At 50.9% G+C, this 52,228-nt stretch overlaps 3 protein-coding genes, 1 non-coding gene and 1 pseudogene across 16 annotated transcripts; 2 read left to right on the top strand and 3 right to left on the bottom strand.

Annotated features, from left to right (window-relative positions):
- Positions 1 to 6,524: 6,524 nt before the first annotated feature.
- On the top strand, positions 6,525 to 26,678 carry ARHGEF40 (Rho guanine nucleotide exchange factor 40). Of its 5 annotated transcripts, none has more exons than XR_004027743.1 (24): positions 6,525 to 6,900; positions 9,526 to 9,723; positions 10,404 to 11,649; positions 11,801 to 11,968; positions 12,114 to 12,234; positions 12,824 to 12,920; positions 13,026 to 13,106; positions 13,237 to 13,353; positions 14,639 to 14,734; positions 14,835 to 14,950; positions 15,343 to 15,469; positions 17,108 to 17,230; positions 17,321 to 17,464; positions 17,954 to 18,564; positions 18,689 to 18,923; positions 19,274 to 19,360; positions 20,280 to 20,495; positions 21,198 to 21,368; positions 22,119 to 22,296; positions 23,427 to 23,531; positions 23,745 to 23,888; positions 24,109 to 24,522; positions 25,261 to 25,307; positions 25,445 to 26,678. XR_004027743.1 is itself a non-coding variant. In XM_012498035.2 (24 exons), the coding sequence occupies exons 1-23, from the start codon at positions 6,898 to 6,900 to the stop codon at positions 25,300 to 25,302; spliced, it is 4,557 nt and encodes a 1,518-aa protein (XP_012353489.2). In that variant the 5' UTR covers positions 6,525 to 6,897; the 3' UTR covers positions 25,303 to 25,307; positions 25,445 to 26,678. The 5 variants fall into 5 exon arrangements, 2 of the variants coding, with proteins under 2 accessions (XP_012353489.2, XP_030658354.1); XM_012498035.2 differs by having other exon boundaries at positions 24,392 to 24,522; XR_004027745.1 differs by lacking the exon at positions 9,526 to 9,723.
- On the bottom strand, positions 26,476 to 41,138 carry ZNF219 (zinc finger protein 219). Of its 9 annotated transcripts, none has more exons than XM_003260620.3 (5): positions 40,945 to 41,138; positions 30,009 to 30,097; positions 28,300 to 29,713; positions 27,841 to 27,972; positions 26,476 to 27,570 (listed from the first exon to the last, which is right to left on the bottom strand). In XM_003260620.3, the coding sequence occupies exons 2-5, from the start codon at positions 30,012 to 30,014 to the stop codon at positions 26,966 to 26,968; spliced, it is 2,157 nt and encodes a 718-aa protein (XP_003260668.1). In that variant the 5' UTR covers positions 30,015 to 30,097; positions 40,945 to 41,138; the 3' UTR covers positions 26,476 to 26,965. The 9 variants fall into 9 exon arrangements, with proteins under 9 accessions (XP_003260668.1, XP_030658358.1, XP_003260667.1 ...); XM_030802498.1 differs by lacking the exon at positions 40,945 to 41,138 and adding an exon at positions 39,539 to 40,015 and having other exon boundaries at positions 26,483 to 27,570; XM_003260619.4 differs by lacking the exon at positions 40,945 to 41,138 and adding an exon at positions 35,239 to 35,437 and having other exon boundaries at positions 26,483 to 27,570.
- On the top strand, positions 35,365 to 40,158 carry TMEM253 (transmembrane protein 253). The gene is made up of 8 exons (XM_003260643.2): positions 35,365 to 35,626; positions 37,523 to 37,630; positions 37,754 to 37,897; positions 38,311 to 38,421; positions 38,510 to 38,566; positions 38,840 to 38,950; positions 39,069 to 39,215; positions 39,575 to 40,158. The coding sequence occupies exons 3-8, from the start codon at positions 37,790 to 37,792 to the stop codon at positions 39,692 to 39,694; spliced, it is 654 nt and encodes a 217-aa protein (XP_003260691.1). The 5' UTR covers positions 35,365 to 35,626; positions 37,523 to 37,630; positions 37,754 to 37,789; the 3' UTR covers positions 39,695 to 40,158.
- On the bottom strand, positions 40,493 to 51,526 carry LOC100593542 (annotated as a pseudogene).
- LOC115832542 lies at positions 50,050 to 50,156 on the bottom strand. Its single transcript, XR_004028074.1, has one exon. It is a non-coding gene; the product is annotated as a U6 spliceosomal RNA (small nuclear RNA).
- Positions 51,527 to 52,228: the final 702 nt, after the last annotated feature.

Raw genomic sequence — 52,228 nt, 5'->3', positions numbered from 1 at the left:
GAGACCCTGTCTCAAAAAGGAAACAAAAACAAAAAACGCATTTTAAGCAACCAGTTTCTTCAGTAAATTAGAGTGCCTGCCTAAAAGCGGTGTGTACGTGTGTGTGTATATGTGTATGTGTGTGTATATAAACACACACATGTTCAGGGTGAGGAAGTAAAGTTATGTTAATGGAATTGAGTGCTATAGTCCGCCAATTATAGATCTTTTGGGATTCCAAACTCCTCACCTGAAGTGCAAATATCTATTGGCACAAATAAAACAAGATAATGTAACATTTACTTGGAATCAATCACTTAGGTGTTGGATTTGGCTTGGGGTTATTTGGAGGCAAGGCAAGGATATAGGTTTTGTAACTGGGGGGTCTTATGAGTATGTTCAACATGGGCAGACACCTGGAGGTAGACACTAAGTACAAAAAAAGGAAATGTCAAGGAACTAGAGACAAAGTTTTACCCACTGCTTGGCAGTTCTGAAGTCTGGGGGATGGGAATGACTTCATGCTGCTGAAATTCCCAAATTGCCTGCTCCAGGAGACTGACTCTGCTGGGGGTCTGCCAATGAGAGCTGGGGCCACTGCTAGCTATAACAGGCACAGGTTATGTCTTAATAAATGTTCATTTAACAAAATGTGGTTTTGGAGCAAAGGGCTGGGGGTAGGAAAATGTACAGATCACAAATCTGGAAAGCTTATAAACAATTTCTTTAAAAGCTCTCTCATTATGCTTAAAATTTTTCAGTGAGAGGGAATTTACCTTTGGAGACAGCTTGTCCCATTTTCAGGCAACTCTAAGTATTTAAAACTCCCTTACATAGAACCTAATCTGCTTCTCTATAACTGCAACAATTCACTGATGCCCTACCACTTGGAGCCATTCAGAATAAGCCCAATTCCTCGTCACAATCAACCTTTTAAATATTTTAAGAGTGTTTCACCCCTGCTCTCCACATATTGCCACATCTGGCAATAACAAAAGTTATAAAATGGCTCCTACCATTTGACCCAATAATTCCATTTTGTAAAATATGTCAATTGGGAATAATTCAAAGTGGGGAGAAGTACATTTCTACAGATCATTTTATACCTTTTCTTTGCACAATGGAGAAAAGTTAAACATAATATAAATTCCCTAAAATTGAGAGTGACTAAATGAATAGTGAACAACAACTTGATGCTTTTTTTTTTTTTTTTTTTTTGAGACAGAGTCTCTCTCTGTCACCCAGGCTGCAGTGTAGTGGTGTGATCTTGGCTCACTGCAACCTCCGCCCCCTGGGTTCAAGTGATTCTCCTGTCTCAGCCTCCCGAGTAGCTGGGATTACAGGTGCACACTGTCACACCCGGCTAATTTTTGTATTTTTAGTAGAGACTGGGTTTCGCTATGTTGGCCAGGCTGGTCTTGAACTCCTGACCTCAGGTGATCCGCCCACCTCAGCCTCCCATAGTCCCGGGATTACAGGCGTGTGCCACCACACCCAGCCTACTTGACGCTTTAACTAAAGACAATGTAGGCAAAAATTATACTGATGCATGGAAATATATATGGACAACGCTACATGAAGAAAGCAGAGCACAAAACTGTTATTTTCAAATGGGTTACAACTACATGAAAGAGTTTCTGGGTTTGTACATCAACAAAGTTCATAAGCGACTTTGGAACCTTTCCAGAAGTCCCCCTCCAAACCATGCTTCCTCCAGACCCTTCTACTACAATGAGCCTACATCTGAGCCAGAAGATGGTCCACATCTGTCTTAAATTCTGTCCCATGGCCGGGCATGGTGGCTGATGCCTGTAATCCCAGGACTTTGGGAGGCAGAGGCAGGCAGATCACCTGAGATCAGGAGTTCGAGACCAGCCTGAGCAACATGCTGAAACCCCATTTCTACTAAAAATACAAAAATTAGCCAGGCCTGGTGGCGGGTGCCTGTAATCCCAGCTACTTGGGAGGCTGAGGCAGGAGAATTGCTTGAACCCAGGAGGCAGAGGTTGCAGTGAGCCGAGATTGCACCACTGCACTCCAGCCTGGGCGATGAGCAAAACTCCGTCTCAAAAAAAAACAACAACAACAACAACAACAACAAAATTCTATCCTGCATGCCTTCCACTTGCAAATATCCTCCAACAGACAAACAAACAAACAAAACCTCATGAGGACTGATTTCAGGAAGACAGGAAAGCAGCCGACGCCCCAAGCCTCTGCCTCGCCATTCCCACCTCTCACTTGTTCCCAACACCATTCCTGTTCTGTGGAGCTTTCTGCCCTCCTTTCAGTCTTCACTTGGATTTATGATCTCTTTTGGGAACTGGTCAGACACTAGCTGAAAAAGCAGTGACAAAATAGACTAGGTCTCTCATTTCATAAAGTTTATTTTTAAATTATATGTGGTAGAAAGGTGAGTCTATTATGATAGACAGAAAATAAATAAATACATAATCAATAGAGAAAAATGCTGTGAAGAAAATACAACAGAATAACATTATTCAGAAAGACAATGGGTGAGAGACCACTTTAGACCAGGTGGCCAGGGAAGAAGACCTTTGAGACTATAACACTTTAGTTAAGACCTGAAGGATGACAGCCAGCCACTAGAATCGTGAATGAAAAGAAAGCTCCAGACAGAAGGAAAGAAGAGCAAAAGGGTGCCAAATTAAGCAGCTTAGGGAATAAGTAAGGCATGTTTAAAGAACTGAAAGAAGGGGCCGAATGCAGTGGCTCATACCTGTAATTTCAACACTTAGGGAGGCCAAGGCAGGTGGATCACCTGAGGTCCCTTTGAGACCAGCCTGGCCAACATGGTGAAACCCTGTCTTTACTAAAAATACAAAAATTAGCTGGGTGTGGTGGCGCAAGCCTGTAAACCCAACTACTTGGGAAGCTGAGGCACCAGAATCACTTGCACCTGGGAGGTACAGGTTGCAGTGAGTCCAGATTGTGACACTGCACTCCAGCCTGGGCGACAGAACAAGACTTTGTCTCAACAATAACAACAACAACAACAACAAAAAACCTGAAAAGCTGAAAGAAGGCCACTGTGGCTTCAGGGTCATTAGTGGCTTAGCATAATGTCACCACAAGGATATGGTAAAAGATGAGGCAGAAAAGAAAAGGAGAGATAAGCTGAAAAGGAATAATGATGCAAATGGAAAGCCATTAGACGGGGTTAATGAGATTTATTTGGATTTTTGTTTGTTTGTTTGTTTGTTTTTGTTTTTGTTTTTTTTTTTGGAGACGGAGTCTCGCTTTGTCACCAGGCTGGAGTGTAGTGGTACAATCTCGGCTCACTGCAACCTCCGCCTCCTGGGTTCATGCCATTCTCCTGCCTCAGCCTCCCAAGTAGCTGGGATTACAGGCATGTGCCACCATGCCCAGCTAATTTTTGTATTTTTAGTAGAGACAGGGTTTCACCATGTTGGGGTTTCCCCATGTTGGCCAGGATGGTGTTGATCTCTTGACCTCGCGATCCACCTGCCTCGGCCTCCCTAAGTGCTGGGATTACAGGCATGAGCCACTGCGCCCAGCCTGATTTATTTGGATTTTTAAGATTACTCTGGCTATGGTGCAGAGAATGGCTTATCAGAAGGTAAGAGTGGAACAGGCAGACAAGTGGGGAAACTAATGTGCTAGCACAGGCAAGATGGTGGTGGTATGGACCTTGATGACACTTAGTTCAGAGAAGACAAGTTGTAAATGCTTGAAAAAATATTACCGGTCAAATAAAACCAAAAGTAATGAAAAATTAAACCATAAATAGAACTGATATATATTTACATATCACACAGACTTTTTACCCTAAAATAACTAGGATATTGATCCCCAGATTCCTTGGATGGCAGAGCTAACAAGAACATGTGCTTTAAAGTCCGTCCCTAAAATTCCCTTTGTGGTCCTTCATTAATTCCCCCTAACTTGAGGCACGGGGCTAAGGCACAGCCCTAGTCACTGCTACTCTCCAAGGGAGAAATAGTGAGCAGCCTAAAACCACAACCCTCCATGAGATGGCAGTCATAGCTCTTGGTGCACATAAACCAGGCAATAAACAGTACAGACACAGGTGTTTCTTCTACCTTCCCCCGTATTAGGATAGCACTAGTTTTCCATAAGAACCATACTGGAAATGTCTTCAGAATTATTTTAACTATTACTCTCTAACAAGTCTAGAAAAAGGTAGTTTTTTTTTTTTCTCCGGCCCACAGGGACATCTCTATCACTTTTAGAACCTCAGTGCTGGCTTCTACAAAAACAAATTTAACTTTTTTAGCGTGATGGTTTGGTGGCAGAAATGGTGATGTGGTGTTTAAAACTCTTCTTTTATGAACTTTGACAGCTTAGATGAGACCCTATAACTTACCGGTTGACAGTGAAGCCTCTGGCGTCAGACAGCCTGGGTTCACATCCTGGTTTCTCATTTACTGTGTAGCTTAGAGAGAGTTTATTAACTTCAATAAGCTACAATTTCATCTGTAAAACAGGAGTTCGAGAAGCCCCAAAGTGTCTTAAATGGGTGAAATATGGTTTGTTAGTGAATGAGAAGGCTTCTAAGTCTTGTCTATTCCCAGCCTCTAATTTCTCTCTTACAACTTTACCCCTTCATATACTCTGTTGTGTACACACACACACACACACACACACACACTTTTAGGTAAGAGCCTGTATTCTTTGAAGAAAGTGGTAATTAACTGCTGCAACCACATGTCACTTACTTACTTAAAATAAACCATTGTAATTTAGCACAGATTTTAAAACTCCTGGAAAGAAGGGGTAACTGCATCCCTGATTCTGTATCCAAACTCCCTTACCCCACCAGCTCAAAAACTTTCAGTGGCTCCCCTTTTTCTCCATGAAAAAAATGACCCACTCCCTTTTTCCAGGAGTTTGTGGACTCCCACAGCCAGATTAATTTATATTCCACTACCTAAGAGTAGTGAGCCTTGGAGTCCAATGGACAACCTTGGACCCTACCAAGTGTTCCCTAAACAATTTGCTGCAGTATAAGGAATGGAAGGCCTGGTGAGGGAAGGTTCAGACACTCTCAACACCGAGAATAGATGAGCTGAGTCTGAGGCAGGCGAATAAGGTTTTTTAAACACTGGCCCCTCTAACCCGCCACTGGGCAGTATTTACGGAATGGACACCAGGGGGTAGCAAAATCTCACTCTCCTAGCTCGCGGGCCCTCGTAATAAGGAACCGGGAGAGTGTCGGTGACTCGAGGGTCCCATAGCCGGGTGTTAGAAAGAGTTCCAACTCCACAGCTCTGTGCGGGGAAGATGGTTACTGGGTTCTTTTTTGACGCATGAAGCAGAGGCCTCTTTTTGCCTCTAAGAAGGATGAACATTTGCTCTGTCCTTTTCCGGGCTCAGCGGAGCGGAGAAAAAGGTGGAGGTTAGCGTCCAGAGGAGGTGAGAGAAGAGCAAGTCACCTTGGCGGCGCCCCCGCCTCCCCTCCCGCTGTTCCAACAACTGCCCAGAGGCTCCGGCCTCCGAGGAACTGCAGGCGAGGCCGGACGTTTTCTCATCATCGCCCTCCAGCTGCAGGGGCACACGCGTTCACGCCCCTCCGGGAACTATTCGGCTTTCCGATCTCCTCTCCTCTCCTTTCCGTCCACCCTTTAGAAGAGCTCACGGAGCTGCGGGGCTTCCCGGTGCCTGCTCGGAGGCCAGGCAGGGCATCTCCCCGCCGTGCCAGTGCCTCCCCCCCACCGGGCTCCTGGGAGACACCCCCATCCGGCCTTCCTCTCCCATTCAGACACGGTCGGGGGACGCTCGGGGTTTGATGAGGGAGTGAAGCTGGAACTTTCGTAACTAGCCCACCCTGCTTTGTCTCCTGCGCCAGATACCCATTCCCATGGCCACGAGCCCTAGCAGCCCTGCGGGACGCTATAGCCAACCCAACAGAAGGAAGGGGCTGGCATCCAGTTACCGAATCCTCCAACTGGAGGCTTGGTGCCTTCCCTCTTCTAGCCGAATAGAGAGATAGGGATGCGGAAGGGAAGGGCCACGGAGGAGAGAACTCAGAAAATGTCCGGCGAAATGCACGCCCCTACATAAGCATCCCGATCCGGGAACCCTGCCCCCTCTGCCAGGATGTCCGCCCCCATCCCAAGCCTTCGCTGCTCCCTAACTCCCGCACACTCCCGCCTTCCACAGGCAACACAGAGGAGCCCATTGTCAGCCCAGAGGCTCCAGGCCCGAGGAGATGGAGGGAAAGGAGGGCGGGCAAGCCCCCGGGAGGTTGGGGAATCCCCTGATTTCCCGGCCCTCTGCTCTCTGCTAGGCAGGCAGGGGCCTGAAGGTCTCATTTGAACCCTGGGTCCTGCCAAAGTCTAGAAACCGATGGGAGCAGAGGGTCCCGGGCGAGTTAGAGCGGGGAGGCTTTCCAGCCGCAGGAAGACCCCAGTTCTGGGAAGGGGCGGCCCAAGGGAATTCACGCACGCCCCAGCCTTTGGAGCATCCCTTGCCGAGGCTAAACTGATCCCGCGGGGAGCGAGGCCGTGGCGGGAAAAGAGGGGCATCCTCGGCTGGGCGGGCCTCCGAGGGTCAGGGTCGAGGTTACCCGCTGGAGGGCGGGGCGGAGAAGAAAGAAGGTTGCTGGTGAACGGGACAGATAGGCTGGGGACGCCCGGGGAGCGGCAGAGAGTCTCGGCGCGGGAGACGGAGTCCCGGCAAGGGGTCCCGCGCGGAGGCGGGGGCGGGCGCTGAAGGGCGGGGCGGGGAGGGGCGGCCGTCTCGGCCCTCCCTGGCGGGGCCCCGCGGCCTGGAAGCCGGAGCGGGCCGAGCCGCCACCGCGGCCGGAGCTGTCCCTTGGCCAGACCCGGCGAGACACGAGCGGCGGGAGGGAGGCGGTGGCGCGCCCGGCCCCGCCCGCCCGACCAAGCTTCGGACGCGGCCCGGCGCCGAGCCATGGTGAGTCCAGCGTCGCAGCCCCCTGGGTCCCCTCGGCCTTCGCGCAGCCCGCTCTGGGCCCCCAAGTCCCCAGCCTGGTGCCTCCCGAGCCTGCCTCGGACTGTTCAGCGCTCCTGGGACTCTCCTCTCTCCCATCCCCCCTTCTTCTATTTGTCTGTCTGTCTGCCCGACTGTTTAGCTCTGTCCCCACCGGCTATTGCCCTCACCCTTTCTTCCTCCTCTCCTCCGCCTCCTCCCCCATCCTCCCTTTGGTCTCTCCCCTAATCCACACACCTCCCCGCTCCCCGCCCTCCTCTGTCCTGACCTGTGCCTTCCTTTCCTGGAGCTTCCCTCCCCCTCCTGGTCCGAGCTCCTTACCCGCGGGAGACCCCTGCGGGTTGGTCCTGCAGCGGCCCTGGAAGAGGCCCGGCCCCTCGGGTCATGAGAACTGACCTGGATGGAACCACCATTTTCCATCCCTGTCCCCAACCCGGTGAGGCAGGCCCACCCATCCGGCCCTAGGGGACTGGCCACAGCTGCGGCTGGGCCGGGTCCAGGGGTATGGCCAAAGAGGGAAATTCCCGTAGAGAAAAAGAGCTGCCTCAGGATAGTTGGGGGTGCTTGGGGGGAGCTCACAGTACCAGGGGGTGTGACACTGCCAGAGCCGACCGGAGTTTGCGGAGGAGGGAAGTGCCCCAGAGCTCCTGCTGCAGGGAACTGACGGGCTGCCTCAGGGCACTCCTGCTACAGAGGGGAGGGAACACGAGCCGGAGCTCCCTGCAGGGAGTAGGAGACCCTGGCAGCAGCAACTTGGGGCGCTGGAGGGTATGCTAAGGAGAAGCCCACACCAACAGGAGTGAACACTGCCCTGGGAACTTTCACTGCAGAGTACTCTGAAGCACCGCTGCGAGAGTGGGCACTGCCAGAGAGAGCGCCCACTGCAAAGAGGGCGGGGGCATGGCCAAGGGGGCGCTCGCTGCAGAGTGGAGGAGGGGGAGAGGCCTTGCCAGGGGGAGCTCACCGCAGGGAGTGGAGGAGGGGCAGGGGCACTACTGGGGCCGCCCCTCTACGGAGGGAGGCTGGAGGAAGAAGAAAGAGAACTGGGCCAGGGAGAGCTGACTCAGTCTCTCTGGTCTCCTCTCTGGTCCCCGCCGGCAGGAGGCTGAGTCTCCGTGCTCCCGCCCGCCGCCTCCCTCCCCAGACCCCTCCTCCCCTCCTGCTGCTGCCGTTTCCTGTGGCTGTGACTCTAGCTCAGCCATGAGCTCACCGCCCCTAATGGGTTGCAGCTGCCTCGCTGCTCAAGCCCTAGCTCCGCACTCCCTGCCTTGGAGCAGACGGCCCCACTCTGCCTCACCCCCGCCCATCTCCACCTTCCCCCCACCCACGCGCACTGCGTCCGCCTGGTCCCGGGAACACTGGGGGTCTGTCTGCTCGCCCACACACCTTGGGGCCGGGTCTGCGCGCTGACGCACTGAATGTCCCGTCTCTGGAGTGGTTGCCCTAACTTCCCAGACGGTCGAGACAAACGGGCAACTCTGGATGGAGGAGCTCAGAGAAAAATAAGCTATTTTGTTTTATGGCAAAGGCAAGACATGGGGGTAGGGCAGGTAGAGACCAAGGTAAAGGCTGCATTGAGTATCCCCTTCCCCATTTACAGCAAAAAAGAAAAAAAAATTCCAGTAAAAGGAACTTCAAAGACTGTCTTGAAAAAGAAGTTTGCAAAGGAATAGCCCAAGGGGTGGTTGTTTAGGTTACGGGTTGGAGAAAGATGTCTCATTGACTCACTTAGGGAGGGGAGTCTGGATGAAGCAGGGCTGAGTCTTTTTGAGACTCCTAGTGGAGGTTGGCAGAGAGAGGTCCCACTGGAATCAGAAAAGACCAGGTCGAGTGCGCACCATCAAGGCCTCCTCATCCCTTCCCACAAGTTCCTCTTGTGACTTTTTTTCTCTTTCAACTGCCCCCACCCGGTTCTTTGTAATCCAATCCCACATACTCTAAGATTGGGTGATTGCTTCAGAGCCACTGTGGGAGAGGGAAGAGGGATGTTAGAAAGACCCAAGACAGTCACAGAGAGTCTTTCCATCCTCCTCATTCCACCAAATGACCATCTCTAGCATATAAATGACCATCTCTCTTTCACCAAATGATCATCTCTGGGACATAATTGTGGGTGATGGCACCTCCACTTAAGATGGGGAGCTCTGGATGGTGAGTCTTATGAGAGGGGATTTGCAGGATGGCTGTGTGGAAATCTCCCTCATCCCCTCAAGTTCTCAGCCATAAGCTCAGTCCCCTGATAGCCCAGAAGCCTGTCTTTTCTCTCCTGGGAAAGATCTGTGCAATCACCCCAACTCACGAGCACCCGGAACAGCCCTGATCAGGGGCATTCACAACAAATTCTCCCTGGATCTCCAAAGCCAAGGTATCAGAGCTTGATTGTTGAGTGCCCTGCCAGGCACTCAACACTCTGGCCCAGCCCCACTCCCATTCTGGGCTCATCAGCCAGCATTTCCTGAGTGCTCACCTTTTGCCCACATTGTACAATGGGGGCTTTGGAGAACACAGCCACCCCTAGACCAGTGCAGCTCCCAAGGAGCCATGATTGGGTGATCTCTAGGGATCTGTAGCCTGGTCCTATCTCTACAGGAGCCTGAGCCAGTGGAGGACTGTGTGCAGAGCACTCTCGCCGCCCTGTATCCACCCTTTGAGGCAACAGCCCCCACCCTGTTGGGCCAGGTGTTCCAGGTGGTGGAGAGGACTTATCGGGAGGACGCACTGAGGTACACGCTGGACTTCCTGGTACCAGCTAAGCACCTGCTTGCCAAGGTCCAGCAGGAAGCCTGTGTGAGTGGCCATGCATCACTATTCTGCCTTCCCCAAGATCCACTGCCACACTCTACAGACTAGCCAGGCTGACTAATGCCCCCACTAACCTAGAGATACAGCCTCCCCTAATACTGATCTCTCCAGAATCACTTAAGCTTCATTCTCTGACCTCCCACAAACTTTCACCTTCACAGGCACTGACCATTCAGATACTAACACACACACATTCATCTTCCCCAAATTCATCTTGACCCCTAAGAAACACTGACCCCCAAAGACCCTAACTCTCCAGACCCAATTCCAGACATCTTCTTCCCCCATAAGAATTTCTCAAGATACTAACTCCCCCGTACATTAGTCAACAGAGATCCTTCATTTCTATAGATATAAAGACTCCTAAGAGTCTTTAACTTCTCCAAGACAATGGCATCTGCTGACCATGTGGTAACGATTCAGTTCTTACCCTCCCCCACACGGAACTAGCTTCCTAAAGAAGCTTCCTACTACTGGGAGACTGATCAGTCCCAATCCCTTCCTCTCTGCCACCTGAATACCCCAAATCTTCCCTCCTGCTCTCCTGAGAGTATAACTTTGCAGGCATAAGGCTGGTCCTGCCTGGGGTGGGCCCATTCTAACTGCCCTCTTCTGCCGGTTTCTTCAGCAGAGGCCTGAGTGCAGCCTCCCACCTCTCTCCCCAGGCCCAATACAGTGGATTCCTCTTCTTCCATGAGGGGTGGCCGCTCTGCCTGCATGAACAGGTGGTGGTGCAGCTAGCAGCCCTACCCTGGCAACTGCTGCGCCCAGGAGACTTCTATCTGCAGGTGGTGCCCTCAGCTGCCCAAGCACCACGACTAGCACTCAAGTGTCTGGCCCCTGGGGGTGGGCGGGTGCAGGAGATTCCTGTGCCCAGTGAGGCTTGTGCCTACCTATTCACACCTGAGTGGCTACAAGGCATCAACAAGGACCGGCCAACAGGTCGCCTAAGTACCTGCCTAGTGTCTGCACCCTCTGGGATTCAGCGGCTGCCCTGGGCTGAGCTCATCTGTCCACGATTTGTGCACAAAGAGGGCCTCATGGTTGGACATCAGCCAAGTACGCTGCCCCCAGAACTGCCCTCTGGACCTCCAGGGCTTCCCAGCCCTCCACTTCCTGAGGAGGCACTGGGTACCCGGAGTCCTGGGGATGGGCACAATGCCCCTGTGGAAGGACCTGAGGGTGAGTATGTGGAGCTGTTGGAGGTGACGCTGCCCGTGAGGGGGAGCCCAGCAGATGCTGAAGGCTCCCCGGGCCTCTCCAGAGTCCGGACGGTACCCACCCGCAAGGGCGCTGGAGGGAAGGGTCGCCACCGGAGACACCGGGCATGGATGCACCAGAAGGGCCTGGGGCCTCGGGACCAGGATGGAGCACGCCCACCCGGTGAGGGGAGCAGCACCGGAGCCTCCCCTGAGTCTCCCCCAGGAGCTGAGGCTGTCCCAGAGGCAGCAGTCTTGGAGGTGTCTGAGCCCCCAGCAGAGACCGTGGGAGAAGCCTCCGAATCTTGCCCCCTGAGGCCAGGGGAGCTTAGAGGAGGAGGAGGCGGCCAGGGGGCTGAAGGACCACCTGGTACGCCTCGGAGAACAGGCAAAGGAAACAGAAGAAAGAAGCGAGCTGCAGGTCGAGGGGCTTTTAGCCGAGGAGGGGACAGTGCCCCACTGAGCCCTGGGGACAAGGAAGAGGCCAGCCACCAAGAAGCCTTTGGCAATCTGCCCTCACCAACTGAGCACACGCTTCCAGAATGCAGCCTGGTTAAGGAGGAATATGAAGGCTCAGGGAAGCCAGAATCTGAGCCAAAAGAGCTCAAAACAGCAGGCAAAAAGGAGCCTCAGCCCTCTGAAGCCTGTGGGCCTGCAGAAGAGGGGGCCAGAGAGAGAGAGCTGGAGGAGCCAGACCTGGTGTGCCTGGCAGGTGAGATGACACTGAGTGAGGCTCATGGGGCAAGGGCCAAAGCAGGTCGGGCCTATAGGAGGGGCCAGAAGGAGGAGCAGGGTTAGGCTGGGAGCAGAACAACCAGAACCATCTTAACTTCAGTCCCATTTTTCTGTCTGTGTCTGTGCAGTACACGCAGGCCCAGAAGGCCTCCTGTCTGACACTCCAACACCTCCGCTGGAGACTGTGCAGGAAGGAAAAGGGGACAACATTCCAGAAGAGGCCCTTCCAGTCTCCGTCTCTGATCACCCTGATGTAGCTTGGGACTTGATGGCATCTGGATTCCTCATCCTGACGGGTCAGTGGGCATCAGTGGGTGAAGGGAAAAAGGACTGGGAAAGAGAAGCAATTGGGTGGGCTTGGGGACTGGGGGAGGCAGGGCGGAAAGGAGGTAGGCATGGACTGCTCCCAGCCAGGACAGCCTGGCCATTTTGTGTCTTCAGGAGGGGTGGACCAGAGTGGGCGAGCTCTGCTGACCATTACCCCACCGTGCCCTCCTGAGGAGCCCCCACCCTCCCGAGACACGCTGAACACAACTCTTCATTACCTCCACTCACTGCTCAGGTAACCGAGGCCCAGTCCTGGCACCCTGGACACTAACCTCCTGATTCATGAGGACCCTCACCTCCTTCTTCTCAGGACACTGACCTTCTGACCTCTAAGGACACCTACTTCAACCTTCAGATTTCAAGTCATTGACCTTTGGCCTTACTGACCCTGACCTCCAGCTTCATATCTTCACTGATCCTCAAAAGCAACACTGTTGACTTTCACTCTCTTCCAACCCTACCAAGATCATCAGGACATTGGTTCACTTATTCAACATTTATTGAGCACTGAGTACCTATTAGGCATCATACTACAGGCTGACACTGAATGCACGCCATTCCAGAACAGAATTCTTAACTTTCCAGACCTTAATCCCTTGACCTAGTAGCCATATGAATATAGACTCCTGACTGCTAGGTCACTTCCTCTTGTACACACATCCCAGAATTTGGCCCTTTGCCCATTTCTTCCCAAATGTACCAGCAACTAATTTCTCCTGAGGACTGTTAACTTAAAACAGACCCTGTATGTCTGCCTTGCCTTATCTGCTATCCCCCAGCACACACACACACAGCAGCCTCCTTGGCTCTTCCTTTTCCCACAGGCCTGATCTACAGATATTGGGGCTGTCCGTCCTGCTGGACCTTCGTCAGGCACCTCCACTGCCTCCAGCACTCATTCCTGTCTTGAGCCAACTTCAGGTAACCACCCCTTGAACAGGCAGTTCCCCGGATCCTAACTCTTCACTAGTGGCCAGTCCAGGACACCCAATTGCCCAGTTTAGGGTTATTCTTCTCTGCCCTTAGGACTCAGGAGATCCTCCCCTTGTTCAGCGGCTGCTGATTCTCATTCATGATGACCTTCCAACTGAACTCTGTGGATTTCAGGTTTGAGCCCTTCATTCCTACCTAGTTTCCCATCAGTAGTGGAGAGAGGAGAAGAGGCTGGCTGGAGCCCCAGGCTGGTTTCTGAGTCCTTGGGTGCCCAGGAAGAAACCCCCTGCCTTACCCTCTACAGGGTGCTGAGGTGCTGTCAGAGAATGATCTGAAAAGAGTGGCCAAGCCAGAGGAGCTGCAGTGGGAGTTAGGAGGTCACAGGGACCCCTCTCCCAGTCACTGGGTAGAGATACACCAGGTAAGCTTCCCCTCTACCACCTAGCATGCTGGGAGCCAGGAATAACCCAGCTGAAGACATTCTAGGAGAGAGGCCAGGTCCAGGACCTACCATGGGGTTGCAAAAAAGTGGTTTCCATTCCATTCAATTCAACAAGTATTAATGGCTCCCAAATCATGAGGAAAACACGTGCACTGCGCCATGGTCTACTGGGGAGATAGGAGGAGTATGTTAAATTATTATAATTATTATTTTTAGACAGTCTCACTCTGTCGCCCAGGCTAGAGTGCAATGCTTCAATCACAGCTTACTGCAGCCTTGACCCTCTGGACTCAAGCGATCCTCCCACGTCAACCTCTTGAGTAGCTGCGGCTACAGGCATGTGCCACCACACCCAGCTAATTTTTGTATTTTTTTTTTTTTTTTTTTGTAGAGACGGGGTTTTGCCATGTTGCCCAGGTTGGTCTCAAACTCCTGGACTCCAGTGATCTGACCGTCTCAGCCTCCCGAAGTGCTAAGATTACAGGCATGAGCTACTATGCCCAGCCAAATAAATTCTTAATATGACATTAAGTAGTATATGATTTTTGGTGAGAGACAAATCATGAAACAAGTAGAGAAGAGTGCAAGATAGTGTCATTGGGTTTCTGGAAAGCACTGAGAGTCAAAAGGCTGGTTGTTGTTCCAAATTACTTTACCTCACTTGCAGAAATAGTGCCCTTTCTGTATCCGCTCCTTGCACCAACATCCAGCCCTCAAGATCCTCATCAGCGAAGTGTAACAATCACAATAGAATTGCTAAATCCTTCCAGCATTTATCTCATGTAATTCTATGAATATAAGTGTTGTGAGTATTCAAGAAGAGAGAAATAAACATGATTTGAGCTGAGTATGAAAGGGGTCTGTAGATGGTCTCTAAGCTTCGCCTTTAGTGTCAAAGGAGAAATAGACATGAATAGGCGGAGAGAGGGGGTGTGACAGGGTGAAGCCCCACTGAAGACAGAGAGAAAGGAAAGTCACAGTTACCAAGCTGGACAATGTGCCAGGCCCACGTTAGATGCTAAACTGGCATCATCTCCCTAAAAATCACAGAAGTCTTTCTTATCCTGACTTTACAGTTGAGGAACTGAAGTTCAGGAAGGTTTCTGAACCTGCCCAACATCATACAATTAGTTAGCAGCGAAGTCAGGAACTGAATTCAGCATTGCCTCCATAAAAGTCTCTGGGGCTACCTCACCCCAACCCTAGGGCTTAAGTTCCTTCTTAAACTCTGATCCTCAACTCCATCCCTGCGTGTGGGTTTCAGGAAGTGGTAAGGCTATGTCGCCTGTGCCAAGGTGTGCTGGGCTCCGTACGGCAGGCCATTGAGGAGCTAGAGGGAGCAGCAGAGCCAGAGGAAGAGGTATGAGATGAGATGGGACAGTGGGGAGATGGGATTGGGATGGGGCTGGGGTGGAGACTCTCTGGTGGAACCCCAACTGGCAACTCCTCCCTATCCCCAGGAGGCAGTGGGAATGCCCAAGCCACTGCAGAAGGTGCTGGCAGATCCCCGGCTGACGGCACTGCAGAGGGATGGGGGGGCCATCCTGATGAGGCTGCGCTCCACTCACAGCAGCAAGTACGAGGGATGGGTGTGCGGAGGCAGGTGGAAGTGGGAGGTGGAGACACAGCCGAAGGCTGCCAACAAACCTTAGCTGCCAGACCATTCTTACTGTGCATATATCTGGGCAAGATACTATGCTTTTACACTTACCGTCTCATAACCCTCACAACATCCTTGTGTGCCATTTACTATTACAAATGAGGATTTGGAGGATCAGAAATGTTAACTGTCTTGGCCAACATCGGTCAGTAAAGAGTCAGGATTCAAACCAAAGCAGTCAGGGTTCAGCCCATGCTTTTGATCCATGCTGCTATGCAACCTCTCATGTTTGCCTCCCTCAGAGGCATGGAAGGACAGAATTGAGGGGCTGAACAAGGGAAATGATTCATTCTTTGCTCCTTCCCCAGGCTGGAGGGCCAAGGCCCAGCTACACTGTATCAGGAAGTGGACGAGGCCATTCACCAGCTTGTGCGCCTCTCCAACCTGCACGTGCAGCAGCAAGAGCAGCGGCAGTGCCTGCGGCGACTCCAGCAGGTGAGCCAGGACCCCCATGTCCCTCTTACTCAGTCTGGGAGTGTGGCCTCCAGCACCTTTCCCGTTGGTACTTATAGTTGATGGTGTTCTTCTAGCCTGGCTTGGTTGAACGCCCCTCCCTCTCTCCTCACATTTGTTGGTCAGTATGAGATTCAACAAGAGGGTGGGAGCATCATAGCACCAGTAAAGAAAAGCCAGATCTCCCCCTCCCCACTGTTTATACTTGATCAAAAATGCTGAGAGATTGTGAGAGATGCTCAGCCGCCCTAGGGGATTCTGAAGAGCTGATCAACTCTGGAGTGCCTACCCCCTTAGCTGAAAAATAATAAAAGTCTATTGATACCAGCTCATTAGTTACACTGCCACACACGCACGCTTAACTCCTTATGCGATGTCATCCCTCAGACCTGAGGCCGGAAAGGTCCCAGCTCCCTCCACCTTGGAAGGAGAGGGCATTGAAAGCACCTGAGAGGAACTACAGGCTTCTTTGTGGGAAAGATTCAGGAATAAGGCTGGCTTCTCTGAAACGTGATTCTTCTCTCCTGGGGTTAAGAGCCCCATAGGGATTTGCTCTCCACCCTACCATGTGGGGTAGAGGGGGCTTTGAAATCTGATTGTTCCTCCTTAGCCCTGAGCATGGTGAGTGGACACTTCATGGGCCTGCATGTGGGCATCAGGGGAAAGGTCACCTCAGGGCCAGTGCTAAAGCTGGGGCCAAGACTTTCTGTTTCCTAGGATTTCTTCATATTGGCTTCCTCTAAGCAAATATCCTAGAGATGGGTTGCATCTCCTCCTGTTTGCTTACCTGCTTGTTAGCTGTTTCCCCAACTGTTTAAAAACAAGATTTGGAGTCTAACGTGCTCAGCTTGAGTTCTAGTTCTGCCATGTGTAAGATGTTGGACAAGTCATGAAGCTTCTCTGAGTTCCCAAGTCCTCATCTGTAGAATGGGGATGGTAACAATTAACTCATAACGTGGTTAGAAAGATCAAATGAATTCAGCAAAGGACTATAAAAGTAGTTATTGTTGGCACTGGCTATTAGGAACAGTCTCAGACTTCTCATCCTCAGGCTGTCCCACCCTCAGCTTCCAGCCTTTCTTCAGAGGAAAATATTACCATCCCTTTTTGGTCAAACATCTCAGAACCAGCATGAGAGTCCATATAGCCCCATATTAGGAAATTAAAGCCGGACACACACACACACACACACACACACACACACACACACCCCTTCTGTGCTGTTTCTCCAGGCTTTGTCCCTGGGACCCTTTCCCACCGGTTGCCAAGGCTTGGTGAAGGCCCTCAGTCATCCCTATGACCCTCATCCTGCCTTTGGTTCACCCCAGTTTGATGTACTTCACCCTTGGGCATAGCCTGGAACTTTGACCCACCTCCCTCAGTGCTTCCCATCAGCCCAGCTTCCCTCTCATCTGCCTTACGAAAGGTTTCTTACTCGGTTTCTCATTTGACCCTTGTGGAAACTATTACCATTCACTATTGTCATTCCCACGTTGCAGATAAGATGCAATAGTTCACTCAAAGTTCTACAGACTGGGGTAGTGGGGCTGATGCTGGATCTCAGCCCTTCTTTGCCTTTCCACTCCATGACCCCCTGCCCTCCCACCCCATCTGCCTCAGGTGTTGCAGTGGCTCTCGGGCCCAGGGGAGGAGCAGCTGGCAAGCTTTGCTATGCCTGGGGACACCCTGTCTGCCCTGCAGGAGACAGAGCTGCGATTCCGGGCTTTCAGCGCTGAGGTCCAGGTGAGAAGGGGCTGGAGGGCAGGTGAGAGGAGACAGGGGGAGGCTACCTGGGAGTGAGGACCAGGTCTGAGCACAGCCTCCCTTCTCCAGGAGCGCCTGGCCCAGGCACGGGGGGCCCTGGCTCTGGAGGAGAATGCCACCTCCCAGAAGGTGCTGGATATCTTTGAACAGCGGCTGGAGCAGGTTGAGAGTGGCCTCCATCGGGCCCTGCGGCTACAGCGCTTCTTCCAGCAGGTGCATGCAGGGCCTTTTCCTTCTGTGCCCCCCATTTCCATTTATTCATTCCTTTCTGCCTGGAGAGGTAATCAAGTTGTTAAGAGTGGAGGCCGAGGAGCCCATCTCCTAGGTTTTTGCTCTTAGCTCTGCCACCTCCTTGCTGAATGACCTGGGACAAGATACTAAACCTGACTGTGCCTCCATAGATCTACCTCACAGGGCTGCTGTGGGGATTACACGAGGCAATACATAAAAGCCCTTAGCACAGAGCCTGCCACTCATAAACGTCGTATGAGTACTGGTTATTCTTTTATATAGGCTCTTCCATCTCCATACCAACTCCGAGTGACATGGTTAGGGAGTGATGCTGGAACAGTGAGAAAACGGGAGAGTGATGGGCATTGGGAAGCCACAGGCAAGAGGACAAGGGCTGTCGTTGGGCATCCTTCATGAGCAACACAGGCCCTTACCCTTTCTCTCCCATCCCCAACCCCTTTGACTTTGTAGGCACATGAATGGGTGGATGAGGGCTTTGCTCGTCTGGCAGGAGCTGGGCCGGGTCGGGAGGCTGTGCTGGCTGCACTGGCCCTGCGGCGGGCCCCAGAGCCCAGTGCTGGCACCTTCCAGGAGATGCGGGCCCTGGCCCTGGACCTAGGCAGCCCAGCAGCCCTGCGAGAATGGGGCCACTGCCGGGCCCGCTGCCAAGAGCTGGAGAGGAGGATTCAGCAACAGCTGGGAGAGGAGGCGAGCCCACGGGGCTACCGACGACGGCGGGCAGACAGTGCCAGCAGTGGAGGGGCCCAGTGGGGACCCCACAGCCCCTCGCCCAGCCTCAGCTCCTTGCTGCTCCCCAGCAGCCCTGGGCCACGGCCAGCCCCATCCCATTGCTCCCTGGCCCCATGTGGAGAGGACTATGAGGAAGAGGGCCCTGAGCTGGCTCCAGAAGCAGAGGGCAGGCCCCCAAGAGCTGTGCTGATCCGAGGCCTGGAGGTCACCAGCACTGAGGTGGTAGACAGGACATGCTCACCACGGGAACACGTGCTGCTGGGCCGGGCTGGGGGGCCAGACGGACCCTGGGGAGTAGGCACCCCCCGGATGGAGCGCAAACGAAGCATCAGGTGAGATCCCAGCCCAACTGGTGCTAACAGGCAGAGCCAACTGCCTAGCAGGAAAAGAAGATGACATTGTTGGGGGTAGTGACTCCCTCCCACACCTCCTCTGCCACTCCTATTGTGCCTGCAGTGCCCAGCAGCGTCTGGTGTCTGAGCTGATTGCCTGTGAACAAGATTACGTGGCCACCTTGAGTGAGCCAGTGCCACCCCCTGGGCCTGAGCTGACTCCTGAACTTCGGGGCACCTGGGCTGCTGCCCTGAGTGCCCGGGAAAGACTTCGCAGCTTCCACCGGACACACTTTCTGCGGGAGCTTCAGGGCTGCGCCACCCACCCCCTACGCATTGGGGCCTGCTTCCTTCGCCACGTGAGTGATCCCCTCAACTTCTTCCACGTGCTCTCCCTCCTCTGTTCCAGCCTCATCCATCTGTCCCTTTCTCAGTACCCACGGCCCTCTCCTCCCATGTGCGGTCCGTGACCTTGGGGCCCAGCCCTGTTTTGTGGGCACTTCTGCCTCTACTCAGCCTCTGTGCCCTGCTCCCAAGAGCTGCCTGGACTATGCTCTCTCCACAGGGAGCCCTTCTCTCCCTGGTAGGCTGAGTGCTCCCTGGTGACCCATCCCTCATTTGGGCTACAGAGAGGATGGAGAGGGGGAAGAGAGAGGCTCGTCTGCAGGGGCCTCACCGTGGGCACCTTATCTGTTCTTTACTGGGACAGGGGGACCAGTTCAGCCTTTATGCACAGTACGTGAAGCACCGACACAAACTGGAGAATGGTCTGGCTGCGCTCAGTCCCTCAAGCAAGGTAACTTTTTCTCCAACCTTCAGAAGAAAAGTAGAGGGGCCAGGATGACCTAAAAACCCACCCAACAAATCCCTCAGGGAAAAAAAGCTTTCCTGGATGTGCCCAGGAACATCACCTATCAATCATCTCCTAGAATTGCTGAGGGTGGGACAAGCACTGGACTGGTGAGGCCAGGTTCTTATCCAGTCCACCCGAGAGACTGGGCAGGACTCCTGATTCCTCTGGGCCTCTATTTCCACATCTGGTAAATGGGGGCAATAGTCACTACAGCCAGCTCACAGGGAGGATCTGAGCATCAGAAGAGCTCACATCAAAAGACGTACAAGTGACTTTAAAAGTTCAAAGCCAGTGGCCGGGCGTGGTGGCTCATGCCTGTAATCCCAGCACTTTGGGAGGCCAAGGCGTGTGGATCACGAGGTCAGGAGATCGAGACTATCTGGCCAATACAGTGAAACCCCATCTCTACTAGAAATACAAAAAGAAAATTAGCCAGGCGTGGTGGCAGGCACCTGTAGTCCCAGCTACTTGGGAGGCTGAGGCAGGAGAATGGCGTGAACCCGGGAGGTGGAGCTTGCAGTGAGCCGAGATTGTGCCACTGCACTCCAGCCTGGGCGACAGACCAAGACTCCATCTCAGGGGAAAAAAAAAAAAAAGAAAAGTTCAAAGCCAGAGAGTACAGGGGATTACTATTTTGATTCTTCTTCCATTTCCCTTCAAGATACAGACAATGATTGCTGGCCTGCAGGCCCCCACCTGCTTTCTTTCCAGGGAGAAGGGTTTTGCCTTACTTCAGGGAGCATCTGGGCTTCATCTATACCCAAAAGCCTAGGGTATCACCCACCTACCCCTCAACCCCTGAGCTTGGCCCCCAGAGGCTCCAGCCCTCCCCTCATCCCTGTCTGTGTCCTCCTCAACCTAGGGCTCCATGGAGGCTGGCCCTTACCTGCCCCGAGCCCTGCAGCAGCCTCTGGAACAGCTGGCTCGGTATGGGCGGCTCCTGGAGGAGCTCCTGAGGGAAGCTGGGCCTGAGCTCAGTTCTGAGCGCCAGGCCCTTGGGGCTGCTGTACAGCTTCTCCGGGAACAAGAGGCCCGTGGCAGAGACCTGCTGGCCGTGGAGGCGGTGCGTGGCTGTGAGGTGAGGCCCTAGCTCCAGTCACTGCTGCTCAAACTGCCCAGCCCTGGCCTCAGAAGCCGTGTAGGTTGGTGACAGGAGAACCAGCCTCCAGGTCAGAGGGCTCCAGGCTTTAATTTCTAACCAGCTGGGTGGCCTTGATTGAGTCACTGAATTTCACTGGACTTCACTTTCCTCATTTGTAAATAAAGAAGCTATGTCCTCCCAACATCCCATGTTCCTACATCCACCTTGTACTCTCCTGTTCCTTTCCTAATTGTTATCTTTCCCCATCTACCCCATACTTCCTCCCGCACCTCAACACCCAATACATACCTTGTCTCGTCTACATAGTCTTTTTCCAGCCCTGAGGTTCCAGAACATGTTGGAATCCTGTATCCTCCTCTGGAATAGACCTGTTTCCCTTTCAGTTCTTTGCTGATTCTCTTCCTGGGTCCCCAGCATGCAAAGGCTTCCCCACAGGCAGCTATAAACCCTACTATGCAGTGCACCTTGCCATCTTCAGAGGCAGGGCTGTGCTGCTCAGCTGGGTGTGCTGTGCGTGGTGACCAGTGGATGGACCCTAGGCTGAGGGCTTCCCTGACTTCCTGACTCTACCTGAGAACCAGTGCATTAGGCCCCTTGCCCTATAAATCTATTTTTGCTCCCCGTAAAATACAAACAAAGGGCCCCTGGGCCAACCACTTTTCCTTTTCCTTTCTCCAGATAGATCTGAAGGAGCAGGGACAGCTCTTGCATCGAGACCCCTTCACTGTCATCTGTGGCCGAAAGAAGTGCCTTCGCCATGTCTTTCTCTTTGAGCATCTCCTCCTGTTCAGCAAGCTCAAGGGCCCTGAAGGGGGTTCAGAAATGTTTGTTTACAAGCAGGCCTTTAAGGTACAATTCCTGGAGTGAGTGGTGGAGGTGACAGGAAGTCATTCTCTTCTTGAGAACTCAGAATGTTCTGGAAATTCAACCCCAACACAGGTTCAGAATCTGCATCATCTACAATAGGCTTTGGCTTGTAATCGACTATCGAGTTAGGGTGTCAGGGGATGTTAGAAGTCCCTGTCACTGGTCTACTTCATGAGGTTTTCCTTATCATTCATGCAGAACACTTAGGAGGCATTCCAAACCAGACTGGAAGAGGGACTTTCCCACTAAGTGCACACATGCCTTCGGAATTAGGGGTGGTTCCTAGGGCATGAGGAGAAAGCAACTATACTTTGACTAAAGAATCCAAGAAGAGGGAGGCCTTGCTTTAGGGAAACAGCCTTGATATCCAGATAAGCATTTACAGCGACCTGTGGTCCTGGATCAGGCAGTGTGGAATGGATTCTAAGGGCTTCTAGACTTTGTACCCCCTGCACGAGTATAGCATAGAGGAAAAGGCCTGGGTCCAATTCTGGCTCTAATAAGCTGTGAGAAGCCTTTGTACAAGTTGTTTCATGTTTCTGGCCTCATTTTCCCTTCTGTAAATTATGGTTGTTATGAAGACTAAATGTAGAGCACTTGGCACATGATAGGTGTTGAGCAAACGTTTACTGAACATCTATCAGATGCCAGGCGAAGCCCAGTGCTTGCCATGTGGCATCACCCAGCCAGGACTCACTCTGTCTTCACCCGCTGCCCTCTGCTCTTCCTCAGACTGCTGACATGGGGCTGACAGAAAACATCGGGGACAGCGGACTCTGCTTTGAGTTGTGGTTTCGGCGGCGGCGTGCACGAGAGGCATACACTCTGCAGGCAACCTCACCAGAGATCAAACTCAAGTGGACAAGTTCTATTGCCCAGCTGCTGTGGAGACAGGCAGCCCACAACAAGGGTACTGGGCAGAGCTGAGGAAGGGGGTGCTTGGAGTCAGGGTTATAGCAGGAAGTTTTCTGGAGAGTGTGCGAACTGCTTGGGAAAACAGTTTATAGGATGAAGAAAGAATGGCTTATAATAAGATTCAAGATTTGGCTTGAGAGATTACTGAGGTAGAAATGAGCCTAAGATATACCAAAAAGAAAGAGAAAGCTGGCAAGTTTCAGGGAAGCAAGACCAAGTAGGGGCCAGGTGCAGTGGCTCACGCCTGTAATCCCAGCGCATTTTGGGAGACCAAAGTGGGAGGATGGTTTGAGGCCAGGTGTTCAAGACCAGCCTGGGCACATAGTGAGACCCCGTTTCTACAAAAAATTTTAAAATTAACTGGGCATGGTAGTGTGCACCTATAGTCCTAGCTATTTGAGGGGTGAGGTAGGAGGATCGCTTGAGCCCAAATGTTCAAGGCTACAGTGAGCTATGATGGTGCCACTGCACTTGAGCCTGAGTGACAGAGCAAGACTCTGTCTTTAAAGGATTTAAAAAAAATTTTTTTAATAATGCAAATGGCTGGGAAAAGGAGGTGAGAAACTGCTCACTTGGATTTAAGAACTGCTGCTACTTGCTGTGTGACCTGGACTAGTTTTTTGTTTGTTAGTTTTATTTTTATTTTTGTTTTTTTGCTGGGCTTTACCTTGGTTTTAATTTTCTGTACTTCATTCTGCTCATCTGAAAAATGAAATAGTAATGTCTTCATCTTAGTGTAATAGGGATGATTAAGTAAGATCAAATATATGGCAGCACCTTGTAAACTGTAAAGGTATGTAAAAATGTGAGGTGTTTTTTTTTTTTTTTGCTCTTAATGCCCAAGATGCAGAGTAGAAATTAGGCAGCTGGGATGCCAAACGGGCAGGATGCAACATACTGGAGGGAAGAGCCAGATATCTGAGGAGGAAGTCACACCATCATTGCCATCCATGTTGTGATAGTCAACAGGAGGAGTAAAAACAGACACCAGAGGAATGAAAGGGAGGAATGAGGATTGAGAAGGAACAACAAGAAAAACAACAACAACAAAAAAGCCAACCATGACATGCTGGGGCTAGAGAGAAGAGCAGGAAGAAGTTGGTAACAAGTGTCCTTATTCCCCAGAGCTCCGAGTGCAGCAGATGGTGTCCATGGGCATTGGGAATAAACCCTTCCTGGACATCAAAGCCCTTGGGGAGCGGACGCTGAGTGCCCTGCTCACTGGAAGAGGTGAGGGCCAGGGTGCTGGGGGGTGGCCCCCAGGAGTGAAGACCTTGACAATGAGGATACAAAGGGGAGGTGTGGTGGAAAGTCAGGAAAGGCATCTCGTCCCAAATCAGTGGGACTGGCTGGGAGGCCCTCTGTGAGACTGAGGGTCATTCCAGGGAGCCAAGAGGGCTTTCCCACACCAGCACCCCACCCCCCACTCCCCACTCTCTGCAGCCGCCCGCACCCGGGCCTCCGTGGCCGTGTCATCCTTTGAGCATGCCGGCCCCTCCCTTCCCGGCCTTTCGCCGGGAGCCTGCTCCCTGCCTGCCCGCGTCGAGGAGGAGGCCTGGGATCTGGACGTCAAGCAAATTTCCCTGGGTGAGGCACCTCTCAAGGGGTGGCTCCCAACAGCTCGGTCATGGTGGTGATGTTCAGGCTGCTTGCTGCTGAGCAATTCCTTTTTCTAGCCAAGAAGCCCAGTTGCCATGACAACTATGTACAGCTTCCCCACTGCTAAAAGAGCCTTCGTCTGGTTGCTAGGGTGATGCTTACAACAGCCTGTTGCTAAGAAGCACTTCCTCTGTACCTCTCTCTCTAGCTCTCCTTGGGTTTCTATGGAAACTGCCTCAGCTTCCTGTTGTACCCTCCTGGTTCACCACGGCAATCCTTATAGTTTCCTGTCGCTTCTTCCCTGGTTGCTCTAATGATGCTGCTGACAATTTCCTGCCTCTTGGTAGGGGGTTCCCTTGCAACTGGATCGCTATGGTGACTCACAGCTTCCTGTTGCTATGGAGCTTTTTCTTCCCTGATGGAGCAGCTTGGTTGCTTAAGGTAATCTGGAGGGATTCTATACTCTGCTCTCACCCTAGCTTCCCCTTTAGCCCCAGAAACACTTGACTCTTCTGGAGATGTGTCCCCAGGACCAAGAAACAGCCCCAGCCTGCAACCCCCCAACCCTGGGAGCAGCACTCCCACCCTGGCCAGTCGAGGGATCTTAGGGCTATCCCGACAGGTAAGTTCCTACAATGAGGCTGGGAATGAGGTGATCTCTGGCTGCTTTCTGGATGGGCTTTTCTGATCATTCAACCCCAAGGGGTTGGGGGAAAACTGTGAACTTGTGCTCCCAGCTGAGGCTACAGACTGGATTTATTATCTTGTCTACCTTTCTCCTCTCCCCGGGACCTGGCTAAGAGGCATCAAGGTCATAGGTTAAAAGGAATCTTAAATAAGGAGTATAGTGCTGGGGTGGATGGAAAGGGGAGAATGCCAATGGCCTGGCTTGGACTTGGGTTAAAATGGCAAAACTCAGGCCAGGTAAGGTGGCTCATACCTGTAATCCCAGACTTTCAGAGGCTGAGGTGGGAGGATCACTTGAGCCTAGGAGTTCAAGACCAGCCTGGGCAACATAGTGAGACCCCATCTCTAGGAAAAAAAAAAATTTTTTTTTAATTAGCTGGACTCTTGAGGGAGTCCCAGCACACCTATAGTCCCAGCTACTCAAGAGGCTGAAGCAGGAGGATCTCTTGAGCCCAAGAGGTTGAGACTTCAGTGAGCCATGTTTGTGCCACTGCACTCTAACCTGGGCGACAGTGAGCACCTGTCTCTAAAAAAATAAAAGTAAATAGCAAAATTCAAGGACTTTGGGTAGGAAAGAGAGGTGAATTGATAGGCTTGTGAGGAGCGATGGAGGAAAAGAAAGAGAAAGACAAGAAATATGTCCCTAAATTCACTGTAGTTTCTCTCCCCGCAGAGTCATGCTCGAGCCCTGAGTGACCCCACCACGCCTCTGTGACCTGGGTGAGTCAGCATCCCCAATTTCTACCACATCCAACACTCCTTCCATCTCGCATGTGCCTTCCTTCCTGTCCCCAGCTACTTGGGAGTCAGCTTCTTCCCTCTCCCAACTCATCTCCCTCTTCTCTCCTGGCTTCTAGAGAAGATCCAGAACTTGCGTGCAGCTTCTCCTCTCAGCACACTTTGGGCTGGGATGGCAGTGGGGCATAATGAAGCACTGGGCGATCACTGAATTTCCTCCCTCTGCTTCCTGGACACAGAGGAGGTCTAACGACCAGAGTATTGCCCTGCCACCACTATCTCTAGTCTCCCTAGCTTGGTGCCTTCTCCTGCAGGAGCCAGAGCAGCCACATTGCTTGCCTTCATACCCTGGAGGTGGGGAAGTTATCCCTCTTCCGGTGCTTTCCCATCCTGGGCCACTGTATCCAGGACATCACTCCCATGCCAGCCCTCCCTGGCAGCCCATGTTCTCCTCTTTTCTCACCCCCTCACTTTCCCTGAGAAGAATCATCTCTGCCAGGTCAACTGGAGTTCCTGGTGACTCCATTCTGAGGTGTCACAAGAAACGAAGCTATGCAAACAATAACAGGAGGGTGCGACAGGGGAACTGTAGACTTTATATATGTAATTACTGTTATTATAATACTATTGTTATATTAAATGTATTTACTCACACTTTGCCTCCAAGGAGCTACAGTAGTCCTCTGGATTAAGGTGATAAATAACTTGAGCACTTTCCCTCAACCAGCCCTTAACTAGAACACAGAAAATAAAACCAAGACTGGAAGGTCCCCTCTACCCCTCCCAGGCCCAGAGCTGACTGTGTATGAGCCTGGGAGAATGTGTCTCCTCCACAGTGGCTCCCAGAGGTTCCACACACTCTCTGAAGCTCATTCTCCCACACTGCACCTACCCCTTGAGGCTGAACTGGTCACAGACAAACTGGGATCCAGCACAGTCCAGCAGTTCTCAAAATGAGGTCCTCAGGCCACAGTGCGTGAGAACTTGCTTGGCTATTTGTTAAATGCTAATTCCTGGGCCCCATCAGAGCTGCTGCATCGAAACCTGGGGGTAAAACCCAATATTCTGCATTTCTTATCAAACTCTTTGGGTGATAACTAAGTGTCTGAAGAGGTGACTATTTCCTGACAGAAGGACCCAAAGAGGGAAGCAGGACATAGGTAGGCAGACAGACACAGGGCCCTGTGCCTCAAGACACCTGTTTATTGGGGACACGACTCTGCAATAGGGATGACAGGAATCGTACCAAAAATAGCGACGTCTACAGGGCCCCTGATGGGGCTAGAAGGGTACAGTGCCCCCCACCCTCACCCCTTGTACAAAAATAAACTCTCACGCCTATGGACCAGCAAAGACCGGCAGAGTGGCTCCTCAACAGGGACACAAACCCTCTCTGCCAGCCCAGGGACCCCGTTCTTTGACCCTCACCTCTGCCACTTCTAAGGCACTGTGACTCCCTTGGGCTGGGTGGGTACCGCCAGCCCACCCTCCTACGCCCGCCGCCCCTTCCACCTCTGGTCCGCCTGGGGCTGGGATATGGGTCCCACGCTGCCCCCTGCTGGCTTCTCTACCCAACTACCACTAGCGCTCCCCCGCTCCGGCGGGGTAAGCTCACTAAGCTAATCGCCCCTGAGGGCTCACTACCGTTCTTGCCCCCCCAGCCCTGCCTCTCCGGGTCTGGACAGCCCGGAGCCCTCCTCCCCTTCCTGCGAAGGACTGGGAGGAGTCTCTCCTGATGGTACTCGGGCATAGGGCGGGGAAGCGTCAGCCTGGGGTGGCCGGCGGCCCCTAGCCCGGCGGCTGTGGTGCACTTGAAGGTGCAAGGCCATGAGCTCTGGGGCTCCAGTGGCGAAAGGGCAGAAGAGGCAGCGGTGGAGGGCACCCCCCGGCCCGGCCTCGCCTCCCGGCCCTGCCCGCAAGGACAGGTCCAGGGGTTCGGCCTCACCGCCTCGCCCGTTGCGCAGGGTCCTCCCAGGGCTGGCGGGCTTCCGACGGGACCCGGGCCCAGCACCGCTAGAAGGAGGCCGGGGACTTGAGGCGCCCTCCACCCAGGTCGCAGGCTGCGGAGACGGCTTGGCTCCAGATTGCGGGGCGGAACCCCGCTGGGAAGGAGGCGGTGGCTCCGGGGGTGGCCCGGGGCCGGCCCCGCTCCTCTGCTCCCGGTGGTGGCGCTGTAGGTGATACTTGAGCGAGCCGGACTGGGTGCCCGCGTAGTCGCAGTGCGGACACTTGTAGGGCCGCTCGCCTGGAGAGAGTGGGTGCGATAGGGTCACGGGGTCACGATCACTGCACGCACCCACCCGAATTTCGCCCAATTTACAGACCTCATTCTCAGAACCAAGAAAGGGCACTGCGTCTCCCACCTACTTTGATTTAATAAAGGAGCGTTTCCCAAGTGATCTCATCCAGCCAAACTGAAGGCTTCGGAACAAACTTCACCTCCTAGTGTTTCGGTAGCCCTCACCTTTCTGCCCGCCGCCAGTCCCCTCTCCACGCCGGAGGCTGTCTCCCTCACCTGTGTGCACTCGCAGATGCACTTTGAGGTGATGTGCTGAGCGGAAAGATTTTCCGCAGAAGGGACAATCCTTGCCGGTGGCGCCCCGGCCCCCTTCAGGCCGGGTCCCTCCAACCAACAGCCCATTCTCTTCTGCAACACATACATTAAGAGGAAGTCAGGGGGGCCTACACCCTGTCCAGGTGCCGCGCACCCACCTCACACCCACCCCATAGGGCTGCTTCCCCTCGGGGTCCAGGAGGAAACAGAAAGTCTGAGGGGTTAGATTTGTTGTGACTAAAGAGTTAAGTGTTCTCAAATGATGGCAAAGCCTCCAGGAAAAAAAACAAAACAAAACAAAACAAAAAAACTCAGGAGAAATAAAAGGTAAGTTCTTTTAACAAGGAAGCTACGAGGGAGTGGCGGCGTAAGAGTCAGAGGAGGACGCGGCGTACCCGGAGAGCGAGGGTACCTACATACCCTGCGTGGCGGTCGATCTTGCCTGGGCCCCAGCAGCAGAGGCAGAGTGTCCCGGTCCCTCACCCGGGCGCGGGTGCAGGGAAGCCAGAGGGCCCAGCGACCTGCCCCGGGCCCAGGTTTCCTCCTCGGCCTCCACCACCTCCTCTTCTTCCTCAGGCTCCTCCGCACGGTGCCGGCGAGCCCGGGCCGGGAGAGCAGAGGACAGCGGGCGGAAGCCTCCGAAGCTGCGGCCGGGCCCGGGCTCAGCACCCTCGCCGTTGGGCCGGCCCTCGCCAGCTCGCAGGCTCAGGTAGCCCAAGAGGCTCGGGGGCTCACGGCGCTCGGCCGGGGTGGGCGCCGGGGCCAAGAGGAGCGCTGGGCCCAACGGCTCATAGGCCAGCAGGCCGAGGTCAGGAGGCTGGGGAGCCCGGGCAGGCCCGGAGCCAGGCCCCGGGGCACGCAGTGGGCCCAGCTTGCTGGCGTGCACCTTCATGTGGTTCTTAAGGAACCAGGGCTCCTTGAAGCAGCGGCCGCACACCGGACACGCATGATCGAAGGAGGCCTTGTGCTTACGCATGTGGCCCTTTAGAAACCAAGACTGTGTAAAGCTCTGGCCGCACACTTGGCAGCGGAACTCCGGAGGCGCTGGGGGCTCCTCGGGAGCGGCAGGAGCTGGGGTCGGGGTTGCCTCACGTTCGGGCTCCGGCTCCGGCTCCGGCTGGGGGACTGATCTGGGTTCGGGCTGGGGTGGAGGCTGAGGCTGAGGCGCAGCAGCGGTGGCCGCCAGGGGACGCTCGGGAGCCCCGTGGGCCGTCAGGCTGTGGTGCAGCAGCTCCTCCTCCTGGCTGGAGCCGAAACTGCACAAGCCGCACTTCCAGGGCCTGTGCAGGATGTGCAGGTGGCGTTCGCGCTCCGCCGAGGTGCGAAACTTGCCTTTGCAGTAGGGGCAACGGAAGGCGAACGATGAAGGAGCCTGGGGCCGCGCCAAGCCCTCAGTGGCAGGGGTGGCCTGCATGCCCCCTGAGCTTCGGGATCTCCCCAGTCGGGCCTCGCGTAGTAGCGCGCGCTCTTCCAACTCCAGCAACAGGCGTGCAGCAGGACTACGTGGGCGCTCGGGCTGGTGTGTGCGCAGGTGCGAGCGCAGCAGAGCCCGCTGCGCCGCGCGGTGGCCGCAGTGAGGGCACTGGAAGGCCTGGGCGCCTGGGTGCGCCCGCAGGTGCAAAGCAAGGATAGAGTTGAAGCGGAAGCGCTTCCCGCATACAGGGCAGGGGAAGCGCCGTTCGCCTGCACGACTCTCAGACCAGCTCACCGCTCCCATCCCGGGCGACCCTGCGCTCACGGCTGGCCCGTTGGAGTATCGCTGCAGATCCAGCTCGCCGTCGAAAGCCGGCGGCGACGGCGCTAAGTGGCCGCTCGGGGCGCGGGGACGTGAGCCCTGTGGAGAAAGATCTGCGTAGAGCAAAGGGTGAAGGTAGAGCTGTAAAGGAAGCAAGGGCGTCGCCTCGAGGGCCAGAAGGACAACACGAGGGAAGGTGGGCTGGGGCCTGAACTAGGAACACAGGGTGCTACTCACCTCGGGAAGATGGGGTGGGGGGAGGTGTATGGGAATCGAGATGTCAGGGCCAAGGAGTTAACTTCTAATAATGGCAGGTCAAAGAGAGAGAGAGGTAGGCAGGAGAGGGAGTATACAGTTGTAGGTACTTGTAGGTTGAAGCCAGAGCTTCACTCACCTCCATGGACCCCCTTCACATTCTTTGGTTCTGGGGAGTGCAGGGAAGAGGAGGAAAAGCTGCTAATGAAGGCAACAGGTGCTGTGGAGCTAAAGCAAGAGACAGATTTGGAGGAAAAGATGAGCCCTAGTTTTCAGCAGTAAAGTCACTCCCTACCCCCAGACTCTCAGCATTCTGTATTCCCAAAACCAATCCGTTCTCCCTACTTGCTTCTTGAGGCACGAAGGGGCTGCTGTACTCAAAAACTGTACCTCTTGATTTGCCAAGCCTACAAGCCTCCCAGATAATACAGATTTCTTCCCTAAATTCTATATTTCAAATGCATGGTCCAGAACAACCACACCTACCACCCCACCCCCTGGCGGTGGGGAAGACCATCACAATATGCCCCTCTCACATGTAGGTTGGGCTATGCAGTGTGGTGAGCAAATGAGGTGGGCATAACATGCTCCCCAGTTATCCAAGTGGGACCAGTTGCTCTGAGATCCCTAACTGAGCAGCCAGCCAAACATCCTTCCAGGTTCCACAGTGCTTCCTTCTGCCCTTACCCTGTCTTTCTGTCTTTCCCCCCTCATTCTCCCTCCCTCCGCCTGGATTCCTGATCCATTCATTTCCATTCATTACAGAGACTCATTCATGCATGGGAGAGAAACACCTCCCAGCAGCAGAGTCTGAAGACAGACAGAGGGGGAGGGGCATGAAGGGGGAGGGAGCCAGAGGGAGAGGGAATGAAGAGAGAGTTGGGGGAGGAGTGGAAGTTAAGGGGCACAGCTAGCCTGGGGAAGGGGCTAAAAACTGCAAATACCGTATAGGATTCATCCCCTTGTTTCAAACCTTGGAGCCTGCAGTATGATGGGGCATCTGAGCCCCTTTGTCCAGGGCTGTTCCGAGGCAGGCTTTCCTCCTCTCTGCAGGGGAGAGGCTCCCTCACACAAGAGGAGGATTACACTGGCTCTGAGCTCAAGAGGCTGGAGTGAGGGACTGGGGGCGGGGCTGGGCCATCTGCACAGATAGGGACTCAGCACATGCTCTGAGCAGGAAAGGGTTAAAATTCTCCAGGCTAAAATTCCCTAGGCCTGGGACTTGCAGAGCTCCAGTGCTGGGGAAGGAGAAGATCATTGAGAGGAAGAGGATAGGGGTTGGTGGGGGGTGGGGGGGTGCTGATCCTAAGCTGCAGAGGAGTTTAGCATGAGGACTTAGAAGAAACCCCAGAATCAAGATTCATGGAAACAGACCTGGGAGGATGACCAGAAGTCATCTAGTCTACCTTTCTGCCTCATATAGAATAGTATCTGGTCAAGGCTAAATGAATGGTGGGTCTAACCTTTTTTTTTTTTTTTTTTTGCCTAAGAAAGGATATTTGAGATATAAAGAACTTCCTTACAATAGGCATCACAAAACTGAAATGGGTTACTGAGAAAGAAAAAGATGCAAGCATTACTTTGCCTAAGGATCTTTAATAGAAAAGAAGTGGGCCAGGAGTCAACCTGCCTGTCAGCAGAGAGAAAAGGCTCTGGAGGTCCAAGGCTTCTTTAACTTTTGATATTTAGTGGATGTGGTAAAACTCCATGAAGGGGCAGGTACCTGTTACATGTGGAATCTGGGCTACAGGATTATTATTAGCAGATGATTAATTAACAAAGTGTCCTTGTCCAAGGGTCACTAGATGACCTCCACTACCACTTAATATGTGTATTTCTGTAGCTTCAAATTAGGGCACCCACTCTCATCCTCTGGATCCTTTCCTGGGACTAAAAGCCTAGCCAGGCTTACTGAATAGTGTCACAAAAGGTGAATTAGAATAGGACTGAAGGGTACAAGGCTATTGTAGGCCTAGTCTGAACATTGATAACCCTACAACCTTTACTAAATCACTTAACCTCCCAGTTTACTCATCAGTAAAATAAGGGGATTGGACTAATTTATATTGTTAGCCCCTTCCTGCTCGAAAAAAGTTTGTGATTCTAAGTCACAGGACTCTTTTGGACCCCAGAGAGATGTTTAAACAAATGGTCATCCTTCAGTACCATGGAGAGTGCAGTGGGCTACCACAGAAGCCACTTGGGCCACCTCAGTACCATAGATAGAGCTATGAGGTGCTAGAGGGGCTGTTTGCCATTTTAGCATCACAGATACAACACAGAAAAGCTAGAGCATTTTTTTTTCGTTCCTATCTGAAAACCATAGAAAAAAACCCAGTGGTACCAGAGGGATTATTTTGGCCTTTTAGATGTCACTGAAAATAGAAAGAGCTAATAGAAAATAGATGTAACTAGAAGAATTTTAATTAGCTATAAGGAGCATCCTGACAGTTACAGTTTGTACATCCTGGAATGAGTTACTGAGGCATCATATTTGGGTCCATCACATTCTGTTGCTCTCCTGGGGATTCCCGGAACATCCTGGTGTACAGCCAATCTGGTATATTCAGAGGAAGCAGATGGTGGAGGCGTGGGGCGGGGGGGCTGGGAATACTGCATGGTCATAGCTGACTAACCTATGGGCACATACTCTCATTCTGAGAAGATTCTAGGGCCCCTAAAACTGTCTGTGGGATAGCAAGCAAAATCTCTTAGGAAGCTGGCCTCATATCTGAGGCAAGAAGAGTCAGAATAGGGCAAAGCTTCCTATCCCAAAACAAAACAACAATAAACCACTTTGCACATAGCAGTTTCCAGAACAGAAATAGAGTGATATACAAGAAGGCCCAAACTGAAGCTGAATTCCCCAGCAGGGAAAGTTTCCCCGGAAGGTGGCCTAAAATCAACAAAACTCACTGAGATACCTTCTTAGGCCCAATCAAGATCTCCTGAATCATCTCCGTATCAAACCAGGTTCCAGACACCTGATCCCATGATTTTTTCTCAGTAGGGGAAAGAACTGACAGGGACTGGGATACTATGAACTGCCTTGGAACCGAGGTCATGCATGTATTGCCCCTGGACAATAATCACAGAGTTTTCTATAGTCAGGCCTTAAACAACATCCTCGAGACTTGGCCAGACAGCAACACTGACCTACTTTCCACCCCCACTGGGAATCAGGGGTTATCTTGCCCTTATTTGGATTCTATAAGGATGTGGGGCCAAGGATAGGTATCAGAAACCTTTCAAAAGCAATGGGCCACTTATCCTTACATGCTGGGGCAGCTGGTAGGGAAGTGGGTGTGGACCACTAAACCTTACTCAGTAGAGAAGGATGGAATGGTTGGTGAAAAGACTTAGAAACAACAAGGACAGGTACATAGAAGTATTTGCTAAATGGACCACAAAGACTGTCCCTCAAGTCTTGTGATTCAAAAGTTTTTAGGGTCAAAGTGTAAGGAGCAAGGGTTCAGGACTTCTGGGGTCCAGTTGTAACTGCCTCTGGTCACCTCTAACACGACGGTTTTCCCTCTTGAGAATCCTACATCTCCCAAATCTGCTAACAATTATGATTACCACTGCACTAGATGGGGTTAAAAGGAAAGGGAGCTTCTAGGGCGGTCTACAGTCAAGACTACCTTGATCACACAGACACACCAGTAGTTCACTTTTATGGTCTCCTCTCCATGGCCCTCTGAACCTCACTGCTCAGATAGCTCCTCCTAACCCACTCCACTCTGCAGTTCACCAGCCTTTTTAGACTGAGATCTTGGTAAAGCCTCCTTCCCTCTGTCCTCACTCTCCTGAGTTGGGGACATGGAACCTCAGCCATGGACTTCAAAGGTACAGCAGGAGGCGAGAGGAAGGCACACCTGCTCACCTGCTGCCATCCCACCATGGGGAATCTTAACCCAGAGGCATGTCCTAATGCAACCCCTATTTTGATTTTGAAAGTTCTGGAGGACCTGGGTTTGGGAAAGAGGGGCATGTAGCCAGCCCTAAGTCCCTTTAAGTGGAGCTGACCCTAGAAAAGTCAGTCTTAGTACCCACGTGAGCCTCAGTCCTCAGACTGGGAGGTAGGGGTGATCAAGGAAGCCTCCGGGAAAATCCCCCTCCCAGAAATAGATTGCTAAGTAGGGTAGGACCTGCAATCCTGCCCGAGAGGTTTTTCCAGCAGCACCCCAGACCCCTCCCCAGGAAGATAAGCCAGAAGGACGATGGGGGGCAGGGTTGGGAGATAGGGAGGCCAAGGCTTAGCTACCCCCGGCCAGGAGAACAAAAGCTGAGTTACAGCCGCCTCCGCTGCTGCTGCCGCGGGCCGAGCTCTTTGTGACACTTTGTTTGGGACGCAAAGAGGGAAGCACCCCCCATTCTCTCCCCTCCCCCGCCACCCCGTGCTCCCAGAGAGTTTGGGCTCCTTCCCCCTCCCCCACCAGCCCTACCTGGGCCGGGGGTTGGGGGGTGCACATCCACTCAGGCTCGCGGCTCTGCCGCCCCTCACCCCCAGGTCCCTCGCGCCCTGCCTTCGGGCCCCTACAAAGACACCCGCCACCTCCCCCGCCACATCCCCCCCGTTGGCCCTTCCCTTTGGTGTCTGCTCCCCTAGCTCTTCCACCTGGCCCCCCCTCCTTTGGGGCCCCCCAGCTCTCCAGGCTTCCGAGGCCGCCACCCCCACCCCGCCCCCCCAGGAGCTCTGGGCGAAGTTTGCTTGGGGCCGAGCCGGCGCCCCTCCCCCGCCCCCGCCCCCTGCACCTGCTCCGAGCCGGGCGCGCTGAGCGGGCCCCCCCTCCGGGAGGGGGGAGGGGGCCGGGGGCGGGGGCCGGGTGGCGGACGGGGGGGCCCGGGAGTGGGGGGAACGGCTACTCACGAGCCCCGGGCGGGCGGCGGCGGAGCGGGCGGCGGCGGCGGCGGCGGCGGCGGGCGGCGGGCCGGCGGCGCGGGCGTCAGCGTTACGTGGGGCCGGGGGAGATGCGCCGGGCCCCGGCCCCCCCGCCCCCGGCCCGGCCCCCGCCCCCTCCCCGGTCCCCCGCCCCCGGCCCTGGCCCGCATTGTGTGCGGCGGGAGGCGGCCCGGCCATTAGCATGCGGGGGGCGGCGCGGCGGGGCTGGGAGCCGCGCGGGAGCCGGGCTCTGGCTCCGGGGACAGGGAGCTGGGGACCCCGGGAGCCGCGAGAGGCGGCCGCCAGGGGCGGGGTGCGGGCGGTTTGGAGACGGGGGGCGCTGTCGGAGGGAGGGAGGAAGGGAGGGAGCGGGGGTGGGGCGCACAGAGGATTCCAACAGGAGACTGGAAGAGATTTTGAAAGGTCATCTCGTCCTTCCCCCAGCCTCCAAGCAGCACTGCCCCTCCCTCCCTAAACCCGGACATACCAGGGAAGGAGTTGGCTCTGCCGCTCTTTCTGCCCCAACATGCACAGACTCGGGAAGTTCTTCCTGGGGTTTTATCTCAAAGCCTCTCCCTTACAATTTCTGTCTCTCTTTTGGGGGAGGAGGAGGGGCGATTATAGAGATAGTTAATGTCGGCCGTATAAGAAACATTATTAAAGTTACTCTTCGGTCCTTTCTGTTCTTGATAAACAATTCCTGCTCCTTCCTCTCGAATTCTATTTTCCATTCCTCAAGTCACTTTAATGGCTCTTCAATACAACAAATATTTACCGAGTGCTTACTAAGTGCCAGGCACTGGGCTCAGCGCTGTGAGGGATGAGAAAGAAGTGGTGCCTTCCTTCCAGGCGATTGTAGTGTAGACTACAAACTGGTAAGTAGTATACTCAGATTTAGTCAATATTTACTGAATGCCTGTTCACCTACCTAATAGTATATAATCTTTCCAATAACCCTCTATAATTAAATTAGTCCCCATTTACAAGTAAGAAAAATGAGGCTTCAGGAAGTCTGTTTCCCCAGTGGCCTGCAGGCTCGGGGATCCTCAGTGCAAGCCCAACATCTCACATCGCCACCAAATAAAATCAATGCACGTGGGAATTGAGGAGGAGTAGACACACAACAGTTTTCTGGATCTTTTTAAAACGTGACTCCCACTCCCTGGGAAAGAAAAGAGTAGATACAATGACCCGGCGATGTTGGCACAGCACTGATGGGGCAGTAGTGGCTTACAAAGGATCACTTGCCTCCCAGGACCCTGCCTCCCTCCTCGTACTAACTTCTAGAGTCTTCCGGCGCCGTCTCCTCTTATCGTCAACAACAAGAAATAATAATTAGTGATGATGATCATAGCCACTAACATTGAGCACTTGTGTGCCAGGTACTGGGCTAAGCTCTCTTCCATGCTGAAAGCAACCCCTTGAGACTGGCATTATTAACTTCCTTTTATAGATAAGGGAACAGAGAGATTAAGCAACTTGCCAAGGGCACCCAGTTAGATCTGGGATTTGTTTTGATCTATAGAGTATATTTGGGCCCAGCTGGTTGTGCTTCTGACTGTAGAAATGTGTCCCCAGCTTCCTTCTGAATAACACCTTTAGTGTATGGGCATCAGACTTATCAGTGTGACCTCATCAGCACCACTAATAGTTATTAAACACCCACCCTGAATCAACAACTCTTCACAGTCATATTGTTAGCCCCCTTTTATCAGTGAACAAACTGAGGTGCGAATATCTATCAGGACACACACAGTGGCCCACACCTGTAATCCCAGCAGTTTGGAAGGCCAAGGAGTGGGGATGGCTTGAGCCCAGGAGTTTGAGACCAGCTTAGGCAACATTGTGAGACGACCCTGTCTCTACAAAAAAATTTAAAAATTAGCCAGGCATGGTGGCATGTGCCTGTGATCCTAGCTACTTGGGAGGCTGAGGCAGGATGATCATTTGAGCCCAGAAAGTGTAGGCTACAGTGAGCCATGATCATGCCACTGCACTCCAGCCTGGGTGACAGTGAGCCCCTGTCTCAATAATAATAATAATATAATAATAATAATAATAATAATGTATCCAAGATCACACAGATGGAGAAGCAGCAGAGCTAAGATTCCAGCCCAGGTCTGTCTAGCTATGAGGCACCTTCTCTCTCAAAAATATTAATTGTTGCAATAGCATCCTTCCCAAGATTCACTATTTGAGGACCATGATATATATATATATATATATATATATATATATATATATATATCCAGTTGCAGGTTATCATTGAATCAAAAACAATCCCCAGCATAAACAGGCCCCCCCCCCCACACCCATCCATTGAGTCAGTGTTCAATTCAGAGTAAAACCTTCAAGAAAGAAGGGGAGGGAGACTGTCCAGAAAGTGAGAGGCAAGAAAGCCACTGGAATTCAACCTTACCTGGTCGGGGGCAAAGCTGCAAGTAGTAATGACAGGGGACCAATCCAGACAGAAAGTAGGATCTCTAGGGAAGGACAAATAATTTGAGGAGGAAGCCAAAGAAAGGAGTAAGATCCTATGGAAATGAAGGGGAATTGAGGTCCAGAGTGATAGTGTCCATGGGGATGAGGTAAGTGAAACCAGAAAAGGAACCCAGGATGGGCAGAAATGGGGGTAATGAGAAATGGGAACAGAGTGAGGTCGGGCTAGACATCTTGTGGAGTGAACTGAGGCCGGTATCTACTCAGGGCCACTCCCTAGATCCTTAGGCCTTCATAGAAACCTTTGCCCCACCACACCCCATCCCTGACAGCCTTTCTCTGCCAGGACAAGTTTGTCGTCTGCTCTGAGCTATCAAGCCCCTTAGGAGACCTAGGACCCAGCTGGGTCCCATCCCTTTGGAGTAGCTGCTTCAGACTAGGTAGGTGTGAGGACCTGGACCTCAAATCCCTGGATATTGGGAGTGGGCAGAGGTGTAGCTGAAAGATATGTTGTTGTATGTCCTGTCTCCTAATAGACAGAACCTACAATGCATATTTCCCAGCCTAGGAAGCACCTAATTCTTGGGGGCAAAGGAGCCATGGAAGATAGAGCTGGTGAGCAAGGGCAGGAGAGACACAGCCTTCGTCTGGAAAAGCTACAACACTGGGCGAGGCACAGGCAGAGTGGGCACCTCTTGGTGCTAGCGGTGAGGCCAGGCTACCCCATCCCAGGTCTCAGCATGTCCACTTCTACCCAATTCAATTCCATCCATCCATCCATCCATGTTAAGTGCGCACCTACCATGTGCCAGAAACTGGGCTAGGTTCTGAATGGGAGGAGGGTAGAGGAAAACATAGAAATAAACAAGGCAAGACCCTTAATCTCCCAAGTAGCTTCCATATTGTGGGGGAAAACATACAGGTAAGTAACTAAACTACAATATGAGGCAGAAAAAATTAAATGATACTTAATTTTTAATGATCACTTCCTTGCTCTGGGTTGACTGCTTTCCTCCACCCTGCATTCAATCCCATTTCCTGATCTCTAAAGAGGTAGGAGTTATGAGAAGGGAGGGAATCCCTGACAGTTCCTCCCCAATTACCCTGCCCTTACCCCCAGGTGAGCCAGCTATGGCTGGCAGTGGTTGTGGTGCCCCTTGCTGTCTCAGTCGCCTGCCTGAACTCTGATTGTCACATGGCCACAGCGCTGCCTCTTGGGCCTGGAGCCTCAGTAAGACCCACCACAAGGGAGGGTGGAAGATCCCAGGGCCCCTTCCTAATGGGACCAGAGCTCAACACTTGCCCTTCTCACCATTCAGGGTCTCCTCACTGGGACTGTCACTCTCGAGCTTCGCAGAGCACCCCGCCTCTGGAAGGTGAGAGGGAAGAGAATGCAGCACTGTCCTCCCACTCCCTAAAACAGACACCTACAACCCTCAGCCTAGGAAGTAAGTGGCTAAGTGTTGACTCATTCTCTCAGCTGTCACCACTGACTGGCCTCAATGACTGAGGAGGAAAGCAAAAAAGTTAGAGGGCTTATGGCCCTGTTTGGAGGCTGAGAAGCAGAAGCTGAGTTTTGTCTTCAGCTAGGCTGCAAGTGGGGATTGAGGTTGGAAGGGCTGGGCAGGGCTGAGCTGGCTCACTGGCAGGTGCGGGCCATGATGATATTCAACACCTTCAACTTGATCTTGGGTTTCATCGTGGTGGTGGTCGAGGTGATGAAGACAGCCTTGGGGCCTGCCCCAACTGCCTCCTCCCAGGTACTGGTGAATGAAGGAGAAGGTGGGAGGATAAGGAGGCAAGAGGAGGTGGCAAAGGAAAAGAGCAGGGGCAAACAGGAGCGGGGGTCCCTGCATTCTCAGCCCTGTCTACCTGCAGTATGCTGGCTTGCTGGTGCTGGAACTCAGTGCTGAGGCCTTCACCCTAGGGGCAGTGCTGGTCTCGGTGCACGCCCTATTCTTGCTGAGCCAGAGGAAACCAGGATGCTGCAGGAGCCAGAGTCTGCACTATCAAGAGCTGCAGGAGGTATGGGGGCAGGGAAGAAAGCATGAATAGCTAGCTGCCAACTAATTTTTCCACTGGCTATCCTGGTCAGTGGCCCTTAAGGGAAAACAATGGGGCAGGAGAGAAAAGAAGAGGTCCTAGAATGAAACTGATTGGCTTTCTCTGGCTTTGAACATTTCTCCCCTAACAGTGGGTAAGAGGGAATTGGGAATCCAAATAGTTGAGGTTAAAAGAGTGGGAAAGCATTAGGAAGCTGCCTAAATATTGGCAGGACTATGGGAAATAGGATAAAAAATTGGGCAGGAGGAAGCAGTTGTTTCTGTCTGGGGTTTCTCCTTTCTCACCTCTACAATTTGCTCACACCTGTCTCTGGTTTTCAGGGCTTCTCTGAGTTGGAAGAGGTTCCTGGTTTGGAGAATGGTCCCACGGTGGCCAGCACAGGAGCAAATGAGAGAGCGGGACAGCGGGAACAGAGACGTGCTGCTCTCCTTCCACCCTGAGAGAATGCTCTCCAGACATTCCTGCATCCCACCCCACCAAACTCAGAAGATTGCTGGGATCCTTGGAGTCCAATAGGAAGTCCGGGAGTGCCTTCACTTTTCACTCAGGGCAGGCCCTTTTTTCGTTCCTTCCCTGTTAGGGGAAGATACACCTGGACGAGACTATATCCTTACCTCACCACCCTGAAAAGCTGCTTTCTCCCTTCCATCTATATCCTCTCTTCCTGTCACCTCCCCATAAAGCTTCACATCTGCCTCATCGCACTTTTATTTTCTGTCCACCTTTCATAATCCCATCCACTCCAAATCCCGGACCCTGCACACGCCAACTCCCTGAATCCAATTCAGGAGTGCCCCAGTTCCCCTTTCGATCCGTCTCCTTTCTACTCTAGCGGAGACTACAAGTCCCAGGATGCCCCGCTAGCCCGTGACCGGCTAGGAAATAAAGAGCCTTCTCTCCGCGGTAGGGGCGCTGTTGGAAGTGCTGAGTGACGCGAGGCGGGGAAGTCGGGGCCTAGCCTAGCGCTTTCTCGGACGCGACCACTGGACCCGCGTTCGGGGAGGAGCGGGGCGGGCCGTCCTGCACTGGCGTGCCGCTCCCCCAGCCACTGCAATAGAGAGCTGGATCTGGGTCCCCAGCCCTGCGCTGGCAGCTTCAGAGACTGGCGAGGGCTCGAGGCTGACGCTTGGCAGAGCTGGGGCTTCCCAGATGCTGTCGCCGCACCCCCTCGCAGGAGGGCCCAGGTCCGAAGTCCTGAGACTTGGAGCGCGCGCGAGAAAGGGGTTGGAGATGATGAGTCAGAAGCGCGGGGCCTTTCTCGTCCCCTCCCCTAGGGCCTGGGCGCTGAAGATGGACAGGCTCGCTGGGCAGGCGGGTAGATAGGGCAGGCAGAGGGAGGGACGCTGCGACCTGCGTCTCTCCTTAACGCTTTCCCGCCTCTTGCGAGCACGCCGGTGTAACGAGCCCGCCCGCCGCCACCCTTTATCTCCAACGCGGGAGCTGGACTGCGCAGGCTCGGCCTCTGGGCTGACCCGCCGACCTTTGATCTCGGCTGCGGTCGGGTTGCTGAAGTTCTGGCTGCGTGCACCCCACCGTTTACGACCTTTGCAAGTGTGCAAAGATGTCAGGCTCGCTTGGGCTTGGGAAAAGCCCAGGAGAACTGGGAGTCCCAATAGCAGCAGCAGCTGGGCAGCTTGCTGGCCTCAAGAAACTAGAAATTGACCACAGCTGGAGTACCAAGAGAACTCACCCCAAATTCACATAGTGCCCGGGATGGCTGTTCGCCTCACACTCATTTTTGTTCCCACTTGAGAAGGCTTCTTTCCCTAGAGAATGCTGCTTCTCCCGGCCTAGCCAGGGTCAGGCAACAGTGAGGATAGAGCGCAGCCTGGCTGCCTTGCCTTGACATTGCAGTGGTGCCCGCTGCAGCTCCTTTCTGTTTGTGACACCTTGGAAGAGTGGTAATAATCTTCCTATGACAAGGTTAAGTGTGAGTACTAGTGGGTGGGGACAGTTCCGGGATCAGGCTCTGGAATGGAGAAAAGATCTAGGCCTTCTGCACTTCTTCCTCTCCCCCAGTCTAACTGCCAGAATAATGGAGAGCTCATGCGTGCAGGGCCGAGAAAAGAATAATTTTCTTGAAAGTCAGAAGGTGGTGGTAGATGAGGAAGCTGAGGGAAGAAAATTAACAATTTGTTCTGTTTTCCAGGTTTTAGTGATGTGATCAGATTAGATATTGCATTCTAGTTCCAGAGAAGCTTGATGACCATGGAAATTAACCTCTATCAGTCAGATTAGGCTAGGCTCTGCTGTGGTAAATGCCAAAACCACAGTGGCTTAAAACCACAAAGGTTTATTTCTCATACTACGTGTCCAAAGTAGGCTGGCAAAGAGTTCTGTTCATTGCAAATGTTTCCTCCCAAGCTCATGGAGCGCCACCATTTTGAGATCCTACCCTGTCCCTATGAAGGTTAAGGTTACCCGCCCCGCCCCCCGCCTCAGAATGTGAAGTAAGCATGAAGAATTGTTCATGGACTCTTAAATGCTGCCCTGAAGTGATACATTCATGCCACTTCCACCCATTCAATGGCCAAAGCAAGTCATATAGCCACACCCAACTTAAGGAAGGCCAGAAGGGCAATGCCTGCAAGGAGAGGGGAAGCAGAAATACTTCATTAAAAGAAACATAGTTGGCCGGGCTTGGTGGTTCACGCCTGTAATCCCAGCACTTTGGGAGACCAAGATGGGTGGATCACCTGAGGTCAGGAGTTCAAGACCAGCTTGACCAACATGGTGGCCGTCTCTATTAAAAATACAAAAATTAGGCCGGCATGGTGGTGGGTGCCTGTAATCCCAGCTACTCGGGAGTTCGAGACAGGAGAATTGCTTGAACCCAGGAGGCAGAGGTTGCAGTGAGCCAAGATCGCACCACTGCACTCCAGCCTGGGAGACAAAGCGAGACTCTGTCTCAAAAAGAAAAAAAAGAAATGGAATTAATAATTTGTGGTGATTTTTGAACAGCTTAGCAGTTGAAATTTATCTGTTCCAGCAGTTATGCCCATACTTACTTCCTTGGTTTGATTTCATGAACCCCTAAGTTCTTACTAGAAATTTTTCCTCAAAAAAATAATAGGAGTGGGACTCAGGAAACCTAGATTCTAATTCTGTTGCTTGGGCAAGTCAAACCTCTCTGAACTACATTTTATGCACTTGGAGGTTATGGTAATATTTATTCTCTCTACCTTACTGGAGTATCAAGGCTAAAATAAAATCACACAAGGAAAAGTACTTTAAAACTATAAACCACTTCAGGGGTTGAAAATAAATTGCTTGTAGAGGTAAGAAGTAGTTTAAATGATAATTTCTTAAAACTCAAGAGCCAGTTCAGCTATAGTTCTTCAATCATCAGTCTGCATTAGATAAACATAGTAGGAATTTAGGTTTTGAATATATGTTACAGTTCATGTAGACCTTGGAAAGTCCAAGAGACTTAAATATTAAATTCCTAAAACCTTTCTGATAAAACCTTTTTCATCATATCCCTCTAGGGCATTGGTTCTCAGAGAAAGGTCATTTTGTTCCCCAGAGGATATTTTGCAAGGTCTGGAGACATATTTGTTAGTCACAACTGAGGAGTGGGGGAGGTGGGAATATGTAACAATGGAAGGCGCAGTAGATGAGAAGTCAGATTTGGTATTTAGTTCCAGTGCTGCTAATGCCGCTTTCCTGTGCATTATCCTCTGCCAGCTGCAAGCAAAGACTATTTGAGACTTGTCCTGTGTTCCTTATTATTCCCCCTCCACACTGCCTATTGCCACAGTCCCGGGCTGCTCCATGACAGCGTTCTGCTTTGCTGCAGTGATTCCCAGCAACCACTGTATCTGCCTCTTTCTTCATCAGTTTGGCAGCCTCTGTGGAGGCCACTCATTTTACTTGAATAGGAACTTCACTGAAAGAAGAAACTGACAAGGTTTCTGCTGACGTCAGTTTTTAAAGGCCGTGACCCCTATCCTTTTAAACATTAAAGAAATCCAGTTCATGATATGTGGCTTCATATGCAGCTGTGGCACATTGGTGGTCGGGAAATTCTCCATGTGAATACATTTTACCCTCATTTCTGTGAAATTCTGTCGTTTATTCTGGCTTTTAATACGTGATTATAGACAACTGACAGTATTTCACAAATGAACTCTTTTCCGTTTCTGAATCTGCCTTTTGGCAAGATGGCTCAGGTTTCGTGTCCAGGGCTGTGTCCTCTGCTGCCATCTCGTGGCCTCTTGGCTGCCCAGGTTGAGGTCTCACAAAGCGCCTTTCCTAAGGTAATGGCGTTTGGCAGTGGCTTAGTTGGGGAAAGACTCTCCTCTCCATGGTGTGGGGCGCTCCCCAAGTTCCTCCTCTGCAATGGGCCCCTGAGGGCAGCAGCACACTCTGCCTGGCTGGAAACCTGAGCCTCACAATGAGGCAGGAGGCAGAGGGCCCCTCCTGGTCTTCTGCAAACTGTTGGGCCTCTGTGTCTGTTATGCAGTCCTGGCCAGGAGCCACCACATTCAGTGAACCCAACTACCCAGGGGTAATTGAAGCTGACCGCGCCTGCTTGGCCTGAAGAATGCAGTCTCTTGCCCCTTGCCACCTGGGACTGGGATGCTCTTAATTTCAGTAAGAAATGAAGAGTCTCCCATCAGGTTTCTGGATTCTAGGCCCACACAAAATGGGTCTAGACAAGAAAACAGAAGGGTGTGTGGCTCTGTGTCCACACCCTTCATCCTGGCGGGCCCAGCCAGTGCTGCCTCAAATTTGACATTTGATTGATGGACTGGCGGGACAGTGGCAGTGGTGTTGTCGCTGAGTCACTGTGTTTCCTATAAATATGACAAGATCTATGTACTACAGTGATCAGAGGTCCATCTGCAGGGAACTGGGAATGTGAGAGACTGCCCTGACCTGGGCTGCTGCTGCTGGTGACTAAGCAGTGAGCACAGGAGGGAAGGCAGGAAAATGTTTTTAGTTGCTATTTTTTTCATTGTGATAACATGTATGTGTACATATATATGTACACACACACACACATATATATAACTATATATATACCTATATAGTTAAAATCTTCCCATTGCTAACACAAATTCGTACAACTTTCCCCTAGTTGTTAGCCGCCTCTCCTGACTCCACCCAGCTCCCATAACCCCTAATCCCAGCCTTCTCAAAAAAAATGAGGAGGAAGAGAGGAGGAGGGGAAGGAGAAAGGAAAGGAGGAGGAGGTGGAAGAAGAAGAAGACTGCTTTTGGTGTTTGCTTTAACCTGATGTCCCCTTTATAATAATTCAGAAGGAAAGGCCTGCTCATATAATTTCCTAGGGCCTCAGGCCAGAGACAGCCATACTTACAGGTAAATTGCTAGTAGGCTGGCTTCTCCTTAAAATTCAGATGCCATTTACTATCATCTTCTGTTTCTTTTATGTTTTTCCTTGTTTGCCTATTTTTCTTTTTGCTGACTTATTTCATTTATATTTTGTGTTGCCTATTTTTCTTGGTGCCACTTAGCATCTGAATCTTTGGTTTATTTTTCTTATCAGAAGCTTTTCCTAATTTCTGTCCAGAGTTAATGAATTTTCTTTGTTGATTCTTGACAGCTTCCCCTTGCCATTATAAAGTTTTCTTGTTTTTACCCGAGTCCAAACTACGAAAATATAATTTTATTTGCTTTGCCTCGTTATGTGCTCTCTTTATATAGAAAGAAAATGCTATGTGCTCGCTCTTATTCCTTTTTTTTTGGAGACAGGGTCTGGCTCTGTTGCCTCAGGCTGGAGTGCAGTAGTGCGACCTTGGCTCATAACCTCCGCATCCTGGGCTCAAGCCATCTTCCCACTTCAGCCTCCCAAGTAGCTGGGACTACAGATGTGTGCCACTACATCTGTCTAATTTTTGTATTTTTTGTAGAGAAGAGGTTTCACCATGTTGCCCAGGCTGGTCTCCAACTCCTGAGCTCAAGCAATCCACCCAACCAAGCCTCCCAAAGTGCTGGAATTACAGGCATGAACCACCGCGCCCAGCCCACTCTTATTCTTTATGTAAAGCTAAAGTCATAGCACAGAAGAAAGAGAATTTATGCTTTTATAAGCCTCAAAGATAATTATGATGAAAAGAAATTGTTCTTTGCATAACTAAGAAGTGAAACTGGGTCCAGTATAGAGGCCAATTTTAGACTGAAAAATAGAAACTGAACACCTTTCAAAAGATGAAATGCTTTCAAGTTGGGCTCTCAGCCTGTGGATATGTTAGAGCTGTTTTGTGCAATAAACTTTCTCATGCAATGACAGGTTATTGAAGCAAATATTCAAATATCAGCTGAGTGGTTGAATTAGATAACTTTTAATTTCTCTGCCAACACTCAGATTACATTGGCTTTTCAGCGGTGGTGATGTTTTTTAATTGACCCATTCATACTCTCCAATGTCTGGCCCTGGACAAAATTGTAAAGTAAGATGCTGGTATTCCTCTAGTCCCTAGAACCGAATGTATCCATCTTGGCACTATTGATATTTGGACCAGATAATTCTTTTTTATGGAAGACTGGTGCATTGTAGAATGCTAAGCAGCAACCCTGGGCCCTACCTACTTGATGTCGGTAGCACCCCTCCCTCCAGTTGTGACAACCAAAAATATCTCTACACATTGCCAGATGTCTCCTGGGAAGCAAAATTACTTCTTTCTTTGAAAAACAATGCCTTAGAAGGATATGATAAGAAAGGTTTTAAGAACTTAATGTCTAATTTCTCAAGATCTTTGTATTTAAAAAGACCTACGAAGATCTACCATAACCAAACAGCACATCCAAAATCTGAATTCTTGCCCTAGCTTTTGCCCCCTACCCCATTTTTCTGAATTTTCTGTGTTGTATCATTGTAACCACATCAGGCCAATCTGGTTCAACTTTTATGTAGCAAAGTTGTAAGTTATTTCTCGGTTGCCATGGACCCCAGGTTGAAAGTCATGTAACCTGAGCATGCCCAGATGAACACATGTTCTACCACGGGGGAAACCTGAGTGCTCAGACCAAGAAGGGTGGGGAGGACTGAATTGAGAAGCACTCACCGCATAGCGGGATCCAGAATCCAATCAGATGAGCTCTGGCATCACCCCATTGCAGGATCCAGTCATATCATGCCTCCTGGCATCATGTCATTGCAAAATGCAATCAGATCACACCTCATTACCCTATGCTTATAAAATCCAACCCAACCCCCAGCTCAGAGAGACAGGTTTGAGCATTTCCTCTTATCTCCTTGGCAGTTAAATCATGTTGCTTCCCTGCTTAAAAGCTTTTCGGTCCTCCCCATTGCCCACAAGCTTAAGTCCAAGCATTTTAAAATGGTGCGTGGACCTCTGTGATTTGGCTCCTTCCCACTCTTCGGCATCATCTCCCATGTCCCCGTCTTGCACTTCATGATTTGGTGATAGCAGTTTGAGGGAGGTAGCATTGATACTTTTTTTTCCTTACCAGAGCTCTCTATTTCATCTGTTATTTCAGTCTCAGAGTACATTCAGCATAGTGCTGCATTAGGACAGCATACAAAGGGATCAGTATCACTTCCCAACTCTGTTAACTCTTCCAATGAAGACACGCAAGGATAATGCTCTTTTAACATACCTGGCAATTTTAAAGTTTTATGTTGACATTGAGAACATCTCACTGGTATTTAAAACTTCAGCTCTTTAGATGTATAATTTGTTTAATCAAATTGCACCTTCTTTTTTACACTTTGCAAGTATGGCATAGTAAATACATTATATTTAATTAAGCAACTTGCCCTAGTTTCTGTATTGGGGATTTTAACATCATTGGTTGGATCTTTTGTTTTGTCATCTTGCTATTTTTCAGAATATTGAAATAGCACATTTCCATGATGTCTGTTCTCTTCAGTGCTTGTGGAAGCATACAAAAAAATATGACGTCTATTCCCCATTTCTGGTTTTCCTGACTCTAGATTAACAGTTGTATCTTCAGTGTTGACTTCTTGGACTTGTTCCTTGGTTGCACAAGCCTCCTCAATATTTTCTCCAAAATTGACATTTTCTTAACTCTTTATTGGTAGAATATCTACAATTGTGTGTCGCATCTCTTCAATAGGTTGAGCCCCTGCCAGAATGGCCTTCTTACAGATTGCAAGAATACTTTCAATAGGACTTGGGGTTGGTTCAGTATGTACAAGACATATTCAATATTTTACAAGATTTTTGGCATCTGGAATATTTTTAATCAGATTGTTCAGTGTGACCAGTATTTCTTCTTCTGGGCATCCTTCATTAGGTTTAGGCATTCAGAAAATGTGTTGCTTACCTTTTCTGTAAATAATTTTTGTTCATCTTCTGCCATGGTAGTCCAAAAGGACCCAACTGGTTTTTCATTTTGTTCTTAAGGCTCACACTAGGTAACTATTCAGTTAGGAGGCCTTTTCAGCACTCTTTCTTTGCCAGCTTTCCACTCATTCAGATGAGCTTTTCTCTCTTCCTAGTTTTCCTTGGATTGAGTTGATCTACCATCAGCAGTTGGTTTTGCTATAGTATGTCTTCACTGGTCAATAGGTTTTGATTTTTCTATCAGTTTGGCATTAGAAGATGAAGCACGAGTGGGGGCGGTGGCTCACACCTGTAATCCCAGGACTTTGGGAGGCTGAGGTAGGAGGATCCCTTGAGACCAGGAGTTCAAGACCAGCCTGGCCGACATAATGAGACCCTGTCTGTAAAAAAATTGTTGTTGTTGTTGTTGTTGTTTGAGATGGAGTTTCACTCTTGTTGCCCAGTCTAGAGTGCAACAGCGCAATCTCAGTTCACTGCAACTTCCGCCTCCCAGGTTCAAGCGACTCTCCTGCCTCAGCTTCCCAAGTAGCTGGGATTTCAGGCTCCTGACACCATGCCCAGCTAATTTTTGTATTTTTAGTAGAGACGGGGTTTCATCATGTTGGCCAAGCTGGTCCCGAACTCCTGGCCTCAGGTGATCCACCCACCTCGGCCTCCCAAAGTGCTTGGATTATAGGTGTGAGCCACCGTGGCTGGCTTAAAAAATAAGAGAAGCAGACAATAAGAGAAGCAGGCCTGGCGACGATTTCACATGCTATGCTCCTTTTTTTTTTTTTTCTTTTTAAAACTTTCTTTATTTTGGCAACCACTTGTCCAATAGATCAGATGCCATGCTTCTTGATTGTGCCTTATTTCTTTTCTATGTCCTGAGAAGAACTGGTTTTGACCCTAGATAAAACTGTTTTTGATTGTAATAATTCTTTTTTATGAGACCTTTTCCTGATTGTAAATAAGGCTGAGATTCTACTGATGCCTTCTTTCGCAGTGTCCTGGGTATTGTTGGATGACTTCTAATAAGAGATCACACAAACTTAGCACTACATTTGGTGTATCCCAAGTTAAATTTAGTGTAACCCAGGGTCCTTGCACACACTGCGAACAAGTACACACTGTTGCACCTTGAGTTTTTGTTGTTTCAAAAAGTTCCAGGAAGATGAAAAACAAAACCCATTCGATCCAGAGATGCCCTCTGAATTGGAGATGAATTTGACAAACTCCCCACATTACCATACAAAAAGTCCTACCCAAGGAGGAGTTTTTTTGCCACTTTCTATATATGTGATATATGAAGAAGCATGATTGATGACTTTACTCCACCTCTACATACGATGACTCAGCTAAGTAGCCCAATACAAGCCCTGTTTTTAGCTTTGTTCCGAGAGGAGGTGCTTTGGGAATTATCCCCAGTATTCTCCTTACTTGTTGCAAGTAATGAAATCCCCTTGTTAAATTTTCCTTGGTTGTGGTCATTGGACTGTCACTGGCCAAGCGACCAACTCACCCATTGTGTGGTAACAGTAGCAGTTATATTTGAGACTCTATTACTTTTCACTGTTATCCTGCTGGTGTTTATAAGCTGAGGCTCTGTGGCTTTAGGAATAGTAATTGAAAATTTCTTTGTTGCTGCAGAACTCTCATCTTTGACTTGTAGAGGTTTTCTAAATGAATTAAACTTAGACTGAACAATTTGGCCTCAATAAGATTCCATCATAGACTTCTTGGGCGTGTCAGCCTCTTGCTTTTGTTTTTCTGCAATCATTTGTTTCTGTTTACTATTATTGTTAAGGTGAAATGTCTTACATTAATGTCATATGTTGACATTGGGGGTCATCTTCAGTTGGTAACAACTTCAGAGTTTGATTATTATCCTCAAATTTATGTGTGACAATTACTATAGTTGAATTGGTCAGTTCATTAGAAGGTTTTAAAGGAATACAATTTTTACCACCATTGTATTATTTTTGCTTCTCATGAGTCTGTTGACATTTTCTTTACCAGCCATTTCTGACTTAAGTTTCAAAATATTTGTCTCTTCTTGGAACTGGTCCTCAAATATCACCACTCTCTGGCCTCTATTGAGGTTACACAGCTTTGGTAGGCAACTTACAGATTCCAGCCCAGGTCCTTATCATTCTCAGTTGAAAAAAGCCTGGACGCTATCTGATTTTCCTGTTTGTATCAAAAACTGTTTTTCTTCTTAACAGATGTTTCTTGAGTCTTTGTCTAATTCGCTCTTTGAACATGAATTGGGCCTTGGAGGCCACTGCAGGTCTTGGGACATGGCTTGGGTATTTGTCACAGCCTGAGGTGAGGGATGCACCTCCAGCTTTGACTGCAGATGTAGGACTCTTTCAGGCCACAACCAGTGAACACCGCCTAATTTTTTTTCTTGTGTAGTGAAAATCACAATTCAATATTGGGTTCCACCCATTTTGCTTTGACTCACACTGTTTCCTTAGTGCTACTCAGCAATTAGTGAAATGATCTCTGGTACTGCACAAAATATGAAATGCTTCAAGAATTTGCATGTCATCCTTGCTCACAGGCCCTGCTAATCTTCTCTGTACTGTTTCAATCTTAGCATATGTGCTACTGAAGCAAGCACTAAATTATTAATTAATATGTATGGCAGACTCCTCCATCTCATCCTTGTGCTTCATTCTCTCCCTCTCCTTTTGTGTGTGTGTGTGTGTGTGTGTGTGTGTGTTCTTTTTTATTATCCCAAGGATGATGATGATGACAGCACTGACTCAGTGATGGGCTGGGTGAGGGTCAGGGCTGTTTGTTGCACACATTAGTGAGATGTCAATAAAAAAACTGTTCCCGGGCTAAACTGAGGGTCGGGCTGCTATTTTTCCGGGCCTAATAATGACATGCAGATGAACTGGGTAGGAAGAGAATTGTTTGTTTGTTTTTTGAGATAGAGTCTCAGTCTGTCACCCAGCTGGAGTGCAATGGCATGATCTTGGCTTACTGCAACCTCTGCCTCCCAGGTTCAAGCAATTCTCCTGCCTCAGCCTCCTGCGTAGCTAGGATTACAGGCACCCACCATCACACCCGGCCAATTTTTTTGTATTTTTAGTAGAGACAGGGTTTCACCATGTTGGCCAGGCTCGTCTTGAACTCCTGACCTCAGGTGATCCACCCACTTAGGCCTCCCAAAGTGCTGGGATTACAGGCGTGAGCCACCCTGCCCAGCCAGTGGAAGAGAGTTTTATTTCTGTAACCAGTTACAGGGAGAAGGCCTGGAAATTATCACCAGACCGACTCAAAATTATAGAGTTTTCCAGAGCTTACATACCTTCTAAGCTATATGTCTGTGTGTAAGTGCGCATTCGTCTAAACACATAAGTGATTTACTTCTTTTAATCTATAACTAAAGTCTGAGTCCTGAAGACTTTCCTCTGAAGCCTCAGTAAATTAGATTACTTAACTAAATGGGTCCAGGTCTTGGGGTGATTACCCTTAGCTTGTCTCCTACTAAATCACCGAGGCTTGGGGAGTTCTTTCAGACATCCAAAAAACTTGTTTGTGGAGGCCTGGGGAGTTTCTTCAGACCCCCATTTAAACTTGTTTAATCTTACGTGGGTCCTGTTAAGAATTCCTTTATTTTGTCATGCTTTAAGGCCTGGGAAAGGCCTAGGCAAAACATTCCAGCCTTTGTATAAGGGCACTGGCTTTTTTTAGTTTATAATATTTAACTAAACCAATCAGTCAGTACTGAAACAGTTGTGATGGAGGCCTGCATTAGTGAGACCTGGCCTGCCACAAACGAAACCACTAGCGGGAAGTCAAAGTCATATGATGTCAGAATAATTGAGTCAAAAATTCTACTTTAGCATATATATTTCTTACTTCCATGCCTTATTTAGGCTGTTGTATCCAGTCCTAGCCCACACCTGTCCGTCAGGACTCCCTCTGCTCAGTACTCACCCACTTTGGGAAGCTTCCCTTGGCCTCTGTGGCCACCATCATGATTATGGCCTTCAATGCTCCCTTAGTACTCTATACACAGTCTATACTTAAAAAAAAAAATTTTTTTTTTGAGGTGGTGTCTCACTCTGTTGCCCAGGCTGGAGTGCAGTGGCATGATCTCAGCTCACTGTGACCTCTGCCTCCCAGGTTCAAGCAATTATCTTGCCTCAGCCTTCCGAGTAGCTGGGATTATAGGTGCATGCCACCACGCTTGGCTAATTTTTGTATTTTTGTAGAGATGGGGTTTCACCATGTTGGCCAGGCTGGCCTCGAACTCCTGACCTCAGGCAATCCTCGGCCTCCCAAAGTGCTGGGATTACAGGTGGGAGCCACCACACCCAGCAAAAATTTTAAACTTTTTATGCAAAAAAAAAAAATCACAATAATGGTAAAATTCAAATGAAAAGTTGAGGAAAGAGGGATGACAGAGAATAACATATAGCTAAAAGATTGTTAGTATTAATATTGAAAAGAATAAAACATTGATAAAGACAAAACAGCCAATTTACCAAAAAGAAAGAAATTTAAATGGCCAATAAATCTATGAAGGATTATTTATATTCATAGTAGTTAAATAAATGCAATTTAAAGCAATAACATACTGACCAGGTGCAGGTGTCGTGCACATATAGTCCCAGCTACTCAGCATTCTGAGGAGGGAGAATGGCTTGAGCCCAGGAGTTTGAGGCCAGCCTGGGCAAC

This window comes from Nomascus leucogenys, chromosome 22a, assembly GCF_006542625.1.
Source record: "Nomascus leucogenys isolate Asia chromosome 22a, Asia_NLE_v1, whole genome shotgun sequence".
NCBI lineage: Eukaryota > Metazoa > Chordata > Mammalia > Primates > Hylobatidae > Nomascus > Nomascus leucogenys.
This window is presented reverse-complemented; position numbering and strand designations above follow the sequence as displayed.

Bases quoted from the DNA above. Each gene is read 5' to 3' on its own strand.
- ZNF219 (XM_030802495.1), bottom strand. From the start codon at position 34,921: ATGCGGGCCAGGGCCGGGGGCGGGGGACCGGGGAGGGGGCGGGGGCCG. The intron at 29,728-30,008 runs GTGAGTGAAGCT...TGCTCTACGCAG, and splicing joins TGTGAAGGGGGTCCATGGAG to ATCTTTCTCCACAGGGCTCA. The intron at 27,973-28,299 runs GTATGTAGGTAC...TATGTGTTGCAG, and splicing joins AAGATCGACCGCCACGCAGG to AAGAGAATGGGCTGTTGGTT.
- ARHGEF40 (XM_012498035.2), top strand. The intron at 12,921-13,025 runs GTAACCACCCCT...CTCTGCCCTTAG, and splicing joins CTGTCTTGAGCCAACTTCAG to GACTCAGGAGATCCTCCCCT. The intron at 17,465-17,953 runs GTGCATGCAGGG...TTGACTTTGTAG, and splicing joins TACAGCGCTTCTTCCAGCAG to GCACATGAATGGGTGGATGA.
- TMEM253 (XM_003260643.2), top strand. From the start codon at position 37,790: ATGGAAGATAGAGCTGGTGAGCAAGGGCAGGAGAGACACAGCCTTCGT. The intron at 38,951-39,068 runs GTACTGGTGAAT...GTCTACCTGCAG, and splicing joins CCCCAACTGCCTCCTCCCAG to TATGCTGGCTTGCTGGTGCT. The intron at 39,216-39,574 runs GTATGGGGGCAG...TCTGGTTTTCAG, and splicing joins ACTATCAAGAGCTGCAGGAG to GGCTTCTCTGAGTTGGAAGA.